This window comes from Triticum aestivum, chromosome 4B (genome assembly GCF_018294505.1).
Source record: "Triticum aestivum cultivar Chinese Spring chromosome 4B, IWGSC CS RefSeq v2.1, whole genome shotgun sequence".
In the NCBI taxonomy this organism is placed as follows: domain Eukaryota; kingdom Viridiplantae; phylum Streptophyta; class Magnoliopsida; order Poales; family Poaceae; genus Triticum; species Triticum aestivum.
This window is the reverse complement of record NC_057804.1, coordinates 471,177,727-471,249,815: the sequence shown is the minus strand read 5'-3', so window position 1 is coordinate 471,249,815 and position 72,089 is coordinate 471,177,727. Positions and strand designations below refer to the sequence as shown.

Sequence of the window (72,089 nt, the reverse complement as noted above, 5' to 3'; positions counted from 1 at the left end):
ATGAAGGATACCCCCATGTCAATTCCACCCTGATGATTTTTGCTGATGTTGAGAGAAAAAGTCGATTGAAAGTTATCAACCAGGAAGTGAATATGGTTGCTCCGGCAACACCCAGTTATCTGAAATGGTCTCAGACCGCCATCACATTCGACCGGTCTGATCATATGACACACATAGCCACCCCTGGGAGGCAAGCTTTGGTGGTCGACCCAGTCGCCGAAGGCACTCGACTGACTAAGGTTCTGATGGACGGTGGCAGTGGACTGAACATATTGTATGCGGAGACGCTGAAGGGAATGGGCATTCCGATGTCCAGACTCAGTTCCAGCAACATGAGTTTCCATGTTGTCATTCCTGGGAAGAAGGCTGAGTCACTCGGCCAAATTGCTCTTGATGTGGTTTTCGGCGATTCAAAGCATTTCCGCAAAGAAAAGTTAACATTTGAAGTTGTGGATTTCCAGAGTGCTTATCAGGTCATTTTAGGCAGGCCAGCTTATGCACGATTCATGGCTCGACCATGTTATGTGTACCTCAAATTGAAGATGCCTGGTCCCAAAGGTGTGATCACCATCACTGACAATCGGAAAAAGGCAGAAGTGTGCTTTCAGAAGGGCTCAAAGATCGCCGATGCTCAGATGGCAGTGGTAGAGCTGCAGGAATACCAGAAAACTACAGATCCGAGTGATTTGTTGCGAGCCAAGAAGCCTGCTATAGAATCAGCGTTTCAGTTGTCTGGTGAGACAAAGCCGATTCACATCCACCCGACCGACCCCAATGCTGCTCCGACTCATATCTCAACAACACTCGACTCCAAATAGGAAGAAGCGCTCATCCAGTTCCTCCGTGAGAACTGGGACATCTTCGCATGGAAGCCTGCTGACATGCCGGGTGTTCCCAGGGGGCTGGCTGAGCATCATCTATGCATCAACTCAAAGGTGAATCCTGTCAAGGAACATCTTTGACGGTCCGCCATCCAGAAGAGAAAAGCCATTGGCAAGGAGGTGGCTCGGCTCTTAGCAGCAGAGTTTATCCAAGAGATTTACCACTCCGAGTGGCTTGCCAATGTTGTCATGGTCCCCAAGAAGGACAAGTCACTTCGCATGTGCATTGATTTCAAACATATCAATCGGGCCTGCCCGAAAGATCATTTTCCTCTCCCCCGCATCGACCAAATAGTCGACTCGACTGCGGGATGTGAGCGCCTGTCTTTTTTAGATGCCTATTCCGGTTATCATCAGATCCGTCTATATGGACCCGACGAGATCAAAACAGCTTTTATCACCCCATTCGGATGCTTCTGCTATGTCACCATGCCATTCGGCCTCAAGAATGCCGGAGCCACATTCATGAGGATGATTCAGAAGTGTTTACTCACTCAAATCGGTCGGAACATGGAAGCATACATGGATGATATTGTGGTCAAATCACGGAAGGGTTCCGACCAGTTGATTGACCTCGCTGAAACATTTGCCAATCTCAGGAGGTATGATATCAAGCTTAATCCATCAAAGTGCACATTCGGAGTTCCTGGCGGAAAGTTACTTGGTTTTCTTGTTTCCGAACGAGGAATCCACGCCAACCCAAAAAAAGTTGGCACTACACTCCCAATGAAACGCCCCGTGCGTGTGCACGATGTCCAGAAACTTACTAGATGCTTGGCTGCGTTAAGTCGATTCATCTCTCGCCTCGGTGAAAAGGCATTGCCTCTTTACCGACTGATGAAGAAGTCACACAAGTTCGAGTGGACTCCAGAAGCTGATGCAACATTTGCAGAATTAAAAGCTCTGCTCTCCACCCAGCCGGTGCTTGCTGCTCCAATCAGCAAAGAGCCTCTGCTGCTTTACATTGCAGCCACAGGACAAGTCGTCAGTACAGTACTTACGGTCGAGCGGGAAGAAGAAGGGAAAGCCTTCAAAGTTCAGCGCCCAGTATATTATCTTTCCGAAGTATTGACCCCATCGAAGCAAAGATACCCTCATTATCAGAAGCTTGTATATGGGATTTACATGACCACGAAGAAGGTTGCTCATTATTTCTTTGATCATTCCATTACAGTCGTCAGGATGCCCCATTTTTAGAGATTTTGCACAACAGAGATGCAACTGGTCGAGTGGCAAAGTGGGCGATTGAACTCCTTCCCCTTGATATCAAGTTTGAGGCAAAGAAAGCCATTAAGTCCCAAGCAGTAGCAGATTTCATCGCCGAGTGGATTGAACAACAACTACTCAAGTTCACTCGGAGCACTGGACCATGTTCTTTGACGGTTCTAAGATGTTGAATGGTTCCGGTGCTGAGGTAGTATTGGTTTCCCCCCGAGGAGATAAGCTCAGATATGTGCTCCAGATCCACTTTGATTCCTCCAACAATGAAGTAGAATACGAAGCACTTTAGTATGGGTTGCGCATGGCCATTTCACTCGACGTCCGTCGCCTTATGGTTTATGGTGATTCAGATTTGGTGGTGAATCAGGTGATGAAGGAGTGGGATGTTAGAAGCCCAACCATGACTGGTTACTGCAATACGGTAAGAAAGCTGGAGAAGAAATTTGAAGGGTTAGAGCTCCATCATATACCCCGACTGAAGAATCAAGCGGCTGATGATTTGGCAAAGATAGGTTCCAAGAGAGAAGCCATTCCCAGTGATGTGTCCTTGGAACATATCCATACTCCATCAGTTCAGGAAGATCCTTTTACCGAAGAAGCTTCGCAGCCAAAAAGTGTCACAGATCCGACTGAAGTAGAAGTTCCAGCGGTGGTCGACCTGATCATGGAAGCATTGGTCATCACTCCCGACTGGATAGTGCCGTACATCGCGTATATCTTAAGGAAAGAGCTCCCAGAGGATGAAGGAGAGGCTCGACAAATCGTCCGCCGATCCAAAGCCTTTACCGTGATAAAGGGACAGCTGTACAGAGAAAGCGCGACTGGAGTTGGTCAAAAATGTATAACGCCAGAAGAAGGTCGGATAATCCTTGACGATATCCACTCGAGAACCTATGGCCATCATGCGTCTTCTCGGACCATTGTGGCTAAAGCATACCGAGCGGGATTTTATTGGCCGAGAGCAAATGAAATGGCAAAGGAGATGGTCGACAAGTGTGAAGGATGTCAATTTTACTCCAATATGTCACACAAGCCCGCCTCAGCCTTGAAGACCATCCCACTCGTCTGGCCTTTCGCTGTATGGGGATTGGATATGGTTGGACCACTAAGAACAGGCAGAACCGGCTTCACCCATGTGCTGGTGGCAGTCGACAAGTTCACTAAGTGGATTGAAGCTAAACCCATCAAGAATCTTGATGCCGGCACTGCTGTCAGCTTCATCAGGGAGTTGATATTCAGATATGGAGTTCCCCATAGCATCATCACTGATAATGGGTCGAACTTCGATTCCGAGGAATTCAGAGCCTTCTGCACGTCTCAGGGCACATGAGTCGACTATGCTTCAGTCGCTCACCCCCAGTCGAATGGACAGGAATAACGAGCAAATGGTTAATTCTCAAAGGGATGAAACCCCGACTAATGCGCGATCTCATGCACGTAGCTGGTGCATGGGTCGACGAACTTCCGTCAGTACTTTGGGGATTAAGGACCAGACCTAATCGGTCGACTGGGAGAACTCCATTCTTCTTGGTCTACGGAGCTGAAGCAGTCTTGCCGAGTGACCTGCTTCACAACGCACCTCGGGTCAAACTCTACACTGAAGCTGAAGAAGAGCAAGCCCGACAGGACGCAATCGACCTTCTAGAAGAAGAAAGAGAGATTGCCTTTATCCGATCAACCATTTATCAGCAGGACTTGCGTTGCTTCCATGCTAAAAACGTGAAGAGTCGAGCCTTCCAAGAGGGAGACTTGGTTCTCCGAGTGGATCAGCAAAAGCCACACAAGCTTGCTCCTACTTGGGAAGGTCCCTTCATCATCATCAAGGTTCTCAACAATGGGGCGTACCGCCTTTACAATGTCGAGCACCAGATTGACGAGCCCCGAGCTTGGAACGCGGAGCTGCTCCGCCCCTTTTATACTTAAGTATTCACTCCTTGCATTGCAAGAACCTAGATCTGTAAAAGTCTAGCTTTTTATAACACCACTTTAGGTACCTCAAAAAAGGAGAGCATGAACACCGTTAGGTTCGTAAGAACAACATTGATGAGAGTAAGTTGTCCTCCACATGACAAAAATCTATCCTTCCAACTGTTGAGCTTCTTTTCAAAATAGTCTTCAATTCTTTTTCTTTCCTTGTTGGCGAGCTTACAGTGATGAATGAAAATTCTGAGGTATGTAAACAAAAGGGATCCACCTCACAACAAGAAACATTCCTCTACGGAGCCTCTCCTCTTTGGCCTTATAAAAACAGAAGAGCTCACTTTTATGAAAATTAATTGTAGACCCGAAAGTTACTCAAGAAGACACACAGTCAACTTTCTATTTATCGCTTTTTGAAGGTCATGTTCCATAAAAATGACTGTGTCATCTGCATACTAAAGGATCGACACACCTCCATCGACCAAATGCGGAATAGGGCCTCAAATTGGACCATCCTTCTCAGCCCTTGTTATGAGAATAACCATCGAATCTGGTGGTGGCAGGGGTCGGTGTGGTCGAAATCTACATCATTGCGATCGGGGCATCAAAGAGGTGAAGGCGGTAGAGCTTAGTTGCATATGGTCCTGGCGTAGCTCCGCGCCATCGAATCCATCAGTGATAGAAGATAGTACAAGAGAAGGGAGGTGGATTTAGGTTGCATATGGTGTTGGCGCGTCTCCTCGACATCGAATCCATCAATGGTTGGGTGGTCGCATCTCCTCGCTATCGAATCCGACGGTGGCGAGGGTTTACAAGGTCGGGTGAAACGCCAACCATTGGGGCAACGAAGAGGTGAACTTTTATGTGCACATTTGTAGAAAGCCAAGGGATGGTTTGGAGAGTGGGAAAGACACAAACAACGCATGTGATATAAATTAATGAAAAGCGTAATAAAATCATGGGAGAAGATTAGCGTTAGCAAGATACGTCTCGGTTGCGATTGATATACTATCTCGTTAGTATTAGAAGACGAAGAGGGACAACTACCGAGATTAAAATCTCACAATTCGTTTCGTTGAAAAAGAATTTTCTTTTTTTGCTGAGATGGTAGATCTGTTGAGGTGGAAACTGCATGTTGATTGTTGATGTGGATAAGTTTCATGTCAAGAGAAATCAGGAAGTGGGGGCTCCTATTTAGATATAATAGATATGATATAGCGAATAACTTGTAATTAAAAATAGTTTTTCATGTTTTTGGAAAAAGCCCGTGTAACTTTTGAGAAGGGGCTCACATTATCAAATATGTTAGCACTCCAATATTAAAAAAATAATCACACTTTTTAAACATCCAATAATCTTGAAAAGTGTTCATGTATTTTAAAAAATATCAGGGTATTTGTTTGAAAATGTTTAATTTCTTTAAGAATAGAAAAAGGAAAGGAACCGTAAATTAAAATGAAAAATAAAATAAAACGTAGTAACATAAAAAGGGGAAAACATAAAAGTTAGGAAACATGGAAATGAAATAGAAACCATGAAAAAAACTAAGAGGAAAAACACATGGAAAATGCATGAAAGTCAATGCAAATGCCCCAACACCCCCGGTTGCACTTGCATGTAGGAGGCGAGTGCTTAATTTTCATGCCACTAGTAATCATGTAGATTTCTCAAAGGAAAACTAGTAACCGTGACAACAATATTATTTTCAGAATTAATCATAATTTATGTTTAATATAAATAATATCGTTTCAAAATTAAATTAATGCAATTAACATGTTTCTAAATTATTGATGATGTGGTAGATACATCATGGGAGCAGCGTGAGACGTTAGATATAGATGGTTAGATGGCTCAGATCATATTCACCAAATTCGTGCTTTTATAAGTAGTACTTCCTTCGTATCCAAATATAATATGTTTTTTGGACACTATGACAGTGTCAAAAAATTCGTATATTTTGATACAGAGGAAGTGGTAGATAGTAGACATACAACGATAACATTTATATTCTAAAAACGAAATATTCATGTATGTCCTTATAAATATTCATACATATAAATCAATCTTAATCACATATTTAAAAAAATATACACATATAGTTATATTTGTGTATTTTTAGAAGTTTAAATATATTTTGAAATGTTCACACCGATGAAATAAAATATCCATCATGTATTTAACAACTATTCCTACATAATAGTATAATACCTTACGTTTTTCTTTTTGTGAGGTTATAATACCTTATGTTTATGTATTTATGTTTAAGAGTTCATATATTTCAAGAAATATACATACACATCTGAATATTTTTTTGGAGGATTTGAATATATGTTCATACAACGTGGAAAAATGTTGAAATTCAAATAGTACTAAAATATAAGAAAATATAAGATAATTTGGATATTTCATTATGGACGATATATAGAGTGAAATGAGTGAACAAACACCTTAAAAAGTGTTTGTATACATCTGATTCACAAAAAAAGTTAGAACATCCTATATTTGTGAACGGAGGGAGTAGGTAAGAACAATACAATTCCATTTTTGGTTTCTATTTTGTTTTAAAATATAAAGAAAAATGGAACCAAAAACAGAAGTGAGGGGAAAAGATTATAAATCTCTACCTACTAATAGACCAACCAGCGATTGCTTCTGATCGTACATCGCCGGTCTTTTTGCAGAAAAAACCCTCCGTTTATGAGAATTTAACCCGCCCTCCCTTTTTAAGTGTTTACCTGAGAAGCGCTTCGGTTTTACAAAAAAGGACCCTATATTTCTTGGTATTCAACCCTGGTCACCTCAACAGAGTTTCAGTCCACCCATCACGCACGCAAACTCTGTCTGGCCGTGCATTTCCGTTTGATTTTTTTTGTCCCATATCGCTCCTCTAAACTGATACTCATCGGTTTATATACAATTGCAAATTATCCATAATATCAATTAGACTCCTCAAAAATATCAGACTGCAAATACATAGGAGAGAACAATGAGGAGCAGAGAGGGATCTGCGGGCGAGTCCCCCAGATTCTCACCAGACATGAGAATCAGAGGAAAAAAAAAAGAATTAACCCATCATGATGGGAAGGTAACAAAGAGAGCCGGAGTCCTCGAGGAGGAGGAGGGTTTTGATGGTCGTCGAGCCAGTTAGGCTGACTGACAAACAAGGAAGTATCCCCTCGATCTAGCCGGCGAGAGCCTCGCGTGCTAGGCTGGCTATGGCGTAGTAGGCTGGGGCGAGTCAGTTAGCCTTGACCCACCCCACTAGTGGGCCGCCGCTAGCCGAGACGCTAGGCTCCTCAAGGTCAACGCGAGCCGTGGCAGGAGGGGATGAGCGGCACGGGATCGGCTGGATCCGAAGCACGGGGCGGCGAGTTCGCAGCCAGATCGGGTCCATGGCAGGGGAGCACCAAGGCACCCATGGCGTCCTCTAGTCTAAGAGCATCCCCAGCCGCGCCCCCAAGAGGCCCTTCCCAGGCGTTTTTTCCGCGCCGGTCCCCAAAAAACGCCCCAGTCGCGCCCCCAAGACGCCGAATTTCACCGGCTTGATCCGTTTTTGCGCCCGGCGATCGCAGGCCGAACCTGGCGCACTGGGGGGCGCTCGGGGGCTCCGGCGCAAGGGAAAAGTGCTCCTAGGGCCACATTGTTAGGCGAAAACTCAAGCCATCCGTCCAGATTCGCCACCCCCCCCCCCCCGCTCGGCCGCCACCCTGCCGATCCCGGCGCCGTCCACCGCCCACCGCAGCTAGATAGATCATTTCCCATCGGGAAAAAAAGAGGTTTCACCGAGGCAGCCTCTCCGCCGCCGTCCGGGCAACTTTTTCGGCCTTTCGGCCGCGCAGGGCCTGCACACTGGCGGGTTTGCGCCCACCTCCCGCAAGGTGTTCGGTGATTTGCCCGGCCCGGCGATGGACTCCTAAGATGAGGAGGCGCTCGCGGCGTTGCTGGAGGAGGAAGCCGAAGCCGACGTCCAGGAGCAGGAGCATCTCATGGTGCTCGCCGCCCTCGTGGCCTACTCATGAGCAGTGAAAGCCGCGGCGAGGTGGCTCGGTGCCTGGGCGGGTGAAAGAAAAGAACCGGCATCGTCCGGAAGGCTACTGCATGCTCTACTCGGACTACTTCGCCGACGCTCCATTGCACGGTGAGAAAACATTTTGGCGCCGTTATCGGATGAGCCGAAAGCTTTTCCTCGGGATTGTGAATTCCATCTGGGAGTTCGACAGCTACTTCAAGTGCAAGATGCATTGCACCGGCACACTTGGATTCACCTCAATCCAGAAGTGCACGACAACTATGAGGATGCTTGCATACGGAGCTCCCGGTTATTCACTCGACGACTATGGGCGCATGGCCGAGTCCACCACCATTTAGTGTTTCTACAAGTTCTGCAGGGCAGTGGTGGCAGTGTTTGGACCGCAATACTTGTGAACACCCAATGCGGAAGACACTGCTTGGATCCTGGCACAGAATGCAGCAAGAGGATTTCCTGGGATGTCTGGAAGCATTGACTGCATGCATTGGAAATGGAAGAACTGTCCATTTGCTTGGCAGGGGTTGTACAAAGGCGCCAAAGGCGGTTGCAGTGTGGTACTTGAGGCAGTGGCCACACAGGACCTCTGGATTTGACACTCTTTCTTTGGGATGCCAGGAACTCACAATGATATCAACGTCCTGCAGTGCTCCCTTGTCTTTGCCAAGCTTGTTGAAGGTCATTCTCCTCCGGTGAACTTCGAGGTCAATGGACGGCACTACAACAAGGGGTACTATCTAGCTGATGGCATCTATCTGAGATGGTCGACATTTGTGAAGACCATCTCGAACCATGTGCCAGGAGGCAAGAACGCCTGGTTTGTGAAGGTTCAGGAGGCTTGCAGGAAGGATGTCGAGCGGGCATTTGGTGTGCTCCAATCTCGATTTGCTGTTGTCCGGTTCCCTGCCCAGGCTTGATCGAAAGATCAAATATGGGAGATCATGACTTGCTGTGTCATCTTGCATAACATGATCATTGAGAGCGAGCAGGAAGAGCCAGTCTTTGACACTGAACCATATTACAGGCAGGGTCCTCTTGCCCAAGTTGATCACCAGCTACCGGCAACCTGGACTGACTTTCTCAATATGCGTCAGGAGATCCGAGACCCACAGGTGCATCAAGAACTGCAACACGATCTGGTGGAGCACCTATGGAGGCTCAAGGGCGAGGCCAGGGTGACGCGGGAATGACGTGTAATGAAACTTGAGTTTTTATTTGTTAAAATATATAATTTGTATTGAACTATTTGTTGAACTATTTGATTTATGTGATGAAACACGCCAAAACACGCCGAACCATGCGGAACTATGTGACGAACTAATTGTTTGCTATTTGTATGCGAAAATTCACACCGAAACACGCCGAACCGCGCCGAATATGGGTCAATTCACGCAGATATCGGGCCGTTTTTGGACACAATTGGGACGAACACTGGGCCGAAATTGGCGCCTGGGGGCGACCTGGGGCGATGACTTGGTGCCCAACCGGCCCGAGCGCCGAGTATACCACCGGCTCACCACCAGGCCGCTCTTTTTCGGCGCCTTGTGGGGCCGACCGGCTGGAGATTCTCTAAAGGCCGCGCACTCCATGGGAGTGGACGGCGCCGGGATAGGGCGACGCCAAGCCAGTCGTTTGTGGGTGCGCAGGTGTAACGCCCTGAGACTGATGCGCCAGGTGTCTTCCAGTTATTCACCGTCGTTGCCAGTTGCTTGTGTGTTGCATCTTGCCATGTCATCATCTGCATTTCATCTGCATGTTTTTCAAAACTTGCATCCGTTCGGGTTCCCCCGGTTCTCTCCGTTGTCTGTTTTGAGCCCAACCACACTCGCACGCGCCCGCGGCACCTCCCAGATCTCGTTTTGTGAGCCGCAGAAAAAATTCTCGGAATGGGACGAGATTTGCTGAGTGGTCTTGGTATATCACCGGTAGACCGCATGTCAAATTTCGTTCCATTTGGAGATCGTTTGATGCCCCAACGGTTAACCGAGTTAACCGTGAAACCCCCTTCTCTTTACAGCCCAGCAACCCTCCAAAATAGCCCACTAACCCATCTAAGCCCCCTCCATGCTCTCCTTCATTGGATCACGATCGTGTGGGCAAAACCACACCTCATTTGGACTCTCCTAACTCCCTCTATCTATATAAAGGCCTCCCCTTCCATTTTCGCAAACGAAACCCTAGTCTACTTCATCCTCCTCGCATCCGGACGCGTCCGCGCTGCACCGGACATGCCCACTACCGCCGGCCACCTCACTCTGGCCAATCGGAGGCCACCACATCAGCTCCGCCGCCTCCTGCGCTAACCTCGTGCCGCCACGCGTCTGCCCTGCGCCGTCCCTGCCACCGCGGCCCACCGGGCCCAGCCCCGGCCCGCACGGCCCGTCCGCCCCGCCACCGCGAGCCCGCGCGCCCCTGCGACCCCGCTCTGCTCCACTCCGCCGCGCATCGGTCGTCGGCCACCGCGCGCTGCCGCCGGCTCGCAAAACCCGCTGCAGCCGGCCCGCTCCTCCTGTCGCCCAGCACCGTCCAACCCCGCCGCCTGCATCGCCGCGCGCCGCCGCCGCGCCTCGCCGCTCCTTCGCGCGTGCCGCCCCGCTCCCTACAGCTCGCCATCGACCCGTGCCCAGTCCGCCGCCTCCCAGCCACCGGCGACGCACGGATCCGGCCGTAGTGGCCCCTCCCTGCCTGGATCCAACCCCGACGACCCCCATCGCCACAGATCCTCGCCACGTTGCCGTCACCGGAGCTCCACCTCGCCGGAGCTCGATCTGCACCACCACGACCCTAGCCGACCCCGTCCCGCCAACCAAACACGTGCACCGTCCCGGATCTCTCCGTCCCGGGCCCTCCTCGTCCCGTTTTCGCGAGGGTATATTCTCACTAAGTCCCAGTTTTCAAACATTATGTATGCATCTTTGCCATATCATAACTTTGTGCTCGTTTCTCCGTTTGGAGTGCATGATATGTCAAAATGTTCATCACTTGAGTTCTATTCATGATGGAGTAGTTTGCATTCATGTTACTATTCATATTGATGCCTTAATGTTCGTTGCAAGACTGCTAAGTAATATAAACTGCTGGAATCTGCTGATTGTTAATATCATGTATGCATCTTGTGAGTGATATAACTTTGTCCCTGTTGATCCTATGATGATGATCTTAATATGCACATGTTCTGCTCTTCATGCCCTACATATTGGTGTGCTTTTAATTCATGTTAGGGTGCATCTTTATATCTTAATCCCTGTTGCAAAAGTGCATGTTGCTTTTAACTGCTGGAAACTGTTATAACTTGCCTATTTATCATTTTTATATCATTTTTGTGTGATTTTTTTTAGCATCATGTATACATGTTTTAGGAGAATCTTCATGCCATATTTACAGGGTTGCACTCCATGTATTTTGTTATGCCCTGTAGTGAGTGCATCAAACTTGTGAAGTTGGCTACTTGCTGTTAACTTCCTGTCAAGTCTGTTTCTGTTATATCATGATGCCATCTTTGCTTGATGCTACCATTTAATCCATGCATAATCTGGAGATGCTTAGTTGACATGTTTTGATGCCCATTTTATGCTCTATCTTTCAATGCATTTTTATGTCCTATACATGTCATGTAGCATATGTTTTCATTGCCATGAACATGCCTATATATTGTTCCAGTTTTCTGTTAACTTCATGATGCCTTGTTGTGAGCATGATATTAATTAATTAATGCCTCTTTTGGAGATGATCCAATTACATGTTTTGAAGAATTCTATGAGTACTTTGTTCTAATGCCATGTTTGATAATTTTGGTTATCATATGCCTTTGTTCCATGCTTGTAAACATGCTATCATAATGTTGCTGTTTTACACTTGCTGAAACTGTTTCAACATTCAATCTTGTCTTGTTGGTTCCCACTAATCCATGAGCCTTATGTATATGATGCCCTGATGTTATTTTCTCTTTATTATTTATAATTTGATGCCATTCCCTTGGTTGCCATGTATAGTTGTTGTAGCATCTTTGTTTCATACCTCCAACATGTCATCATATTAACTCTGCTCATGTATATGCTCCTGTGTTATAAAGTTGCATTTTGCATTGATCATATTGGTTTAATCTTGATGCCTATGAACCTGAACCTTAATGATATTTGAAGTATGTTATCTGTAAATGAATTGCATGTCAAGTTTGTGCTCATATGATTCCTGTAGCATGTTATTTTGATGTTTGCAAAGTGCCTACTTGCTATTTTGGGCAGATTGTTGTTATATCTTGTTTGGAGTGTATGTGTTGCACCGTTGCTCCATTTTGAGCATGCTCTATATGAAACTTGCTTGATTTTGCATGTAGTTTCATCTTATCATGTTGCATCCTTGTTTTGAGAGTGTTTACTTGATGTTTGAATGTATTTTGCATCAATGCCATGTTTGACTTGTTTTGCTCATTTCTTCTAGGTCGTAGCTCCGAATTGAATGAAATTTATATGTAACTTGAATAGAATTTCATGTAGATCATTATGGTGAATATTAACTTGCTGTTTAACTACTTGAACATATGATTTATTCAAATCTGGACTAGTTTCGAAATTTGCATTTGGGGACTTACCGGATTGGTTATATGTTGTCCCGGCCTCATTTAAACTTGCTTGGATGTGTTGTTCTTGTATGCATCATATCTTGCCACGAGTAGCATCATGTACCCTTGTCATGCATCATAATTGGTTGAGCATCATGTCATGTATATGTGTTGTGTGTTTACCACGTTGTTTGCTTCTTTCCGGTTGTGCTTCTTCTCGATAGTTCCTATTTCGTTGCAATTGTGAGGATTCGTTCGACTACACTTGGTTCGTCTTTGTCCGTTCGTATTCTTCATGGACTCATTGTTCTTCCTAGCGAGATTTCAAGTAAGATGACCGTTACCCTGGATCTCACTACTATCATTGCTATGCTAGTTGCTTCGTTCTATCGCTATGCTGCGCTACCTATCACTTGTTTTTCAAGCCGCCCAAATTGTCATGTCAGCCTCTAACCTTTTCACCCTTCCTAGCAAGTCGTTGCTTGGCTAAGTTACCGCTTTTGCTCAGCCCCTCTTATAGCATTGTTAGTTGCAGGTGAAGTTGAAGATTGCTCCATGTTGGAACTGGATTATTTTGGGATATCACAATATCTCTTATTTAATTAATGCATCTATATACCTGGTAAAGGGTGGAAGGCTCGGCCTTATGCCTGGTGTTTTGTTCCACTCTTGCCACCTTAGTTTCCGTCATACCGGTGTTATGTTCCTTGATTTTGCGTTCCTTACGCGGTCGGGTTTATGGGAACCCCTTGATAGTTCGCTTTGAATAAAACTCTTCCACCAAGGCCCAACCTTGGCTTTACATTTGCCTAATAACCTACTAACTTTCCCTTGGGAGTTATAAACCCGAGGGTCATCTTTATTTAACCCCCCCCGGTCCAGTGCTTCTTTAAATGTTGGTCCGAACCGAGTAGACTGCGGGGCCACCTCGGGAAAACTTGAGGGTTGGTTTTACTCGTAGGATGTCTCATCGGGTGCGCCCTGAGAACGAGATATGTGCAGCTCCTATGTCGGCACAGTCGGGTGGTCTTGCTGGCCTTGTTTTACCATTGTCGAAATGTCTTGTAACCAGGATTCCGAGACTGATCGGGTCTTCCGGGAAGAAGGAATATCCTTCGTTGATCATGAGAGCTTGTAATGGGCTAAGTTGGGACACCCCTGCAGGGATTAAACTTTCGAGAGCCGTGCTCGTGGTTATGAGGCAGATGGGAATTTGTTAATATCTGGTTGTAGAGAACTTGACACTTGACTTAATTAAAATGCATCAACCGTGTGTGTAGCCATGATGGTCTCTTCTCGACGGAGTCCGGGAAGTGAACATGGTTTGGGTTATGTTTGGACGTAAGTAGTTTGTGACCGTTTGCGTAGCTTCCCACCTTACTCTTGTATTCGTAAGTTAGGCACCATATCATGCTTAGTCGTTGCTGCAACCTTGCCACTTATCCATTCCATACCCTTTAAGCTTTGCTAGTCTTGATACCCATGGTAATGGGATTGTTGAGTCCTTGTGGCTCACAGATTACTACAACAATAGTTGCAGGTACAGGTAACATGATGATCATGACGCGAGAGCGATGCTTACTTGTTTTGAAGTTCTTCTTCTACTTCTTCTTCGTTCAGGGGTTAGGTTCCTGGTCGCAGCCTGGGCTAGCAGGGTGGATGTCGTTTGAGTTTCTGTTTGTGTTTCATCCGTAGTCGGTGAAGGAAATATGCCCTAGAGGCAATAATAAAGTTATTATTTACTTCCTTATTTCATGATAAATGTTTATTATTCATGCTAGAAATGGATTAACCAGAAACATAATACATGTGTGAATACATAGACAAACATAGTGTCACTAGTATGCCTCTACTTGATTAGCTCGTTAATCAAAGATGGTTAAGTTTCCTAACCATAGACATGAGTTGTCATTTGATTAACGGGATCACATCATTAGGAGAATGACGTGATTGACTTGACCCATTCCGTTAGCTTAGCACTTGATCATTTAGTATGTTGCTATTGCTTTCTTCATGACTTATACATGTTCCTATAACTATGAGATTATGCAACTCCCGTTTACCGAAGGAACACTTTGTGTGCTACCAAACGTCACAACATAACTTGGTGATTATAAAGGTGCTCTACAGGTGTCTCCGAAGGTACTTGTTGGGTTGTCGTATTTCGAGATTAGGATTTGTCACTCCCATTGTCGAAGAGGTATCTCTGGGCCCACTCGGTAATGCACATCACTATAAGCCTTGCAAGCATTGTAACTAATGAGTTAGTTGCAGTATGATGTATTACGGAACGAGTAATGAGACTTGCCGGTAGCGAGATTAAACTAGGTATTGAGATACCAACGATCGAATCTCGGGCAAGTAACACACCGATGACAAAGGGAACAACGTATGTTGTTATGCGGTTTGACCGATAAAGATCTTCGCAGAATATGTGAGAGTCAATATGAGCATCCAGGTTCTGCTATTGGTTATTGACCGGAGACGTGTTTCGGTCATGTCTACATAGTTCTCGAACCCGTAGGGTGCGCACGCTTAAAGTTCGATGACGGTTATATTACGAGTTTATGTGTTTTGATGTACCGAAGGTAGTTCGGAGTCCCGGATGAGATCAAGGACATGACAAGGAGTCTCGAAATGCTCGAGACGTAAAGATCGATATATTGGACGACTATATTCGGACTTCGGGAAGGTTCCGAGTGATTCGGGTATTTTTTGGAGTACCGGAGAGTTACGGGAATACACTGAGGAGTATATGGGCCTTATTGGGCCATACGGGAATAGAGGAGAGAGGCCAAAAGGAAGGGGGCGCCCACCCCCCTCAGGTCTGAATTGGACAAGGGGTGCAGCCCCCTTTTCCTTCTCCCTCTCCCCCTCTGTCCTTCTCTCCTACTCCGGAAAGGAGCGGGGAATCCTACTAGGACTTGGGAGTCTTAGTAGGACTCCCCACACTTGGCGCCCCCCCTCTAGGGCCGGCCTCTCCCTCCCTCCTTTATATACAGGGGCAGGGGGGCACCTCTAGACACAACAATTGATCATTGATCTCTTTGCCATGTGCGGTGCCCCCCTCCATCATATTCCACCTCAATAATACCGTAGCGGTGCTTAGGCAAAGCCCAGCGTCGATAGAACATCATCATCGTCAGCACACCGTCATGCTGACGGAACTCTCCCTCAAAGCTCGGCTGGATCGGAGTTCGAGGGACGTCATCGAGTTGAACGTGTGCTGAACTCAAAGGTGTCGTGCATTCGGTACTTGATCAGTCGGATCGTGAAGACGTACGAATACATCAACCGCGTTGTGCTAACACTTCCGCTTTCGGTCTACGAGGGTACATGGACACACTCTCCCCTCTCGTTGCTATGCATCACCATGATCTTGTGTGTGCGTAGGAAATTTTTTGAAATTACTACGTTCCCCAACAGTGGTATCAGAGTCAGCTTTTATGCGTAGATGTTATATGCACAAGTAGAACACAAGTGAATTGTGGGCGATACAAGTCATACTGCTTACCAACATGTCATACTTTGGTTCGGCGGTATTGTTGATGAAGCGGTCCGGACCGACATTACGCGTACGCTTATGCGAGACTGGTTTTACCGCCGTGCTTTGCACACAGGTGACTAGCGGGTGTCAGTTTCTCCAACTTTAGTTGAACCGAGTGTGGCTACGCCTGGTCCTTGAGAAGGTTAAAACAACACTAACTTGACGAACTATCATTGTGGTTTTGATGCGTAGGTAAGAACGGTTCTTGCTCCGCCTGTAGCAGCCACGTAAAACTTGCAACAACTAAGTAGAGGACGTCTAACTTGTTTTTGCAGGGCATGTTGTGATGTCATATGGTCAAGGCATGATGCTATATTTTATTGTATGAGATGATCATGTTTTGTAACCGAGTTATCGGCAACTGGCAGGAGCCATATGGTTGTCGCTTTGTTGTATGCAATGCAATCACCCTGTAATTGCTTTACTTTATCACTAAGCGGTAGCGATAGTCGTAGAAGCAATAGTTGGCGAGACAACAACAATGCTATGATGGAGATCACGGTGTCGCGCCGGTGACGATGGTGATCATGACGGTGCTTCGGAGATGGAGATCACAAGCACAAGATGATGATGGCCATATCATATCACTTATATTGATTGCATGTGATGTTTATCTTTTATGCATCTTATGTTGCTTTGATTGACGGTAGCATTGTAAGATGATCTCTCACTAAATTTCAAGATAAAAGTATTCTCCATGAGTATGCACCGTTGCCAAAGTTCGTCGTGCCAGACACCACGTGATGATCGGGTGTGATAAGCTCTACGTCCATCTACAACGGGTGCAAGCCAGTTTTGCACACGCAGAATACTCAGGCTAAACTTAACGAGCCTAGAATATGCAGATATGGCCTTGGAACACTGAGACCGAAAGGTCGAGCGTGAATCATATAGTAGATAGGATCAACATAGTGATGTTCACCATTGAAAACTACTCCATCTCACGTGATGATCAGACATGGTTTAGTTGATTTGGATCACGTGATCACTTAGATGATTAGAGGGATGTCTATCTAAGTGGGAGTTCTTAAGTAATATGATTAATTGAACTTTAATTTATCATGAACTTAGTCCTGATAGTATTTTGCAAATTATGTTGTAGATCAATAGCTCGCATTGTTGCTTCCCTATGTTTTATATGTGTTCCTAGAGAAAACTAAGTTGAAAGATGATAGTAGCAATGATGCAGACTAGGTCCGTGATCTGAGGTTTATCCTCATTGCTGCACAGAAGAATTATGTTCTTGATGCACCGCTAGGTGACAGACCTATTGCAGGAGCAGATGCAGACATTATAAACGTTTGGCTAGCTCAATATGATGACTACTTGATCGCTTAGTGCACCATGCTTAACAGCTTAGAAACGGGACTTCAAAGACGTTTTGAACATCATGGACCATATGAGATGTTCCGGGAGTTGAAGTTAATATTTCAAGAAAATACCCGAGTTGAGAGATATGAAGTCTCCAACAAGTTCTATAGCTAAAAGATGGAGGAGAATTTCTCAACTAGTGAGCATGTGCTCAGATTGTCTGGGTACTACAATTGCTTGAATCAAGTGGGAGTTAATCTTCCAGATAAGATAGCGATTGACAGAGTTCTCTAGTCACCATCACCAAGTTACTAGAACTTCGTGATGAACTATAGTATGCAAGGGATGACGAAAATGATTCCCGAGCTCTTCGTGATGTTGAAATCGTTGAAGGTAGAAACCAAGAAAAAGCATCAAGTGTTGATTGACAAGACCACTAGTTTCAAGAAAAGGGCAAAGGGAAAGAAAGGGAAACTTCAAGTAGAATGGCAAGCAAGTTGTCACTCCCGTGAATAAGCCCAAAGCTGAACCAAAGCCTGGAGCATAGTGCTTCTACTGCAAAGGAAATGGTCACTGGAAGCGGAAATGCCCTGAATATTTGGTGGATAAGAAGGATGACAAAGTGAACAAGGGTATATTTGATATACATGTTATTCATGTGTACCTTACTAGTGTTTACAGTGGCCCCTGGGTATTTGATACTTGTTCGGTGATACATCTCCGTCGTATCTATACTTTTTTATTGTTCCATGCCAATATTCTTCAACTTTCATATACTTTTGGCAACTTTTTATACTATTTTTGGGACTAACATACTGATCCAGTGCCCAGTGCCAGTTCCTGTCTGTTGCATGTTTTATGTTTCGCAGAAAACCAATATCAAACGGAATCCAAACAGGATAAAAACGGACGGAGAATTATTTTGGAATATTTGGGATTTTCCGGAGGAAGAATCAACGCGAAACGGTGTCCGAGGTCGCCACGAGACAGGGGTGCGCCCTCCCCCCTGGGCGCGCTCTGGACTCTCGTGGGCCACCCATAAGGTGGTTGACGCCCTTCTTTTGCCGCAATAAAGTTAATTTTACGAGAAAAATCTGGGCGAAAGATTCACCCCAATCGGAGTTACGGATCTCCAGATATAAAGGAAACGGTGAAGGGGCAGAAACACAAAACGCAGAAACAGAGAGATAGATCCAATCTCAGAGGGACTCTCGCCCCTCCCACGCCATGGGAGCCAAGGACCAGAGGGGAAACCCTTCTCCCATCTAGGGAGGAGGTCAAGGAAGAAGAAGAAGAAGAAGGGGACCTCTCTCCCCTTGCTTCCGGTGGCGCCGGAGCGCTGCCGGGGGCCATTATCATCACCGCGATCTTTACCAACACCGCCGTCATCTTGACCAACATCTCCATCACCTTCCCCCATCTATATCCAGCGGTCCACTCTCCCGCAACCCGCTGTACCCTCTACTTGAACATGGTGCTTTATCCTTCATATTATTTTCCAATGATGTGTTGCCATCCTATGATGTCTGAGTAGATTTTCGTTGTCCTATTGGTGATTGATGAATTGCTATGATTGGTTTGAGTTGCATGTTTTATTATTGGTGCTGTCCTATGGTGCCCTCCGTGTCGTGCAAGCGTGAGGGATTCCCGCTGTAGGGTGTTGCAGTGCGTTTATGATTCGCTTGTAGTGGGTTGCGTGAGTGACTGAAACACAAACCCGAGTATGGGGATTGTTGCATATGGGATAAAGGGGACTTGATACTTTAATGCTATGGTTGGGTTTTACCTTAATGAATCTTTAGTATTTGCGGATGCTTGCTAGATTTCCAATCATAAGTGCATATGATCCAAGTAATGAAAGTATATTAGCTTATGCCTCTCCCTTAAATAGAATTGCAATAGTGATTATTGGTCTAGTAACATAGTCAATTGCTTAGGGACAATTTCACAACTCCTACCACCACTTTTCCACACTCGCTATATTTACTTTATTGCATCTTTATATCAACAACCCCTACTTTTTATTTACGCGTTCTTTATTATCTTGCAAACCTATCCTATCACACCTACAAAGTACTTCTAGTTTCATGCTTGTTCTAGGTAAAGCGAACGTCAAGCGTGCGTAGAGTTGTATCGGTGGTCGATAGAACTTGTGGGAATATTTACTATACCTTTAGCTCCTCGTTGGGTTCGACACTCTTAATTATCGAAAATTGTTGCGATCCCCTACACTTGTGGGTTATCAAGACCTTTTTCCGACGCCGTTGCTGGGGAGTCATAGCGTGGGGTGAATATTCTCGTGTGTGCTTGTTTGCTTTATCATTAAGTAATTTTTATTTGCTGTTCTTAGTTGTTCACTATCTTTAGTTATGGATATGGAACGCAAAATACCAAAAAAATTAGATGTACTTGCTAATCATGTAGATGGGGTAACTCCTAAAACCCCCGATTCTCATTATGTGAACGATATTATGTACTACTTTGATAATCCTGAGAAAACCCCATTCAACTTTATAATGGGAGACACGTTGGATCAACGTGAATACTTTAGGGATTATCATTCGACACAAAAAGGGAAACTATTATGGGATCAATTTATTATGTTGCGTTGGTATGCCCGGGATCTATGCTTGAGATATGATATTACTTGTTGCTCTAGGATGAAGGCTCCACACCTTCCCTTTTCATGCGAATTTAATGATAATGAAACCTTAGCTTCTTATGCTAATGGTATATATGATTACTATGATGTGGAACAAATAGTAGAATTTGTTGCTTTTAAGGCTGCTTATGAAATTGAATCTTTGTTTGAAAAATACGAAGCTTTAGATGATGATGTTTATAGGCCTGAAAATCTTGCTATATTTAGATATTGCTGTGAAAATTATGAATACATTTACTATATTAATGCTTTTATGAAGAAAGTCTCCGCTGTCCAAGAAGAGACTAATATTTTGCAGGAAGCTATGGAAGAAGAAATTGATGAAACTGTGAGCTCATTGGATGAAAAAGATGATGAGGAGAGCGAAGAACAAAAGGAGGAAGAGCGGATTAGCTACCCGTGCCCACCTTCTAATGAGAGTAACCCTCCAACTCATACATTATTTTATTCCCCTTCGTGCTTACCGAAGGCTGATTGCTATGATGATTGCTATGATCCCTTGAATTTGTTTGAAATATCCCTTTTTGATGATGCTTGCTATGCTTGCTATGCTTGTGGCCAAGATGCCAATATGAGTTATGCTTATGGAGATGAACTTGCTATAGATCCTTATGTTAAACATGAAATTTTTACTATTGCACCCACGCATGATAGTCCTATTATCTTTTTGAATTCTCCAAACTACACTATATCGGAGAAGTTTGTGCTTATTAAGGATTATATTGATGGGTTGCCTTTTACCATTGCACATGATGATTTTGATGAATATAATATGCATGTGCTTGCTGCTCCTACTTGCAATTATTATGAGAGAGGAACTATTTCTCCACCTCTCTATGTTTCCAACATGATAGAATTGCACGAAACTGCTTATACTATGCATTGGCCTTTACTTGGTGTGCATGAATTGTTCTTTTATGACATGCCGATGCATAGGAAGAGAGTTAGACTTTGTTGTTGCTTGATATATGTTACTTTGTGCTCACTACTAAATTACAAATCATTGTTAATTAAAATTGGCTTTGACATACCTTGGGATCCAGGTGGATTCATTACTTGAGCACTATATGGCTAGCTTAATGGCTTTAAAGAAAGTGCTGCCAGGGAGACAACCCGAAAGTTTTAGGGAGTCATTTATTTCTGTTGAGTGCTTTCATATAGTCTAAAAACAAAAAAATAAATAAAGAGGGGAACCTAAAAACTTTTCAAAAAGGAAAATGAAAGTGAGAAAGACAAGCATTGTTGAAGTGGGAGAGCTCCTTGAACTTTGTTCATGCTCATGGAAACTTTGTGAATCTTGATTACAGAAACTTTTCATTAAAAATAATTATCCCCTTGTACAATTCCATTGTATTATAAAAATAATGTGCTAAGGTTTGCCTTTAGGATGTTTACAATGCTTGTTGGTTTGTACGGTGCAGGACAGAAACTTTAGCTGTAGTGCGCGATTTTACATTTTCAACTGGAACGTCAATTGGTTCTGATTCTTTTTGCACTGTCTTTATATACAACTTTTGTATTTTTCATAATTGTGGTAGAATTTTTGGGGTAACAGAAGTATGGTGGATGTTTGGATTGCTACAGACTGTTCTGTTTTTGACAGATTCTGTTTTTGATGCATAGTTTGCTTGTTTTGATGAATCTATCAATTTATATCAGTGGATTAAGCCATGAAAAAGCTATATTAAAGTAGACACAATGCAAAAACAAAATATGAATTGGTTTGCAACAGTACTTATAGTGGTGATTTGCTTTATTATACTAACGGATCTTACCGAGTTTTCTGTTGAAGTTTTGTGTGGATGAAGTGTTAAAAGAGGAGGTCTCGATATGAGGAAAAGGAAGAGAGGCAAGAGCTCAAGCTTGGGGATGCCCGAGGCACCCCAAGTAAATATTCAAGGATACTCAAGCGTCTAAGCTAGGGGATGCCCCGGAAGGCATCCCCTCTTTCTTCAATAAGTATCGATATGTTTTCGAATTCGTTTCGTTCATGCATTATGTGCAAGTTTTGGAGCGTATTTTTGCATTTAGTTTTCATTTTTATTTTATGGACCATGCTGGTATGAGATAGTCTTTGGTTGTTTTATAGAATTCTCATTGCACTTCACTTAAATCCTTTGAGTGTGGCTTTATAGAATTCTTCATGTGCTTCACTTATATCATTTGAAGTTTGGATTGCCTGTTTCTCTTCACATAGAAAACCGCCATTTGTAGAATTCTCTTTTGCTTCACTTATATTTGTTAGAGCATGGGAATATCTTTTGTAGAAAGAATTAAACTCTCTTGCTTCACTTATATCTTTTTAGAGAGATGACAGGAATTGGCCATTCACATGGTTAGTCATAAAATCCTACATAAACTTGTAGATTGCTGAATATGATATGTTTGATTCCTTGCAATAGTTTTGCGATATAAAGATGGTGATATTAGAGTCATGCTAGTGGGTGGTTGTGGATTGTAGAGACACTTGTGTTGAGGTTTGCATGTGTCGTAGCATGCACGTATGGTAACCGTTGTGTGACAAATTGGAAGCATGGGGTGTTTCTTTGAGTGTCTTCCTTATGAGTGGCGGTCGGGGACGAGCGATGGTCTTTTCCTACCAATCTATCCCCCTAGGGGCATGCGTAGTAGTACTTTGCTTAGAGGGCTAATAAACTTTTGCAATAAGTATATGAGTTCTTTATGACTAATGTGAGTCCATGGATTATACGCACTTCTACCTTTCCATCATTGCTAGCCTCTTCGGTACCGTGCATTGCCCTTTCTCACCTCGAGAGTCGGTGCAAACTTCGCTGGTGCATCCAAACCCTGTGATATGATATGCTCTGTCACACATAAGCCTCCTTATATCTTCCTCAAAACAGCCACCATACCTACCTATCATGGCATTTCCATAGCCATTCCGAGATATATTGCCATGCAACTTCCATCATCATCATATACATGACTTGAGCATTCATTGTCATATTTCTTTGCATGATCGTAAGATAGCTAGCATGATGTTTTCATGGCTTGTCCATTTTTGATGTCATTGCTACGCTAGATCATTGCACATCCTGGTACACCGCCGGAAGCATTCATATAGAGTCATATCTTTCTTCCAGTATCGAGTTGTAATATCGAGTTGTAAGTAAGTAAAAGTGTGATGATCATCATTATAGAGCATTGCTCCAGAAAAAAAAGAAAAAAAAGAAAAAAAAGGAAAGGCCAAAGAAGCCTAAATAAAAAAAGGGGGCCAAAGAAGCCCACCAAAAAAGAGAAAGAAAAAAATAAAAATAATAAAAAGAAAAAGAAAAGGGGCAATGTTACTATCCTTTTTCCACACTTGTGCTTCAGTGTAGCACCATGTTCTTCATATAGATTGTCTCCTATGTTGTCACTTTCATATACTAGTGGGCATTTTCTTTATATAACTTGGCTTGTATATTCCAACAATGGGCTTCCTCAAATGCCCTAGGTCTTCATGAGCAAGCAAGTTGGATGCACACCCACTTAGTTTCTTTTGTTGAGCTTTCATACACTTATAGCTCTTAGTGCATCCGTTGCATGGCAATCCCTACTCCTCGCATTGACATCAATTGATGGGCATCTCCAAAGCCCGTTGATTAGCCGCGTCGATGTGAGATTTTCTCCCTTTTTTGTCTTCTCCATATAAACCTCCATCATTATATTCTATTCCACCTATAGTGCTATATCCATGGCTTGCGCTCATGTATTGCGTGAGGGTTGAAAAAGCTGAAGCGCGTTAAAAAGTATGAACCAATTGCTCGGCTTGTCATCGAGGTTGTGCATCATGGGAGCATTTTTGTGTGACGAAAATGAAGCATGGCCAAACTGTATGATTTTGTAGGGATAAGCTTGCTTTGGCCTTGTAGTTTTGAAAAGACATGATTGCTTTATTGGTACGCTCGAAGTATTATTGTTTTTATGTCAAATGATAGACTATTGCTTTGAATCACTCGTGTCTTAATATTCATGACATGATTAGATATATGATCAAGATTATGCTAGGTAGCATTCCACATCAATTTTTTTATCATTTACCTACTCGAGGACGAGCAGGAATTAAGCTTGGGGATGCTGATACGTCTCCGTCGTATCTATAGTTTTTGATTGTTCCATGCCAATATTCTTCAACTTTCATATACTTTTGGCAACTTTTTATACTATTTTTGGGACTAACATATTGATCCAGTGCCCAGTGCCAGTTCCTGTCTGTTGCATGTTTTATGTTTCACAGAAAACGAATATCAAACGGAATCCAAATGGGATAAAAATGGACGGAGAAATATTTTGGAATATTTGGGATTTTTCGGAGGAAGAATCAACGCGAAACGGTGCCCGGGGTGGCCATGAGACAGGGGGGTGCGCCCTCCCCTCCTGGGCACGCCCTGGACTCTCGTGGGCCACCCGTAAGGCGGTTGATGCCCTTCTTTTGCCGCAAGAAAGCTATATTTACGAGAAAAATCTGGGCGAAAGATTCACTCCAATCGGAGTTACGGATCTCCAGATATAAAGGAAACGGTGAAGGGGCAGAAACACAGAACGCAGAAACAGAGAGATAGATCCAATCTCGGAGGGGAGCCCCTCCCATGCCATGGGAGCCAAGGACCAGAGGGGAAACCCTTCTCACATCTAGGGAGGAGGTCAAGGAAGAAGAAGAAGAAGGGGGCCTCTCTCCCCCTTGCTTCCGGTGGCGCCGGAGCGCTGCCGGGGGCCATCATCATCACCGCGATCTTCACCAACACCGCTGTCATCTTCACCAACATCTCCATCACCTTCCCCCATCTATATCCAGCGGTCCACTCTCCTGCAACTGGCTGTACCCTCTACTTGAACATGGTGCTTTATGCTTCATATTATTTTCCAATGATGTGTTGCCATCCTATGATGTCTGAGTAGTTTTTCGTTGTCCTATCGGTGATTGATAAATTGCTATGATTGGTTTGAGTTGCATGTTTTATTATTGGTGCTGTCCTATGGTGCCCTTTGTGTCGTGCAAGCATGAGGGATTGCCGTTGTAGGGTGTTGCAATGCGTTTATGATTCGCTTATAGTGGGTTGCGTGAGTGACTGAAACACAAACCCGAGTAAGGGGATTGTTGCGTATGGGATAAAGGGGACTTGATACTTTAATGCTATGGTTGGGTTTTACCTTAATGAATCTTTAGTATTTGCGAATGCTTGCTAGAGTTCCAATCATAAGTGCATATGATCCAAGTACAGAAAGTATGTTAGCTTATGCCTCTCCCTTAAATAGAATTGCAATAGTGATTATCGGTCTAGTAACATAGTCAATTGCTTAGGGACAATTTCACAACTCCTACCACCACTTTTCCACACTCGTTATATTTACTTTATTGCATCTTTATATAAACAGCCCCTACTTTTTATTTACGCGTTCTTTATTATCTTGCAAACCTATCCTATCACACTTACAAAGTACTTCTAGTTTCATACTTGTTCTAGGTAAAGCGAACATCAAGCGTGCGTAGAGTTGTATCGATGGTCGATAGAACTTGAGGGAATATTTATTCTACCTTTAGCTCCTCGTTGGGTTCGACACTCTTACTTATAGAAAACTGTTGCGATCCCCTACACTTGTGGGTTATCATTCGGTTGCTAAAAATTAGTAACTCGAAACAGGAGTTACAGAATAAACAGAGATTAGTTGAGGATAAAGTGACGATGTGTGTTGGAAGTAGTTCCAAGATTGATATGATCATCATCGTACACTCCCTATACTTTCGGGATTAGTGTTAAACCTAAATAAATGTTATTTCACGTTTGCGTTGAGCATGAATATGATTTGATCATGTTTATTGCAATACAATTATTCATTTAAAATCAGAGAATTATTGTTGTTCTGTTTACATGAATAAAACCTTCGATGGTCATACACCCAATGAAAATAGTTTGTTGGATCTCGATCGTAGTGATACACATATTCATAATAGTGATGCCAAAAGATGCAAAGTTGATAATGATAGTGCAACTTATTTGTGGCACTGCCATTTGGATCATATCGGTGTAAAGCACATGAAGAAACTCCATAAAGATGGACTTTTGGAATCACTTGGTTATGAATCATTTGATGCTTGCGAACCGTGCCTTTTGGGCAAGATGACTAAAACTCCGTTCTTCGGAACAATGGAACGAGCTACTGACCTGTTGGAAATAATACATACCGATGTATGCGGTCCAATGAGTGTTGATGCTCGTGGCGGGTATCATTATTTTCTGACCTTCACAGATGATTTGAGCAGATATGAGTATATCTACTTGAGGAAACATAAGTCTGAAATATTTGAAAAGTTCAAAGAATTTCAGAGTGAAGTGGAAAATCATCGTAACAAGAAAATAAAGTTTTTGTGATCTGATCGCGGAGACGAATATTTGAGTTACGAGTTTGGTCTTCAATTAAAACAATGTGGAATAGTTTCACAAACTCATGCCACCTGGAACACCATAGCATAATGGTGTGTCCGAACATCATAACCACACTTTATTAAATATGGTGCGATCTATGATGTCTCTTACTGATTTACCATTATCATTTTGGGGTTATGCATTAGAGACAGCTGCATTCACTTTAAATAGGGCACCATCAAAATCCGTTGAGACTATGCCTTATGAACTGTGGTTTGGCAAGAAACCAAAGTTGTCATTTTTTAAAGTTTGGGGTCGCGATGGTTATATGAAAAAGTTTCAACCTGATAAGCTCGAACCCAAATCGGAGAAGTGTGTCTTCATAGAATACCCAAAGGAAACTGTTGGGTACACCTTCTATCACAGATTCGAAGGCAAGATATTCCTTTCTAAGATGGATCCTTTCTAGATAAGGAGTTTCTCTCGAAAGAAGCGAGTGGGAGAGAAAGTAGAGCTTGATAAGGTAATTGTACCTTCTCCTGAATTGGAAAGTAGGTCATCACAGAAATTAGTTCCAGTGATTCCTACACCAATTAGCGAGGAAGCTAATGATGATGATCATGAAACTTCATATCAAGTTACTACAGACCTCGTAGGTCTTTCAGAGTATGGTCCGCACCAGAGTGGTACGGTAATCCTGTTCTAGAAGTCATGTTACTAGACCATGATAAACCTACGAACTATGAGGAAGCGATGATGAGCCCAGATTCCGCCAAATGGCTGGAGGCCATGAAATCTGAGATAGGATCCATGTATGAGAAAAAAGTGTGGACTTTGGTGGACTTGCCCGATGATCGGCAAGCCATAGAAAATAAATGGATCTTCAAGAGGATGACGGCCGTTGATAGTAGTGTTACTATCTACAAAGCTCGACTTGTCGCAAAAAGGTTTTCGACAAGTTCAAGGTGTTGACTACAATGAGATTTTCTCAACTATAGCGATGCTTAAGTCTGTCCGAATCATGTTAGCAATTGCCCAATTTTATGAAATCTGGCAAATGGATGTCAAAACTACATTCCTTAATGGTTTTCTTAAAGAAGAGTTGTATGTGATGCAACCAGAAGGTTTTGTCAATCCTAAAGGTGCTAACAAAATGTGCAAGCTCCAGCGGTCCATCTATGGACTGGTGCAAGCATCTCAGAGTTGGAATATACGCTTTGATAAGTTGATCAAAGCATATAGTTTTATACGGGCTTGAAGTGAAGCCTGTATTTACAATAAAGTGAGTGGGAGAACTACAGCCTTTCTGATAAGTATATATGAGTGACATATTGTTGATCAGAAATGATGTAGAATTTTTCTGGAAAGTATAAAGAAGTGTTTGAAAGGAGTTCTTTAAAAGAAAGACCTTAGTAAAGCTACTTACATATTGAGCATCAAGATCTATTGAGATAGATCAAGACGCTTGATAAGATTTTCAATGAGTACATACCTTCACAAGATTTTGAAGTAGTTCAAAATGGAACAATCAAAGAGAGAGTTCTTGCCTGTGTTGCAAAGGTGTGAAATTGAGTAAGACTCAAATCCCGACCACGGCAGAAAATAGAAAGAGAATGAAAGTCATTCCCTATGCCTCAGTCATAGGTTCTATAAAAGTATGCCATGCTATGGACCAGACCTATTGTATACTCTGCCCTGGTTTGGCAAGGGAGTACAATAGTGATCTAGGAGTAGATCACTGGACATTGGTCAAAATTATCCTTGGTGGAATAAGGATATGTTTCTCGATTATGGAGGTGACAAGAGGTTCTTCGTAAAGGGTTGCATCGATGCAATCCAGATGACTCTAAGTCTCAATCTGGATACATATTGAAAGTGGGAGCAATTAGCTAGAGTAGATTCCGTACTGAGCATTGTAGACATAGAATATTTTGCAAAATACATACGGCTCTGAATGTGACAGACCTGTTGATTAAACTTCTCTCACGAGCAAAACATGATCACACCTTAGTACTCTTTGGGTGTTAATCACATAGCGATGTGAACTAGATTATTGACTCTAATAAACCCTTTGGGTGTTGGTCACATGACGATGTGAACTATGGGTGTTAATCATATACAGATATGAATATTGGTGTTAAATCACATGGCGATGTGAACTAGATTATTGACTCTAGTGCAAGTGGGAGACTGAAGGAAATATGCCCTAGAGGCAATAATAAAGTTATTATTTATTTCCTTATTTCATGATAAATGTTTATTATTCATGCTAGAATTGTATTAACCGGAAACATAATACATGTGTGAATACATAGACAAACATAGTGTCACTAGTATGCCTCTACTTGACTAGCTCGTTAATCAAAGATGGTTAAGTTTCCTAACCATAGACATGATTTGTCATTTGATTAACAAGATCCCATCATTAGGAGAATGATGTGATTGACTTGACCCATTCCGTTAGCTTAGCACTTAATCGTTTAGTATGTTGTTGTTTCTTTCTTCATGACTTATACATGTTCCTATAAATATGAGATTATGCAACTCCCGTTTACCGGAGGAACACTTTGTGTGCTACCAAACGTCACAACGTAACTGGGTGATCATAAAGGTGCTCTACAGGTGTCTCCGAAGGTACTTGTTGGGTTGGCGTATTTCGAGATTAGGATTTGTCACTCCCATTGTCGGAGAGGTATCTCTGGGCCCACTCGGTAATGCACATCACTATAAGCCTTGCAAGCATTGTAACTAATGAGTTAGTTGCAGGATGATGTATTATGGAACGAGTAAAGAGACTTACAGTAATGAGATTGAACTAGGTATTGAGATACCGACGATCGAATCTTGGGCAAGTAACATACCGATGACAAAGGGAACAATGTATGTTGTTATGCGGTTTGACCGATAAAGATCTTCGTAGAATATGTGGGAGCCAATATGAGCATCCAGGTTCCGCTATTGGTTATTGACCGGAGACGTGTCTCGGTCATGTCTACATAGTTCTCGAACCCGTAGGGTCCGCACGCTTAAAGTTCGATGACGGTTATATTATGAGTTTATGTGTTTTGATGTACCGAAGGTAGTTCGGAGTCCCGGATGAGATCGGGGACATGACGAGGAGTCTCTAAATGGTCGGGACATAAAGATCGATATATTGGACGACTATATTCGGACTTCGGAAAGGTTCCGAGTGATTCGGGTATTTTTTGGAGTACCGGAGAGTTACGGGAATTCGCCGAGGAGTATATGGGCCTTTGTCGGTGTCAAAACCGGCGGATCTCGGGTAGGGGGTCCTGAACTGTGCGTCTAGGCGGATGGTAACAGGAGGCAAGGGACACGATGTTTACCCAGGTTCTGGCCCTCTTGATGGAGGTAAAACCCTACGTCCTGCTTGATTAATATTGATGATGTGTGTTACAAGAGTGGATCTACCACGAGATCAAGGAGGCTAAACCCTAGAAGCTAGCCTATGGTATGATTGTTGTTCGTCCTATGGACTAAAGCCATCCGGTTTATATAGACACCGGAGAGGGCTAGGGTTACATAGAGTCGGTTACAATGGTAGGAGATCTACATATCCGTATCGCCAAGCTTGCCTTCCACGCCAAGGAAAGTCCCATCCGGACACGGGACGAAGTCTTCAATCTTGTATCTTCATAGTCTTGGAGTCCGGCTGATGATGATAGTTCGGCTATCCGGACACCCCCTAGTCCGGAACTCCCTCAGTAGCCCCTGAACCAGGCTTCAATGACGACGAGTCCGGCGCGCATGTTGTCTTCGGCATTGCAAGGCGGGTTCTTCCTCCGAATAATTTATAGAAGATTGTGAACACCAGGATAGTGTCCGGCTCTGCAAAAATAAATTCCACGTACCACCGTAGAGAGAATAATATTACACCAGTTCAATCTGCTGACGTGTTTTGTGGCGTGACGTCACACCACTACCAAGCTTTTACTCGAATTGTTTTTATTGTACCACCTCAACGCGTTTAGCGAAGCGGTTTCCTTGGCACGTCTTGTCGAAGCAGAGATTGTGTTCCCCTTATTCCGGGATTCCCATCAATATGGACGTGGGTAACCCAACCGCGCCATTGATTGCGGCGCTTGGGAGATAAGCGAGTTTTACCAGGCCGGTGGGGACACATGTTTTTGTCCGCCCATATAAGGGGATAAAGATCCAACCCTTTTACCTGCGCCTTCTTCCTCCTTGGCTTATCCATCTCCGCGAACTCGAGCTCCAGCGCCCAAGTCCGCACTTCTCACCTCAACCTTCTCCAACTATGTCCGAAGCGGGAGGCAAGTGGATGGCCTCCTCCGTCACGGAGGGGCAGATTCAGAAGCTGCGCAACGCTGAATATTTGTCCAGCGACATCGCACACCGGCTCCCCGACGAGGGAGAGCTCATCCCCACCCCCGGGCCCCATGAGAGGGTAGTATTTCTTCCCCATTTCCTCCGGGGACTGGGCTTCCCACTCCATCCCTTTGTCCGGGGGCTCATGTTCTACTACGGCCTGGATTTCCATGATCTGGCCCCGAATTTCATCCTCAACATCTCGCCGTTTATCGTCGTGTGTGAGGCCTTCCTCTGCATCCAGCCCCACTTCGGGTTGTGGCTCAAGACCTTCAGTGTCAAGCCGAAGGTTGTGAAGGACAGCCAAGCGGAGTGCGGAGGCGCCATGGTGGGCAGGATGTCCAACGTTACTTGGCTTGAGGGCACTTTCGTGGAAACCATCAAGGGGTGGCAATCGGGATGGTTCTACATCACCGAGCCGCGTGACCCAGAATGGGCAGTGGCCCCCGAATTCAGATCTGGCATCCCCACACGGCTCACCTAATGGAAAGAGAGCGGCCGGACTTGGGGTGATTCGGAGGAGATGACCGGACTCCAAGCCTGCGTCCAAAAGCTGGTGGACAAGAAGCTCAAGCTTGTCAACGTGGTCTAGGTCATGCTCATCCGCCGGATCCTCCCGTGCCAACGACGGGGCTTCAATATGTGGGAGTTCGATCCGGCGCCGCACCAGACTTTGAGCGGGCTCTTCGACACTACGTACGAAGATGTCTGGAAGGTGCTGTTTAAGGGCGCCGAGGCTCCCGCATCCGCTACCAAAGATCGCGGATTCAGCTCGCAGCGTCCGGCTGACGAGGTAAGCGATTTTCTCCTTTACGAGACGCTTGTTTTCCATAGTTTGACTCTATGCGGGATCTAAACTCCCTTTCCTTTGACAAGACTGGCTGGCGAAGGCCGAGCGGACTATCTGTCCGGCCCCATTGCCAGAGGACCCAGCGGACGCCCGCCTAATGGGGCTGCTGGCTCCGGCACCCCACGTGGTGCCGGAGAAGAAGGCCAAGAAGAAGGCCACGGGGACTCGAAAGAGTTCCCGTTTTCCGGTGCTATCGGATGACGACTCTGAGGCCGACTCCTCTCACCAAGGTGAGGAGGAGAAGAAGAAAGCCTCTCCCCCAGCGGGGGGAGAGAAGAAAAGGAAGGCCTCCCCAACGAGGGAGGCCGAAGGGTCCAAGAAGGTAAAAACTCTTCCCCCGGACTGCTCTGCCAACGCCAGTGATGACGACGAGGACTGGCCTCCAAGGGCCAAGCCCCTGGCGAGATCGTGAGTATCCGGACTCCCGAATAACTTCATGGTTTTTCTTTTTTGCCGCACAATGTCTTTCTAATGCCGCATACAACCCTACAGTCCGCCCAAGGACGATCTTCCCGCTTCGTCGAGCGGGTCCTTAGGTGCGTCGGATATGGATTCTCTTCCGACCGCCTCCACCCCCCGTGACACGGACGATGCCGAGGTGGGATCCCGGGGAGGGACCCGCCAGGAGGAGGAGGCCCCGGAGGTGTCGCAGGACAACCTCCCGGACTTTGCACCGGACTCGGCTCCGGATCCCATAGTGGCTCCGGAGTCCGGCGGGCGGCCCCTTCGTAAGAAGGGCAAGACCGTGACGCCGGCAGCCTCCGTCCAACCGGAGGCGCCGGATAGCTTGCTGGAGGCGCTTAATGGCGCCTCCATCGAAGAGGAACACCGCACAGTTATGAGTGCGGTGATTCAGAAGGTGCAGCTCGCCAAGAGCGGGCTGACCGAAGCCTGCAGCAGCCTTCTAACAGGCTTTGAGGTAAGAATTTTGATATATGTAAAATAGTACCGCATAGACAGTAGCCCCTGATGTTCGGTTCGGTGTTCGGAAAGAAAAGCCGGACGGAGGATCTTAAGAAGATATACGCAGGAGTCATAAAAAATATGTCAATATGGGATTGCAGGCTGCGCTGCTGACATCTGCCGCACTAACTGCAGAGGTCAATACTTTGAAGGAAAGCCTTGAGCGGTCCGAGAACGAGCTCGGCCGTGCCAAGAAGCAGCTCGAGGACAAGGAAGGTGAGTAACACCTTATTAAAATTGTACCTTACAGAAAAGGATTTTGGTTGCAAAAAGAATGACAAGGATAACGTGGGTATTGCAGGGGCCACTAACGAGGTGGCGACCCTGAAAGAGGCGGTGGCCGCGGCCGAACGCATTGCGGCCGCGGAGCGCACCGAGCGAGAGAAGCAAGAGGCGCGGGTGGCGGAGGTACAGCAAGAGCTCCAGGATCTCGTGAAAAAACATGAGAGCCTGGAGCGTGACTCGAAGACTCGAGAGTCTGAGCTTGCAACGACTCTTGAGAGTGCCAAAGCCGTGAAGGCCGAAGCCTACAAGGCCCTCCAGGAAATCGAGGCATTGAAGAAAATAGCAGCGGGTAAGGCATTTTTCATGCAAAGTAAGCATGTGAGTGTTAATTACCTGTTGCTTACCCGAATTCGGAGCTCTCCAGGAGCGTTCACAGATCTTCCTCACAGCGTGTCCGATGCTGCCGCGTTCTACCGGGCCAAGGAGGGGAGCTCGACGGAGAAGGTCTTCTGGTCTCAGTATGCTGAGGCCGGACATCCGGTGCCCCTTAGCGACCAGCTGAAGCAGCTGGTCGAGCTCCACAAGGCGGCCGAACAGGCCATGAAGGGCCTCATAGTTCGGCTGTGGCCTAAGGAGGCCATGCCTGGGAGCTACTTCGGCCTGGTGCGGCGGCTGGTGGATGCGTGCCCGTGGGTTGAAGTCATCAAGCACTCCGCCTGTATTGAAGGTGCCCGTCGGGCCCTTGCCCACGCAAAGGTGCACTAGAGCAAGATGGATGCCCAGAAGCTCGTGATGGACCCGCCACCGCAGGGCAAGGAGCATCGCACGCCCGAGATGTATTATAAGAGTATGTTGAAGGGTGCCCGCACTATTGCGGGTGAGTGCTCCAAAGATGTAATATTTGAGTAGACTCGCATTTTGTTATCCTGTGCGCTGAAAACTTAGTTCATTTGCACTAAGCAACGCTTTTTAATTTAAAGTATTACCTTATGTGCGGTTGTTTATCAAATCTGAGAGATGGCAAGTCATCGGCTTCAGCCCCCATGCCACGAGTGTTGGGGTGTTCGGGATAAATTTGAGCACTCTTGTTCCCATATTTGGGTCTATCTAGGGAGGCACTCAACACAACGAACAAGGCAACCGGACTTATAATGCTTGAACACTCTCACTTAGCCATAGAATTCTATAATTTTAAATTTCGGCGAAGCCCCTAGTCTTCGGAAGGCCGAATTTGGGGCGCTATCCACGCCTGGGCCAGACAAAGTCGGCTCCTCACTCTAAGAGGCATAAGTCTTTAAGGACTCGCAAAAAACCTCTCGAACAGCGACCAGCTCTCGCCTCATCATGACGGTCAGTTTTAGCTTTCTCCACTGAGGCGCTCGCCCAGCTCAACCGGGGCGCAATCGCAGTGGTTCTCCCAGTGCTACCTTAGCCGATACAACGGAACGTAAGGTACCAAAACATGAGAGCCAGGCAAACCCAACTATTGACCCAAGACATGATTCGGAGCCGATGCATATAATGCTATAAGTTCGGGGTGCCGCACTTGTGAAAGTGTTCGGACTTATCACACCATGATGCGGGAAACATAAGCCCCTAGTGTATTTAGCCGTACCAAAACGTATGGATGCGACGTGTCACAAATGAACATATGTATAAAAGAGAAATGCAATTGGAAGCAAAAAGGTGTTGCATTACTTATTCAAGAAAGACTGCTGTAAGTGCAGAACGATACAAATGGTGCGATAAGCAAGGGATGGGACTGTTAAACATGTCCCCCTCCAGGGGTAGGCTGCGGAATGGTGCATAAAACAGATTTAATGCTCGCAATGGAGACCACCTGGATATTCATTGTAGCCTTTCTTCTTCCCTGGCTGTTGCATCGTGAGTTCGGCAGGTCTACTGCCGGACAGGGCCTCTGATGAACGGAGTCCTGTGGGTAAAAATAAAAAGGAAAAAGAAAAAAAGAACGACACACTTGAGAGCCCCTAGTGTGGTTGAGCCGCAGTCTGGGCCTATCGTGGTCGCGCCCCTCTGTCGGTGTACTAGAGTAGGGGTACCCTAGTATCCCGAACTTATGCACGGGCAGTTGCAGCGCCGCGCGGCAAGGCTTGCCGGACGACCACCAGAGTCCTCCATGGGTTCCTTTGGAGCCATTCAAGAACAAAGCATTCAAGATGAAGAGACAAGGCCCCGGCAAGAGGATCTTGCCGGGAAGAGACAAGGCCCCGGCAAGAGGAGCTTGCCGGGAAGGCCAACCACCACACTTCAAGAAACTTGCCGCGATGCACCGCACGTCCCGGCAAGGTCCGGTGAGCGACAAGCTTCTGGACTCGACAAGACGACGACCCCGACAAGGTACTCGCCGGGGGCCCGCTGCCACTATGTACCCACGCTCCAGCGCACCCACCCGCGTGTCACCATGAGGCTTCCTCAGGGGCGCGTGGCGGGAGCCTGTGCAGCCAGGGGTACGCGGTGGCAAGCGGAGATGAAGAGAAGGCCATCGTGGCAAACGGTGGCGCTCCTAACGGTCACTTTTTGCACTGTTTAGGCAACTCAGACGGGCATTCAATGACCTTGTCCCCTGCCGTCAGAGTTAGGTAGGGTGCACTGTGTCCACAGTAGCGGTAGCTGCACCTACCGCATCCTTTTCCATTTTTACCCTTCTAGTCTACGTTGCCACCTGTCGGTGACCCCTTGAAAGTATAAAAGGAGGCCCAAGCGCAACGTAGAAGAGGTTCGGGCTCATTCGAAACATCAGGAACACTCTCACGCTCGGTCTGGCAGCGTCTATCGCTCCTGAGCAAGAATTCAATACACACAAACAAGCAGCAGTAGGGTTTTACGCATCCGTGCGGCCCGAAGCTGGGTAAAACTGCTCGCGTGTACTGCCTCGATCCGCTCTTTGCGCGGCCTCCGCCCCCCTCCGAACCGAAAGGGGCCCGGTCCCCATAAATGTTGGTGGATCAGTTTCCCCGACACCCTCTCCCCATGCCCATGGTATCTTCAGAGCGTAATGGTGTACGCGAAGGACCTGTCTTGACATTTTACAGGGGCTGGGATTGGGGCCGCACTGCTACGTGTGCTCGGAACGTGCCAGGTGGTCTTGTTGTAGGTTGCCCCGAGCGTGCTTAGCTGTGTCCGGCCGTTTAACGGCCGGACTCGAGAATTGCCTTAAGAGGCTGCATTGTACTTCTGCCACGAGAGCCGCTGTATGTTCCTCCGTGCGGAGAGAACGTTCAGTGTTTCCGTTGACCGTGATGACTCCTCGAGGGCCTGGCATCTTGAGCTTGAGGTATGCGTAGTGCGGCACCGCGTTGAACTTTGCAAACGCGGTACGTCCGAGCAGGGCATGATAGCCGCTGCGGAACGGAACTATGTCGAAGATTAACTCCTCGCTTCGGAAGTTATCCGGGGATCCAAAGACCACTTCTAGTGTAACTGAGCCTGTACAATTGGCTTCTACACCTGGTATGCCTCCTTTAAAGGTCGTCTTGGTAGGTTTAATCCTTGAGGGGTCTATGCCCATTTTGCGCACTGTATCCTGATAAAGCAGGTTCAGGCTGCTGCCGCCGTCCATCAGGACTCTGGTGAGGTGAAATCCATCGATGATTGGGTCTAAGACCAATGCGGCGAATCCACCATGGCGGCTGTTGGGGGGGTGGTCCCTTCGGTCAAAAGTGATCGGGCAGGAGGACCATGGATTGAACTTCGGGGCAACTGGCTCCATCGCGTATACATCCCTGAGTGCATGCTTCCGCTCCCTTTTGGGTATGTGTGTTGCGTACATCATGTTCACCGTCCGCACCTGTGGGGGGAAACCCTTCTGTCCTCTATTGTTCGGCGGTCGGGTCTCTTCCTCGTCATCGCTGTGCAGCCCCTTGTCATTGTTTTCGGCAATTAACTTGCCTGCCTGCTTGAATACCCAATAGTCCCTGTTGGTGTGGTTAGCTGGCTTTTCGGGGGTGCCGTGTATCTGGCACAAGCGGACGAGTATTCGGTCCAAATTGGACGGACCCGGAGTAGTTCTTTTGAATGGCTTTTTCCGCTGACCGGGTTTAGAGCCTCTGAATCCGGCATTGACTGTCGTATCCTCACTATTGTCGCCGTTAATGCGGCATTTGTTTTTGTTATGACGCGACCTGCCATTACGGTCCTTGATATCCGGACTGCCAGAATTTTTGCTGAGGTTGTTGCTGCGTGCTAGCCAGCTGTCCTCACCCGCGCAGAAGCGGGTCATGAGTGATGGGAGGGCTGCCATGGATTTCGGCTTTTCCTGTCCCAGGTGCCGGGCAAGCCACTCGTTGTGGATATTATGCTTGAAGGCCGCGAGGGCCTCCGCATCCGGACAGTCGATGATTTGGTTTTTCTTGGTTAAGAATCGTGTCCAGAATTGTCTGGACGATTCGTCTGGCTGCTGAATTATGTGGCTTAGGTCATCAGCGTCTGGTGGTCGCACATACGTACCTTGGAAGTTATCGAGGAATGCGGCTTCCAGGTCTTCCCAACTCCTAAGTGACTCTGCTGGCAAGCTGTTAAGCCAATGCCGGGCTGGTCCTTTAAGCTTGAGGGGGAGATATTTGATGGTGTGAAGATCGTCACCGCGGGCCATGTGGATGTGAAGGAGATAGTCTTCGATCCAAACCGCGGGGTCTGTTGTGCCATCGTAAGATTCAATATTCACGGGTTTAAACCCTTCGGGGATTTGATGATCCATTACTTCATCTGTGAAGCATAGTGGGTGTGCGGCGCCTCTGTACTGGGCGATATCACGACGGAGCTCAAAAGAGCTTTGTCTGTTTTGTTCGGCCCGGCCGGACTTACTGTGTCCGGCGCGACGGTTGTCGTCACGTATCATGGGGTGCCCACGCGATCCATAGATCGATCTTGATTGTCTTGCCTTATCCTCCAATATATCTCGCAAGTCCGGAACGTTCCCCTGTGGCTTTGTGCTCTTCGAGCGATGTCGGGGTACTCTAGTGAAGGGCCTAGGGGCCTCTCTGTCGCGACCACGGGGTGGTCGGTCAGCCTTATTGTCTCCTGGTGATGCGGGTTCATACACCTCCTCCTCTAATCGGGGGAGCAGCTTGCGTTTAAGGTAGCTTTTGGAGGGGCGTTCGAGCTCATGCTCTTCGGCCGCGAGGACTTCAGTCCATCTGTTGGCTAGCAGATCTTGATCAGCTCTAAGCTGTTGCTGCTTTTTTTTGAGGCTGTTCGCCGTGGCCATAAGCCTGCGTTTAAAACGCTCTTGTTCGACGGGATCCTTAGGCACGACAAATTCATCATCGTCGATGCTTGCCTCGTCTCCGGAGGGAGGCATATAATCCTCTACCTCTTCTTCTGCCGCTCTCTCATGAGGGCTGGCGTCTCCGTCCTCCTGCGCTGGATCTTGCTAGAGTGGGTTGTCTTCGGCACTGTCCGGTGTATTATTATCTCCGGTGCCGGAATCTTCATTCTTGCTGTGGCGGGATTTAGAGCGGCGCCCCTGACGCCGACGCTTGGGCTGTTTCTTGGAGGGGTCATCCTCCGCTGTTCCTTCGCCATTCCCATCCTTTGGGATATCCACCATGTATATGTCATATGATGAGGTGGCTTTCCAGTGCCCGGTCGGCGCTGGTTCTTGGTCGTCTCCAGCATCGTCGTCCATACCGTCAATGTCTTCGGAGTCGTAGTCTAGCATGTCGGTTAGATCGTCGACAGTGGCTACCAAGTGGGTGGTGGGTGGGCTTTGAATTTCTTCGTCGTCCGCATCCTAACCGTCCTGACCGCAGTCCGGCCAGGGCTCTCCTGATAACGAGAGATACTTTAGCGAACTCAAGATGTTGCCGAAAGGTGAGTGTTGAAAGATGTCCGCTGCGGTGAACTCCATGATCGGCGCCCAATCAGATCCGATCGGAGGGGGCGCGGGAGGTTCGGAGTCCGGCAAGGAGTCCGGCACCTCGGAGTCACGAGCTTCATGAGGGACAAGGTCAGTGTTCGGCTTTATCGCCGTAGAGGTTGCAGCCCCCGAGGCGGTGTCTAGCCATCCGTCCTCGACCTGCGCAGCCGGCTTCGAATTGAAGATCGGAGCGGGTTCGAGTGCGGCCTCCAGGGTACTGTCCGGCTGCAGAGCTAAATCATGCTCGCCGTGACAGTGCGGCACGCTCGGCTGTGGCTCGAATCCATCGAGGATCAAGTCCCCGCGGATGTCAGCCGTGAAGTTCAAACTTCCGAATCTGACCTGACGGCCAGGGGCGTAGCTTTCGATCTGCTCCAGTTGGCCAAGCGAATTGGCCCGCAGTGCGAAGCCGCCGAATACGAGGATCTGTCCGGGGAGGAAGGTCTCACCCTGGACTGCGTCATTGACGATGATTGAAGAAGCCATCGAGCCTATCGGTGACGACACAGAGGAACTCTCAATGAAAGCACCAATGTCAGTGTCAAAACCGGCGGATCTTGGGTAGGGGGTCCCGAACTGTGCGTCTAGGCGGATGGTAACAGGAGGCAAGGGACACGATGTTTTACCCAGGTTCGGGCCCTCTTGATGGAGGTAAAACCCTACGTCCTGCTTGATTAATATTGATGATGTGTGTTACAAGAGTGGATCTACCATGAGATCAAGGAGGCTAAACCCTAGAAGCTAGCCTATGGTATGATTGTTGTTCGTCCTATGGACTAAAGCCATCCGGTTTATATAGACACCGGAGAGGGCTAGGGTTACACAGAGTCGGTTACAATGGTAGGAGATCTACATATCCGTATCGCCAAGCTTGCCTTCCACGCCAAGGAAAGTCCCATCCGAACACGGGACGAAGTCTTCAATCTTGTATCTTCATAGTCTTGGAGTCTGGTCGATGATGATAGTTCGGCTATCCGGACACCCCCTAATCCGGAACTCCCTCAGCCTTATTGGGCCATACGGGAATAGAGGAGAGAGGCCAAAAGGAAGGAGCCCCCCCCTCAGGTTCGAATTGTACAAGGGGTGCATCCCCCTTTTCCTTCTCCCTCTCCCCCTCTTTCCTTCTCTCCTACTCCGGAAAGGAGAGGGGAATCCTACTAGGACTTGGGAGTCCTAGTAGGACTCCTCACACTTGGCGCCCTCCCTCTAGGGTCGGCCTCTCCCTCCCTCCTTTATATACAGGGGCAGGGGGCACCTCTAGACACAACAATTGATCATAGATCTCTTAGCCGTGTGCGGTGCCCACCGCCACCACATTCCACCTTGATAATACCGTAGTGGTGCTTAGGTGAAGCCCTGCGTCGGTAGAACATCATCATCGTCACCACGCCGTTGTGCTGACGGAACTCTCCCTCAAAGCTCGGCTGGATCGGAGTTCGAGGGACGTCATCGAGTTGAACGTGTGCTGAACTCGGAGGTGCCGTGCGTTTGGTACTTGATCGGTCGGATCGTGAAGACGTACGACTACATCAACCGCGTTGTGCTAACGCTTCCGCTTTCGGTCTACGAGGGTACGTGGACACACTCTCTCCTCTCGTTGCTATGCATCACCATGATCTTGTGTGTGCGTAGGAATTTTTTTAAAATTACTACGTTCCTCAACAGTCGGATGTCGCTCTTATGTATGATGACGTTGTATTCGTGTGGCATCATATGCCTCTTGTATGTATCCCTAACTATTATGTAATGGTACGATGAATGATATCCACCTTGCAAAAGCGTCTCCAATATGCGCTTCTATCCTTGGTGGGACCTTAGTTCCTTTAGGATAGGGTTACATATTGGGCGTGACAGCGGGATAGACAGGAAGAGGAGAGTTGGGTGGTGATATGAGGTCGATGGAGAGAGCAAAGGAGGATAAGCAGGGCTTGCTGTTGCTACCTCTCGCCGGTGGGTGGCGGTGGGTCCAGCAGCCAGTTGACGCGTGTGCGAGTCTAGAGCACCGTCATGTTCCAGCGAGACGGGTCGCTGTGCGGTTGATGTCAAATAAAAATCAATTGGTTCGCACAAACACTATAAAAAAAGATTGCACTGAGTTCTGTTGGATGGCTAACTGATTTTTTTTCAATGAACACCGATCATTATTACTTGATGTTGTTTGTCGCTTGTTACTTGATGTTCTTTTTACATTACCAAATGTAATAATTAACAGTGACTGAAATATTGAAAATTTGTGGCAGAGCCAGAAGATAGAATTAGGCAACTGCCGATTTGGTAGAGCCAATCAGGACAGGCAAACACGATTTTCACACAACTAGTAAATGATAAATCTTGCCGTGGCAGTGGGCGCATGCAGCGAAGCGACACATGTTATGGGAATGGGGGCATCCCTTAGAATCGTCAATTGATATTAGTTGCTTAGAGTTATAGGCGAGTTGCCTTGGCGGCAACCGGCTGGCATGCTACCGAGTTAGCGCTTCATGTGGTAGTAGGTAAGTGTCCAACATTGTCGTTAGCCGCACATTATCTTCTGAAGTGACCTCCTAAAGAACCCTATCACAGAGCGACTAATCGTTTTTTACATTAGTACTTGGACCGTAACCCAGTTCCTCGATCTGGACAACCTTCGTACAGGACCACAGACATTTGCTCCATAACGAAGCATGAGGGTTATGCAGGAGACATTGTATGGAGCATGTGCCCGAGGGGCACAGAGGGCAGCTAGCCCTCAACCCCAGCTCAAGAGATTAGTTAAAACATTCCCTTGCATTGGCGCAGTTTAATCCCTTGGGTTGGTGCGATTCAATGACAGGTGTGTCATGTGATGGTCAGGCTAATCGCCTCTGCATTGATCATGTCTACATACATTATGATCAGGTGGACACTGGGGACACCGTCAGTGAGGGCGAAAATTAAGAAAAGCGGCGATAGATGAATGCCGTGTTGAAATAGAGGACTTGGACTTGCACGGCATGCGAGGTGGAGTCTTTGAGTCATACTTTCAGATGTGTGTGATATTATTAGTTTTCTCACGTTGCACCGCATGGGCATTTTTGCTACTATACTATAAAAGAAGAACAGAAGAAACAGGGAAAAGGTCACATCACGAGATGGGCCTCGGCTTCGCGATCTGAAATATATTTTCATGTTGGGCCTCCTGACCGCGAAGTGCCGAGAAAGTGTTCGAGAATTATCGAGAGAACCCCACAGACCTGAAGAACACCCGAGCCTCTCCAACCAGGTACGCCGAGCGGTGTGCGTTGTCCCGAAGCTTCAACATCTTTCCCCGTCGTTCCACGATCATGGCATGAAATCACCTCCGCTCTATAAATGGGCGCGGCAAACTCGCCATCTCCCACCGAACAAGCGAGCAAGATAAGAACCACTTAGCTGCAGTCCGTAGAACATCGGCTTCCGAGTTTCAACGATCTCATCGACACTCTCTCGTTTCAATTCTCGAGCGACTTTTAAAGCTCCCTATCTGGTGCAATGGCTGACGCGAACGCCCCCTTCGCTCTCGTCAGCCGCCTCTCCCCGGCCGCGCGCCTGCCCATCCGTGCCTGGAGGGCCGCGAGGCCAGCGCCGCTCTCGACCGGCGGGAGAACCCGCCCGCTCTCCGTGGCCTCCGCGGCGCAGGAGAACAGGGACAACTCCGTCGACGTCCAAGTCAGCCAGGCCCAGAACGCCGGAAACCAGCAGGGCAACGCAGTCCAGCGCCGCCCTCGTCGCGCTGGATTTGACATCTCCCCGTTCGGTAAGTCCTCTGTTCCGCAGTGCCTTTCAAAGAGAGAAATTTGTTCCAGTGTGAGAGAAGCAGAGCCTGACGTACGTCGTTTACGCTAACGTATACAGGGCTAGTGGACCCGATGTCGCCGATGAGGACGATGCGGCAGATGCTTGACACGATGGACCGGCTGTTCGACGACGCCGTGGGGTTCCCCACGGCGCGGCGCTCGCTGGCGGCGGCGAGCGAGATGCCGCGGATGCCGTGGGACATCATGGAGGACGACAAGGAGGTGAAGATGCGGTTCGACATGCCCGGGCTGTCGCGGGAGGAGGTGAAGGTGATGGTGGAGGGCGACGCGCTCGTCATCCGCGGCGAGCACAAGAAGGAGGCCGGCGAAGGCCAGGGCGAAGCAGCGGAAGGCGGCGACGGGTGGTGGAAGGAGCGCAGCGTGAGCTCCTACGACATGCGCCTGGCTCTGCCGGACGAGTGCGACAAGAGTCAGGTGCGCGCCGAGCTCAAGAACGGCGTGCTGCTCGTGTCCGTGCCCAAGAGGGAGACCGAGCGCAAGGTCATCGACGTGAAGGTCCAGTGATGAGTACGTATGTGCGAGACTGTACCCTGTGTCTGAGGCTTTAAGATTTCAGCTGTCCCAATATGACCGTCGGCGAGTGAGTGCTCTTTGTAGGCGTAGTGTGCCGTTCTTCTCCGATCCTCTCTGCGCGCTCGTTCGCAGAATACGTAGAGCTTTATGTAAATGTACTTGGCAAATCAATGAATAAGTGTTCGGCTGCTTGATCAGCTGCACACACTTCGATTAATTACTGCATCGAGAAATATTAGTTCCCTGTTGTGTTGTGGTGTGATATGATGTGTTCTTTCAGAACCCGGAAGAAGCTGATAACTGAATCGAGATATAATATAGGCAGCACATCCTCATGAATTTGTAGAGTGCAGTTTGTCGGGCATAAAATTTCAAGAATGTGTTAACGGATAGGAGTACAATTCTTTTCTTCACTTTTGTTAGTCATGGACAGCGGCTCGGGGTGCAAGGCTACATCAAGCCGCAGCTCTCCTATCAGTGTCAGACGACGTGTCGGATCCGACGGCCGCTGCAGCTCCACCCGCCCCTGTAGCTGCAGCAATGAGCAGATGAACTTGGTTTTCAGGAGTTCTTGGAAATCAACACACAGATGTGTTGTGGCAGTCCTAACCTGCGTCGCTGGCGCTCTCTGGAGCGTCGGCGCCGTGGAGCCCGGCGGCGTGCGCCGCCTGCTGCATGTGTGCCGCGTACTGCATCATCTGCGAGTACTGCAGGATTGCGGCAGAAGAATTCTGACCTTGGTTGCTGGCTGCTTGCATCTGCTGGAGATAGTACGGTGAAAACCCTTGCTGAGTTCCTTCCGGCCCAGCGGCTGTGTAGTATGTTTGCACTTTTGACTGCTGCTGCTGTTGCTGCTGCACGCTCGTTCCACCATGCGCACCATAGTAGCTCTGCGACATGCATGCAATTTTCTAAGCATAAGGTAAAAACGGTGAGCGTGTTTTTTTTTTTTGACATCTGGTCATAAAGTCCCGTTTAGAACAAGGGAAGAAAAACATAGGTATTTTGGAGCATATAGTTTCTACATAAAATAATTTTCTGGTACCAATATCCTACGTTCCTTTGGAATTTCTATATAATCCACTCATTTCACTTGGATTATGGAGGAAGGAAAACATGAGGTCTGACCTTATTCCCTCTTTTCGAAATTAAAAAAATGTTTCCTCTCTTTGTCTATAATTTCTGTAGTTTCTTTATAACATCCAAACACCAAATTTGAGGTCTTCTTAAGGTTTTTATTCCTCTAGGAATTTAGTGTACATGACATCTCAATTCCTCCATTTTTTTTAGGTCCACGTTTTGAGTTCATGTGTTTTGCATTCCTACACAAACCACTTCGAAACTGACATTAGAATGTGACACAAAAACTGAACTAAAACCATGACATGAGTTATGAAACGGAGGGAGTAGAAATGTAGACAAAAGAGAAGAAAACATGAGGCCAACATTAAGATGTCACTAAAACCGTAGGAATGTGGACACAAATAGAGGAAAACATAAGATAGGACCTCATATTGGTTTCCTCCAAAATTCATACAGAATATTCAGTTCCATAGGAATTTGAAGGAGTGCAGGATATTGATTTCTTTGTTTCGACTAGTACCAAAGATTTTTTTTCATAGGAATCCTTTTCTTTGAAATTCAAATTTCTTCCCTTTATTCGCAATACGGTATCTAATTTGAAATATTGGATATGTTCAGGCCTAACTGCCTAAGAGATGGATCTACAAACTTTTTGAAGGCTAGGCACACCACTATAAGATGTCTAAAATGATTTCTTTTCTCACATACAACATTATAGTGTAACCAGTCATCAAAGCCAAGGCTATTGCCTGGGCAGGCACGGCGGTTGGCGGGGTTGTATATCTACTCTTAGGGTGTGTTTGGATGGAGGTCTACCAGACATCAATCTCACCCTCACACCTTGGTAATTAGACGCATGAGAGTCCTTATTGTCCAAGCCTAAACCAAAGTCAATGATGTCGTAGTGATTTTGCACACATGGCAGTCCAAACAAGATGATAGCATTGCAACAATGGAAAAAGAACTTATTTTAGCAAAATATTTAACTATAGAGTTTGCCAAAAAAATAAAACTATTGAAAAACCGAAGAAACTTTTGGAAATAGCTAAGTGAGGGAATATGTCGGGTCTTCATTAATGATCATAATTATTAGTGAGTTCTAGTGTTGTTTAACAATATCCTGGTAATTTTCTTGATTTGGATGTTTGCATCCTTATATTTTGGCAGAAATTTTTCTGATTTATTTTAATCTTCTTGTTTTATTAATTTCTATATTCGTGCTTTTAAATGCATTTTGAAATGGGCTTTCTAGTTTCAATGAAACTTTGGTTAATTTGAATAATTCATTTTCAAGACCATACTAATTTGAATAAATTTTTGTATGGTGAATAATAGATTCTTTGTCATGGGGAAAGAATGATTTGTGCAGCCTGAGATCTCAAAATGATCATTTAGATTTGTGTATGATTGCAAATCTCATGATTCATCAAGTATCAAATCTTAGAGAAGGATACTGACCATTTGCATTTGATACATGTTTTCGTGAGAATACCCTCCTGTATACCTGCCGAGGTAAAACATAAAGCAGATGAATACACTTCCTGAGGAAAATGCCCAATTAACTTCTGTTTGCGAGGAAATGCCCAGTTAATGGCAAACGAAAGAAAGCAAATTTACCCGTAGTAGTAAGGATAGGTGTAGTGAGCCTGCTGGGGGAAGTAGGAGGCAGCAATGGCGGCAGCACCAGAACCCTGGTACGACGAGGACGATGTTGCCGGCGGCGTCGACCTGACCATCCCTGAACAAGATCGCAGTTCGTAGAGGTTTTCAGCGATAATTCGGTAAATGTGAGTAGAAAATCTGCTGATGCGAATCGGTCGTACCAAACGGCGCCGCGGCGGCCGGATGCGCGCGCTGCGAAGCGCCGAGCGCCGCCAGGTTGCAGTTGGCCCTTCTCCCGTCGATCACCGGCGTCGGGTCCTGCAGCGCCCGGGCCGCGGCGTCGGGGTCCCTGAACGTCACCTGGGAAGGATCGACACGAGCAGCAAAGATGAGCTTGGCGCGCACATTGTGACCGAACAGAATCTATCTGCGGGAATCGAAGCTTACGAATCCGTAGCCCCTGGAGCGGCCGGTGTGCTTGTCGGCGATGACGACGGCCTCCGCGATGTCGCCGAACTGCTCGAAGTAGCGCCGCATGGCGTCGCGCTGCGTCTGCCACGCCAGGCCCCCCACGAACAGCTTCGTGAACGTCGTGTCGCCGTCCATCGGTCGAAGCTGGCCAGCGAAGGTGGTGGCTACCGATCGGCGGGTGCGGCAGTTGTGCAAACGTGCTGGCGAATGGCTGGATGTCTGAGACCGGGGGAGTATTTTTGTACGGGGGAGAGACGGCGAGATGGAGCCCACGACAGGGGCAGAAGCTGGCGATGATGAGCGCGTCGTGCGCGTGGTAAGGGCATCTCCAGCCGTTGGCCCCAAGGGGGCGTCAAAAAGCGCCGCCTGGAGGTGAGCCGGCGCAAAAAATGACCCTGAGGTCGAGTCGGCCCCCAGCCGTCGGTCCACAGGACCGTCCCTAGGCGCGTATTAAAAAAAGATGAGACGTTCAGCGAAGTTATGATAAAAACTAGTTAAATTTCGGTCAAACATGGCAAATTTCGTCTAAACATGGTAAATTTCGGCGAAATTCACCATTTTCATGACATTAACCTAATCTAAAAAAGAAAGGCGCTGAAGTCGTCGCCGCCATCGTCGTCGTCGTCGGCCTTCTCCTCCTTGACGCGGGCGCCCCTGCTGGACCTGGCGTCGCCATGGCGGACTGGCGTCGTCGTCGTCGTCGTCGCTGTCGCGTAGGACGACGACCTCGTCTTCATCGCGGCCGCGTCGGCGCTCTTCGAAGCGGCGCAGGGCGGCGCGCTGGCGCTCCTTCACCTTCTCCCGGCGCGCCTTCTCCATCGCAATGGAGTCCTGGCGCGCCCATTCTAGGGCCGCGTCGTCGTCGTCGAACTCCGCCTTCACCGGCGCAAGCCCCGGCTCCGTCTTCACCGGCGCCAGCCCCGGCTTCGTCTTTGGCTTGACGAAGCGCGGAGGAGCCAACGAGGACGAGGCGCGCCGGCCGCTCTCGTTGATGACGATGCCGGCGCTGCGAGTGCGCCGGCCGAGCGGCGACTCCGCCGCTGGCTCGGCCTTGACGCCGAGCAGGACCGGAGTGCCGGAGGAGTGCGAGGAGGATCGGGAGGAAGAAGAGGAGGAGAAGGAGCCGAACCTCCTTGGCGCCCATGGACCGACGCGTCGGTGCTGCGCCGGGGGGTACGCCAACGGCGGGTCGTTGCCGCCCTCGAGGTACGTGAGTACGCCCTCGAGTGTGCGGCCGGGGACGCCCCACCAGAGGTGGCGCCCCTCGCTGTTCTGCCGGCCGCCGACCACCGGCGCGCCGTTGGTGGACGCCAATCGCTGCTGCTGGCGGCGCTCGAAATACGCCGCCCAGGCCGCATGGTTGTCGGCGGCGTACTGGGGGAGGGAGAGTTGGGCATCGGTGAGGGACGCGCGCACCATCTCGACCTCCTCGGCGAAGTACTTCGGCTTCGCCACGGCGTCAGGCAACGGGGGAATGGGTACTCCCCCGGCGCTGAGCCTCCACCCCGATGGCCCGGCGCGCATGTCCGGCGGCGCCGGGATGTTCGCCTGGAACAGGAGCCAGGACTCCTGTTCGCGGAGCGAACGACGACCGAAGCCGTTGGCCCCGCCTCGTCTTCGGGGAAACGTTCTGCCATGGCAACGGCGGGGCGGGGCGGGCTCGGGAGAGGTAGAGGGAGGGGCCGGAGGGCGGCGCTCGGGAGAGGCAGGGAGAGGGAGGGGTTGGACGGCGGCGAGGGGGGACTGGTCTGGGCACATGCGAGTGGAGGCCGCTGGCTTTTATAGCCGGGCCGCGCCCGTGTGTACGCATGCGCGGGAAGGGAGGCGTCGGCGCGCCGCCCCGTGAAGCGCCGCCCGTGAGGAATCAATGGCAAGGATGACCGGCGGCAGCCTTGCCATTGATTCCCCGCGGGAAACCGAGGCCGTTGGGGGAAGACGAGGCGCCGAGTCGCTGACGCGGCTGGCCCGCGTCTTTTTCGCGCCAAAACAGCTCGCCCCGGCGCCCCCGGGCGCCCCCCAGCGCGGCGGGTTCGGGCTGGGTCCGCCGGCGCTGTTTTCGGCCCAAGCCAACGAAAATCGGGCTTCTGGGGACGCGACTGGACCGTTTTTTCGGCGCCGGCACGAAAAAAACGCCTGGGGAGGCCTTCCTGGGGCGCGGCTGGAGATGCCCTGGAGGGAGGGATCGGCGCACCCAATGGTGCTGCCCTTCGGAGGTAGAAGATGCGTGGACCAAGTCAAGCCTGGCTGGTTCCACTCTGCATAGTTACACAAGCGATAATTACATTAGTACCGTAAAGAAATATAAAAACGTTTAGATCACTAGTTCACTAAAAAGGGAGTACTCCGTATTTGACAGAGTGGTTGTCGTGTGATTTGAACCTTGTGCTTAAACATGTCAATTTGATTGGCCGGGTAGCATGAAGGAACATAGACCAGGCTGGTCAATCATGCGTTGTGGTTGGGACGTCTGCTCGACTGTTCGTACGCAAAAAGCAAAGGGGCATACAGCCTGACATAGAATGGGAAAGTACCAATTGCATCGCAGATTTTGCTGCAAGCGATGAGGCAGCCTGAACAGGGCGCCGAAGCCAGCGTTTTGACGCCGGGCCGTCCAAACAAGAATTGAAGGTTTGTATGGGTACGAACAGATCAAATTACAGAAGTAGGGAGATAGCATGGGTCAGAAGGGGGCTGCACATCGTGATCTGTGACCAGGCCCTGGTCTCCGGGTCTTGGAGCGTTTCAGGGAAGGTACGGTGTGTATGTATTGCGCTATGCACCTGTAAAGCGGGCTACGATAATTAGCATGCTTGTTATTTTGCGAATAATTAGCATGCTTTCGTGAAGGAGACTGGGGAAGAAGGTCCACTTTTGTGCGGTGGCTGCTCGTCTGGCGCCTTGGAGGCAGGCTTTCGAAAGGACAAAGAGTAGTAGGATACTGTTGTATACGTGAAGGGCACGCACGCAGATGAATTATGTATGAGTACATTATATTTGCTCTGGCCAACTAGAAAAATGTTGGCAACCAGCCACCGCCTCTCAACCTCTCCTCTCTCTCTACGCGATAGGTCCTCTGCCGAGATCTCCACCGCCGCGCTGGCGGTGGTTCCCCTCCCTACTACTTCGGCAGCGGGAGGTGGAAAATGAAAGTGGACCTGCAGATAGTCTTGGTGGATATTTGTAGTTGATAACAAACAATTTCCCCACAAAAAAGATGATCAGCAATTAAGGAACTAATTGTGTACTAAGTGTCAAAAAAGATCTTAGTCCAAGTATAAGAATCAATATAATGCTTGCTAGGTATCATTTACCACCTAAAATGGAAAAGAAAAAGGGTAACTTTCAAAAGTTGTTTTCTTTAATTTTTTGATGATCTCATTGAAATTATCGTTGACTCATCAAGAAAGCCGCACTATAAGACAACTGAGGTTGGCAAAGAAACTTGTTGGGTGCTATCATACCCTCTCGTTTTCAAATCGATAAAAGTCTGACGTTAGTTTTCTAAACTTTCAGACCGAACATTGTTTTAGCCGTCTGATCCAATAGCAAAGTTAGGTCCACGTCAACTCCCTCACGTCGTTCGATGTGTCAGTGGAAGCGAGCGAACGAATTTCCCCTTACCTTTACCGACAGTCGTCACTCATGTCCCACCTTCTCTCATTTCTCCTTATCATCCGACATATACCAAACCCAACCTTCCCTCAACGATTTGCGGTGTGGCGACAGCAACCGGCCCGCAGATCCTTGTTTGTTTTCCTGATAACTCTTTTCAGATGGTTGGTGAGGGGGGGGGGGATTGGGCTCGAGAGTGTAGATGGTCGGCGAGATCTGGACGTGGTCCTAATGGTAGTGGTGGCGAGGGCATGGCGTTAGCAGCCAGGGAGCAAGATGGCGGTGGAGGCTGTGGTGTTTGAACCGCCACCGTCGATAATTGTTGGGGAAGGTGATGTAGGGCGGAACCCTATGGGGCCGATCTTTCACGTTTGGAGAGGATCCTACGGGGAACACGAGGAATGCGCGGAAGAACATGAGGGAAAACATGAGGGGAAAACAAGAGAAACACTCAACCGACACGAATTTGATCACACAAGTCCTAGATCATCGAGGCACAAAAGTAACACGAGATCCAAAGTCAACAAGGGACGATACAAGAGTAACCGTTCTTCTCCGTGAGGAGGTCTTGTTTGTCTTCTCCGGATGGAGGCCTTGAATCCGGATGGATCTTCTCCGAAGAGGTGCGGTCCCCCACGAGGAGTAGATCCGGTACGGATGAGCAATGCTCTATCTCAAATGAGCTATCACAATGCTACCCCTAATACAAAGCTAGGAGACAAGTATATATAGTGCTAAGCCACGAAGGGGTAAGTGGGAGAGGATACATGGGGCAAAAAACCCTTTCACTGCGCGCAGGCAGGCCGGTAGTACCGGTCATGTGGCCGGTAGTTCCGCTGGGAGCTCGAGCGGGGCGGTAGTACCGGTCAGGCGGGGGCGGTAGTTCCGCTGGAAGATCAGGCGCTGGATCTGGAGGTGTGCACCGAAGGGGCAGTGGTTGTTCCAGTCGTCGGGGCGGTTGTTCCGATCTTTTGGCAGAAACCTATACAACCTGTGCAGCACTGGCATTGCTCCGCTCGATCACAGAAGGTGGGCCGGTTGTTGGGCGGTAGCTGGCCGGTTATTCCGCCCGTGCGGTAGTTGGGCGGTTGTTCCGGTCCTTCCGGGCTGGGCAGATCGTCTACATGCTCTTGATGTTCATCTTGCACTGTAACTTCTCCTTGGTTGCTTTCTTGGTACCTAAGCACACAAAGCATCTTCGTTTAAGGTAGTAGCCATGTCTCAAGTGGGTCAAAGGGAAGTTCAACAAGGAGAGAGTTAACCTCGGATTGAATAGCACGTGCTCGAGCTCTTGTCATGGGTCCACTTGGAGCTTGAGTAGTGGAAGTATTGTCCATGGGGATGACCGTAGGATGCTCCGCATCATCTCCCCTCCCTTGGGAAAGATCCGACCTCGGATCGAAATCCTCATCACCATGGTACGAGGAGAGATCGTTGATGTTGAAGATGTCGCTCATGGAGTACTTGTCACGTGGGATGTCGATCTTGTAGGCGTTGTTGTTGTAGCGTGCAAGCACCTTGAAGGGTCCATTGGCTCGTGGTAAAAGTTTGGACTTGCGTTCGTTGGGGAAGCGTTCCTTTTGAAGGTGTAGCCACACAAGATCTCCAATGTTGAATATCATGGGTTGCTTGTTGATGTTGAGCTTGGTCGCGAGTCGTTATACGTGGCGCTCGATGGTGTGCCTTGTATCCTTATGCATATTCTTGATGTAGCTTGCGCGTGCACTTGCGTCGAGGTTGGTGCGCTCTTGTAGAGGAAGAGGTAGAATGTGCAATGGGGACAACGGGTTGAAGCCGTAGACGACCTTGAAGGGGGACTTGCCGGTAGTCGAATGTCTTGCACGGTTGTAGGCGTACTCGGCGATGGGTAGACACGCCTCCCATTCTTTGATGTTCTTCTTGATCAACACGCAAAGTAGAGTGGAGAGCGTATGGTTCATCACCTCTGTTTGGCTGTCGATTTGATGATGGTATGCGGATGAGAACAATAGCTTGATTCCGAGCTTGGCGCATAGCGTCTTCCAAAAGTAACTCAAGAACTTGACATCGTGGTCGGAGACGATTGTCTTTGATACTCCATGGAGTCGCAAGATTTCCCTACAAAAGAGATTGTCGACATGTGAAGCATCGTCTATCTTGTTGCAAGGAATGAAATGTGCCATCTTAGAAAATCGGTCCACAACAACAAACACGGAATCCTTTCCATTTTGAGTTCTAGGCAACCCAAGTACAAAATCCATGCTAATGTCTTCCCAAGGTTGATAAGGAATAGGCAGAGGCATATAAAGACCATGGGATTGAGCTTTAGACTTAGCTTTGCAACATGTAGAGCATTGGTTGGTGAAGCATGAGATGTCGCGGAACATCTTGGGCCAAAAGTAGTTCTTGGAGAGCGTGGCAAATGTCTTGTTGCGTCCAAAATGTCCCATGAGTCCGCCTCCATGAGCCTCTTGCAAAAGGAGTAAACGAAGAGAAGACTCGGGAATGCAAAGTTTGTTAGCTCTCATGAGATAAGCATCCTTGATGTAATATCGTTCCCAAGATGTATGAGTCAAACACTTAGCATAAGGAATAGCAAAAGATGGGTCATTAGCGTACAAGTCTTTTATGTGCTCAAAGCCAATAACATTCAACTCAAGTTTAGTGACAAGCGTGCATATGCGTTAAAGTGCATTCGCAACTACATTTTCCTTACCCTTAATGTACTTGATCACATAGGGGAAAGATTCGATAAATTCACTCCATTTGGCATGATGCTTGTTCAACTTAGTTTGACCTTTTAAGTACGCGTTTCATGATCGGCATGGATGACAAACTCATGAGGTCTAAGATAATGTTCCCAAACATGTAGCGCACGCATTAAAGCATACAATTCTTTGTCATAGATGGGATAGTTAAGTTGAGCACCGGATAGTTTTTCACTAAAATAAGCAATGACTCGTATTTCTTGCATCAAAACTCTGCCAATTCCGGTACCACTTGCATCACAATGAACCTCAAAAGTTTTGTCAAAGTTGGGCAAAGCAAGAATCGGAGCATGAGTAAGTAAAGACTTAAGTTCATCAAAAGTGGTAGATTTCAAAGATCCCCAAACAAAAGGAGGATTCTTCTTACTCAAGGCATGCAAAGGAGTGGCAATAGTGCTAAAGTCTTTCACGAAGAGACAATAAAAGCCCGCAAGGCCAAGAAAGCTACGCACTTGTTGCAAATTGGTGGGTTGGGACCAAGTTTTAATTGCTTCAATTTTAGATTCATCAACATGGACACCCTTGGAAGAAATGACAAAACCCAAGAAAACAAGTTTGTCAACACGAAACATGCACTTTTTCATGTTGGCATAAAGCCATTCCTTGCGAAGCGTTTGCAAAACAGCCCTAACATGCTTTAGATGCTCTTTCATGGATTTGCTAAACACAAGAATATCATCAAAGTAAACCACAACAAACACTCCAATATAAGGTCGAAGCACAAAATGCATAAGACGCATGAAAGTTCCGGTAGCTTCCGATAACCCCATAGGCATAACCAACCACTCGTACAACCCAAATTTGGTTTTGAAAAGCGGTTTCCATTCATCACCTCTTGTATGCGGATTTCATAATAGCCACTCTTAAGATCAATTTTTGAGAAAAAGGCGGCACCGCTAAGTTCATCAAGCATATCATCTAGGCAAGGAATGGGATGCCTGTAACGAATGGTAATAGCATTGATGGGTCTACAATCGGAACACATGCGATAACTTACATCTTGCTTAGGGACAAATATAACCGGAACGGCACAAGGACTTAGGCTCTCACGTACATGACCATTGTCGATTAGTTGTTGTACTTGTCATTGGATCTCCTTAGTTTCTTCGGGGTTGACGCGGTATGGAGCTTTGTTTGGTAGGGGCTCTCCGGGGATGAGGTCGATTCGATGCTCAATGCCTTGTAGAGGAGGTAGACCCAAAGGTAGCTCATCGGGGAAAATATCTTGGAATTCCTGCAAAAGAGATTGAAACACTAAAGGTAGATCATGATAGGTGTTAGATTTTGGGTCCCCATCCTTGCACACAAGGACAAAGTGCATAACACTTGATGGGTTCTCACACACTTCTCTCATCTCACTTTTGGTGGCAATTAGGACTAGGTTTTTCTCTCTAGGCGAAGAGGCGCTCAAGTTTGGCTTATGGCTCTTACTCACTTTTTGGTGAATCACTTTCTCACTCTTCTCTCCATGATGGGTGGCTTGCTTGTCGGCAATCACTTGACTAGGAGACATAGATCGTAGCACATACTCCTTTCCTTTCATCTTGAAGCTATAGTGATTGGTACGCCCGTTGTGGATGACACCACGGTCAAATTGCCAAGGCCTACCCAGGAGGAGGTGGCAAACGGACATCGAGATGACATCACACTCCAAAGTGTCCTCATATGCACCAATTTTGAAGGAGACTTGGACCGTATTCTCAACTTGTATAGTGATGGAGTCACTTAGCCATTGGACTTTGTATGGATGTGGGTGCTTCATCTTGACCAATTGAAGCTTGGAGCATAGCTCGTCACTTGCCAAGTTGTGACAACTACCTCCATCGATGATGACCTTGATGGACCTTCCATTGATGCCGGCCTTTGTGTGGAAGATGTGGCATCGTTGATCTTCCTCTTGTTGATGTTGAAGAGTCAAGACTTTGGAGATAACGAGAGCGGGGCTCGAATCCTCATCACAAAAGACTTGATCATCTTCATCCTCGTTCACTCACCGGTGCATGGCCACTTGCTCAAGGGCTTCCTGTTGGAAATATGCCCTAGAGGCAATAATAAAAGGATTATTATTATATTTCCTTGTTCATGATAATTGTCTTTATTCATGATATAATTGTATTATCCGGAAATCGTAATACACGTGTGAATACATAGACCACAATACGTCCCTAGTGAGCCTCTAATTGACTAGCTCGTTGATCAACAGATAGTCATGGTTTCCTGACTATGGACATTAGATGTCGTTGATAACGGGATCACATCATTAGGAGAATGATGTGATGGACAAGACCCAATCCTAAGCATAGCACAAGATCGTGTAGTTCGTTTTGCTAGAGCTTTTCCAATGTCAAGTATCTTTTCCTTAGACCATGAGATCGTGTAACTCCCGGATACCGTAGGAGTGCTTTGGGTGTACCAAACGTCACAACGTAGCTGGGTGACTATAAAGGTGCACTACAGGTATCTCCAAAAGTGTCTGTTGGGTTGACACAGATCGAGACTGGGATTTGTCACTCCGTATAACGGAGAGGTATCACTGGGCCCACTCGGTAGTGCATCATCATAATGAGCTCAAAGTGACCAAGTGTCTGGTCACGGGATCATGCATTACGGTACGAGTAAAGTGACTTGCCGGTAACGAGACTGAACGAGGTATTGGGATACCGACGATCGAGTCTCGGGCAAGTAACATACCGTCTGACAAAGGGAATAGTATACGGGGTTGCTTGAATCCTCGACATCGTGGTTCATCCGATGAGATCATCGAGGAGTATGTGGGAGCCAACATGGGTATCCAGATCCCGCTGTTGGTTATTGACCGGAGAGCCGTCTCGGTCATGTCTACATGTCTCCCGAACCCGTAGGGTCTACACACTTAAGGTTCGGTGACGCTAGGGTTGTATGAATATGAGTATGCAGCAAACCGAATGTTGTTCGGAGTCCCAGATGAGATCCCGGACGTCACGAGGAGTTTCGGAATGGTCCGGAGGTAAAGAATTATATATAGGAAGTGCTGTTTCGGCCATCGGGAAAGTTTCGGGGTCACCCGGTATTGTACCGGGACCACCGGAAGGGTCCCGGGGGTCCACCGGGTGGGGCCACCTATCCCGGAGGGCCCCGTGGGCTGAAGTGGGAGGGGAACCAGCCCCTAGTGGGCTGGTGCGCCCCCCTTGGGCCCCCCTGCGCCTAGGGTTGGAAACCCTAGGTGGGGGGGGCGCACCACTTGCCTTGGGGGGCACTCCAACCCCCCCTGGCCGCCGCCCTCCTTGGGAGATTGCATCTCCCAGGGCCGGCGCCCCCCCTGGGGGCCTATATAAAGGAGGGCAGGGGGGAGGGCAGCCGCACCCAAGTCTTGGCGCCTCCCTCCCCCTGCTACACCTCGTCCTCCTCCCGCAGCAGCTTGGCGAAGCCCTGCCGGAGTTCTGCTGCATCCACCACCACGCCGTCGTGCTGCTGGATCATCATCAACCTCTCCTTCCCCCTTGGTGGATCAAGAAGGAGGAGACGTCATCCGCTCCGTACGTGTGTTGAACGCGGAGGTGCTGTCCGTTCGGCACTTGGTCATCGGTGATTTGAATCACGGCGAGTACGACTCCATCATCACCGTTCTCTTGAACGCTTCCGCACGCGATCTACAAGTGGTATGTAGATGCAATCTCTCTCCCATGACTCGTTGCTTAGATGAACTCATAGATGGATCTTGGTGAAACCGTAGGAAATTTTTTATTTTCTGCAACGTTCCCCAATAGTGGCATCATGAGCTAGGTCTATGCGTAGTTCTCTATTGCACGAGTAGAACACAAATTTGTTGTGGGCGTAGATCTTGTCAACTTGCTTGCCACTACTAGTCTTTTCTTGCTTCAGTGGTATTGTGGGATGAAGCGGCCCGGACCAACCTTACACGTACGCTTACGTGAGACAGGTTCCACCGACTGACATGCACTAGTTGCATAAGGTGGCTAGCGGGTGTCTGTCTCTCCTACTTTAGTTGGAGCGGATTCGACGAAAAGGGTCCTTATGAAGGGTAAATAGAAGTTGACAAAATCACGTTGTGGTTATTCATAGGTAAGAAAACGTTCTTGCTAGAACCCAATTGCAGCCACGTAAAAGATGCAACAACAATTAGAGGACGTCTAACTTGTTTTTGCAGCAATTGTCATGTGATGTGATATGGCCAGAAGTTGTGATGAATGATGAATGATATATTGTGATGTATGAGATCATGTTCTTGTAATAGGAATCACGACTTGCATGTCGATGAGTATGACAACCGGCAGGAGCCATAGGAGTTGTCTTTATTTTTGTATGACCTGCGTGTCATTGAAGAACGCCATGTAAATTACTTTACTTTATTGCTAAACGCGTTAGCCATAGAAGTAGAAGTAGTCGTTGGCGTGACAACTTCATGAAGACACAATGATGGAGATCATGATGATGGAGATCATGGTGTCATGCCGGTGACGAAGATGATCATGGAGCCCCGAAGATGGAGATCAAAGGAGCTATATGATATTGGCCATATCATGTCACTACTATATAATTGCATGTGATGTTTATTATGTTTTATGCATCTTGTTTACTTAGAACGGCGGTAGTAAATAAGATGATCCCTTATAATAATTTCAAGAAAGTCTTCCCCCTAACTGTGCACCGTTGCTAAAGTTCGTCGTTTCGAAGCACCACGTGATGATCGGGTGTGATAGATCCTTACGTTCACATACAATGGGTGTAAGACAGATTTACACATGCAGAACACTTATGGTTAACTTGACGAGCCTAGCATGTACAGACATGGCCTCAGAACACAAGAGACCGAAAGGTCGAACATGAGTCGTATGGAAGATACGATCACCATGGAGATGTTCACCGATGATGACTAGTCCGTCTCACGTGATGATCGGACACGGCCTAGTCGACTCGGATCGTGTAACACTTAAATGACTAGAGGGATGTCAATCTGAGTGGGAGTTCATTAAATAATTTGATTAGATGAACTTATTGTCATGAACTTAGTCTAAAATCTTTGCAAAATATGTCTTGTAGATCAAATGGCCAACGCTCATGTCAACATGAACTTCAACGTGTTCCTAGAGAAAACCAAGCTAAAAGATGATGGCAGCAACTATTCGGACTGGGTCCGGAACCTGAGGATCATCATCATAGCAGCCAAGAAAGCATATGTCCTAGATGAACCGCTAGGTGAAGCACCCATCCCAGAGAACCAAGATGTTATGAACGTTTGGCAGTCACGTGCTGATGATTACTCCCTCGTTCAATGCGGCATGCTTTACAGCTTAGAACCGGGGCTCCAAAAGCGTTTTGAGAAACACAGAGCATATGAGATGTTCGAGGAGCTGAAAGTGGTTTTTCAAGCTCATGCCCGGGTCGAGAGATATGAAGTCTCCGACAAGTTCTATAGTTGTAAGATGGAGGAAAACAGTTCTGTTAGTGAGCACATACTCAAAATGTCTGGGTTGCACAACCGCCTGGCCCAGCTGGAGATCAACCTCCCGGACGAGGCAGTCATTGACAGAATCCTTCAGTCGCTCCCACCGAGCTACAAGAGCTTTGTGTTGAACTATAATATGCAGGGGATGGTGAAGACCATTCCTGAAGTATTTTCAATGCTGAAATCAGCAGAGGTTGAAATCAAGAAAGAGCATCAAGTGTTGATGGTCAATAAGACCACTAAGTTTAAAAAGGGCAAGGGTAAGAAGAACTTCAAGAAGGACGGCAAAGATGTTGCCGCGCCCGGTAAGCCAGCTGCCGGGAAGAAGTCAAAGAATGGACCCAAGCCTGAGACTAAGTGCTTTTATTGCAAGGGGAAGGGTCACTGGAAGTGGAACTGCCCCAAATACTTAGCGGACAAGAAGGCCGACAACACTAAAGGTATATTTGATATACATGTAATTGATGTGTACCTTACCAGTACTCGTAGTAACTCTTGGGTATTTGATACCGGTGCCGTTGCTCATATTTGTAACTCACAGCAGGAGCTGCGGAATAAGCGGAGACTGGCGAAGTACGAGGTGACGATGCGCGTCGGGAATGGTTCCAAGGTCGATGTGATCGCCGTCGGCACGCTACCTCTACATTTACCCACGGGATTAGTTATGAACCTCAATAATTGTTATTTAGTGCCAAGTTTGAGCATGAACATTGTATCTGGATCTCGTTTAATACGAGATGGCTACTCATTTAAATCCGAGAATAATGGTTGTTCTATTTATATGAGAGATATGTTTTATGGTCATGCCCCGATGGTCAATGGTTTATTCTTAATGAATCTCGAACGTAATGTTACACATATTCATAGCGTGAATACCAAAAGATGTAAAGTTGATAACGATAGTCCCACATACTTGTGGCACTGCCGCCTTGGTCACATTGGTGTCAAGCGCATGAAGAAGCTCCATGCTGATGGACTTTTAGAGTCTCTCGATTATGAATCATTTGACACATGCGAACCATGCCTCATGGGCAAAATGACCAAGACTCCGTTCTCCGGAACAATGGAGCGAGCAACCAACTTGTTGGAAATCATACATACCGATGTATGCGGTCCAATGAGCGTTGAGGCTCGCGGAGGATATCGTTATGTTCTCACTCTCACTGATGACTTGAGTAGATATGGGTATGTTTACTTGATGAAACACGAGTCTGAGACCTTTGAAAAGTTCAAGGAATTTCAGAATGAGGTAGAGAATCAAAAGATAAAGTTCCTACGATCAGATCGTGGAGGAGAATACTTAAGTCACGAATTTGGTACACACTTAAGGAAATGTGGAATCGTTTCACAACTCACGCTGCCTGGAACACCTCAGCGTAACGGTGTGTCCAAACATCGTAATCGCACTCTATTGGACATGGTGCGGTCTATGATGTCTCTTACCTATTTACCGCTATCATTTTGGGGATACGCTCTAGAGACAGCTACATTCACTTTAAATAGGGCACCGTCTAAATCCGTTGAGACGACACCGTATGAATTATGGTTTGGGAAGAAACCTAAGCTGTCATTTCTAAAAGTTTGGGGATGCGATGCTTATGTCAAGAAATTACAACCTGAAAAGCTCGAACCCAAGTCGGAAAAGTGCATCTTCATAGGATACCCCAAGGAAACCATTGGGTATACCTTCTACTTAAGATCCGAGGGCAAGACCTTTGTTGCCAAGAACGGATCCTTTCTGGAAAAAGAGTTTCTCTCGAAAGAAGTAAGTGGGAGGAAAGTAGAACTCGATGAAGTACTACCTCTTGAACCGGAAAGTAGTACAGCCGAGGAAAATGTTCCTGTGGTGCCTACATCAACTGGAGAGGAAATTAATGATGATGATCAAGGTACTTCGGATCAAGTTGCTACAGAACCTCGTAGGTCCACAAGGACACGTTCCACACCAGAGTGGTATGGCAACCCTGTCCTGGAAATCATGTTGTTAGACAACGGTGAACCTTCGAACTATGAAGAAGCGACAGCGGGCCCAGATTCCAACAAATGGCTTGAAGCCATGCAATCCGAGATAGAATCCATGTATGAAAACAAAGTATGGACTTTGACTGACTTGCCCGATGATCGGCGAGCGATAGAAAACAAATGGATCTTTAAGAATAAGACGGACGCGGATGGTAATATTACCGTCTATAAAGCTCGACTTGTCGCTAAGGGTTATCGACAAGTTCAAGGGGTTGACTACGATGAGACATTCTCTCCCGTAGCAAAGCTGAAGTCCGTCCGAATTATGTTAGCAATTGCCGCATACTATGATTATGAGATATGGCAGATGGACGTCAAAACGGCATTCCTTAACGGGCATCTTAAGGAAGAAGTGTATATGATGCAGCCGGAGGGTTTTGTCGATCCTAAGAATGCTAACAAAGTATGCAAGCTCCAGCGATCCATTTATGGGCTGGTGCAAGCATCTCGGAGTTGGAACATTCGCTTTGATGAGATGATCAAGGCGTTTGGGTTTATGCAGACTTATGGAGAAGCCTGCGTTTACAAGAAAGTGAGTGGGAGCTCTGTAGCATTTCTCATATTATATGTAGATGACATACTTTTGATGGGAAATAGAACTTTTGGACAGCATTAAGGCCTACTTGAATAAGTGTTTTTCAATGAAGGACCTTGGAGAAGCTGCTTACAGGCATCAAGATCTATAGGGATAGATCAAGACGCCTCATATGTCTTTCACAAAGCACATACCTTGATAAGATTTTGAAGAAGTTCAAAATGGATCAGTCCAAGAAGGGTTTCTTGCCTGTATTGCAAGGTGTGAGATTGAGCTCGGCTCAATGCCCGACCACGGCAAAAGATAAAGAAGAGATGAGTGTCATCCCCTATGCTTCAGCCATAGGATCTATTATGTATGCCATGCTATGTACCAGACCTGATGTAAACCTTGCCGTGAGTTTGGTAGGAAGGTACCAAAGTAATCCCGGCAAGGAACACTGGACAACGGTCAAGAATATCCTAAAGTACCTGAAAAGGACAAAGGACATGTTTCTCATTTATGGAGGTGACGAAGAGCTCGCCGTAAAGGGTTATGTCGATGCTAGCTTCAACACAGATCTGGATGACTCTAAGTCACAAACCGGATACGTGTATATGTTGAATGGTGGAGCAGTAAGCTGGTGCAGCTGCAAGCAGAGCGTCGTGGCGGGATCTACATGTGAAGCGGAGTACATGGCAGCCTCGGAGGCAGCGCATGAAGCTATTTGGGTGAAGGAGTTCATCACCGACCTAGGAGTCATACCCAATGCGTCGGGGCCGATCAAACTCTTCTGTGACAACACTGGAGCTATTGCCCTTGTCAAGGATCTCAGGTTTCACAAGAAGACCAGGCACATCAAGCGTCGTTTCAACTCCATCCGTGAAAATGTTCAAGATGGAGACATAGATATTTGCAAAGTACATACGGATCTGAATGTCGCAGATCCGTTGACTAAACCTCTCTCGTGAGCAAAACATGATCAACACCAGAACTCTATGGGTGTTCGATTCATCACAATGTAACTGGATTATTGACTCTAGTGCAAGTGGGAGACTGTTGGAAATATGCCCTAGAGGCAATAATAAAAGGATTATTATTATATTTCCTTGTTCATGATAATTGTCTTTATTCATGCTATAATTGTATTATCCAGAAATCATAATACACGTGTGAATACATAGACCACAATACGTCCCTAGTGAGCCTCTAGTTGACTAGCTCGTTGATCAACAAATAGTCATGGTTTCCTGACTAGGGACATTAGATGTCGTTGATAACGGGATCACATCATTAGGAGAATGATGTGATGGACAAGACCCAATCCTAAGCATAGCACAAGATCGTGTAGTTCGTTTTGCTAGAGCTTTTCCAATGTCAAGTATCTTTTCCTTAGACCATGAGATCGTGTAACTCCCGGATACAGTAGGAGTGCTTTGGGTGTACCAAACATCACAACGTAACTGGGTGACTATAAAGGTGCACTACAGGTATCTCCGAAAGTGTCTGTTGGGTTGACACGGATCGAGACTGGGATTTGTCACTTTGTATAACGGAGAGGTATCACTGGGCCCACTCGGTAGTGCATCATCATAATGAGCTCAAAGTGACCAAGTGTCTGGTCACGGGATCATGCATTATGGTACGAGTAAAGTGACTTGCCGGTAACAAGACTGAACGAGGTATTGGGATACCGACGATCGAGTCTCGGGCAAGTAACATACCGTCTGACAAAGGGAATAGTATACGGGGTTGCTTGAATCCTCGACATCGTGGTTCATCTGATGAGATCATCGAGGAGTATGTGGGAGCCAACATGGGTATCCAGATCCCGCTGTTGGTTATTGACCGGAGAGCCATCTCGGTCATGTCTACATGTCTCCCGAACCCGTAGGGTCTACACACTTAAGGTTCGGTGACGCTAGGGTTGTATGAATATGAGTATGCAGCAAACCGAATGTTTTTCGAAGTCCCGGATGAGATCCCGGACGTCACGAGGAGTTTCGGAATGGTCCGGAGGTAAAGAATTATATATAGGAAGTGCTGTTTCGGCCATCGGGAAAGTTTCGGGGTCACCAGGTATTGTACCGGGACCACCGGAAGGGTCCCGGGGGTCCACCGGGTGGGGCCACCTATCCCGGAGGGCCCCGTGGGCTGAAGTGGGAGGGGAACCAGCCCCTAGTGGGCTGGTGCGCCCCCCTTGGGCCCCCCTGCGCCTAGGGTTGGAAACCCTAGGTGGGGGGGGGGGGGGCGCACCACTTGCCTTGGGGGGCACTCCAACCCCCTGGCCGCTGCCCCCCTTGGGAGATTGCATCTCCCAGGGCCGGCGCCCCCCCTGGGGGCCTATATAAAGGAGGGCAGGGGGGAGGGCAGCCGCACCCAAGTCTTGGCGCCTCCCTCCCCCTGCTACACCTCGTCCTCCTCCCGCAGCAGCTTGGCGAAGCCCTGCCGGAGTTCTGCTGCATCCACCACCACGTCGTCGTGCTGCTAGATCATCATCAACCTCTCCTTCCCCCTTGCTGGATCAAGAAGGAGGATACGTCATCTGCTCCGTACGTGTGTTGAACGCGAAGGTGCTGTCCGTTGGGCACTTGGTCATCGGTGATTTGAATCACGGCGAGTACGACTCCATCATCACCGTTCTCTTGAACGCTTCCGCACGCGATCTACAAGTGGTATGTAGATGCAATCTCTCTCCCATGACTCGTTGCTTAGATGAACTCATAGATGGATCTTGGTGAAACCGTAGGAAATTTTTTATCTTCTGCAACGTTCCCCAACACTTCCATCTCCTCGTCACTCATGGAGTCATAGGTTCCATCATCATTGAGGATCATGGTGCGCTTGTTTGTACATTCATAGGACTTGTGGCCTCGGTTGTCGCAAGTGAAACACTTGAAGGATCTTGTCTTGACGGTCTCATAGGTTGGAGTAGATGATGAAGCACGCGGCTTGAAGTTGCTTGTAGTAGGAGGAAGACGACTTGAGCTTGTCTAAGCTTTCTTGTAACTTGACTTGTCGTCGTTGGTTGTAGATGGCTTGGTTGAGGTTGAGGTTGGAAGAGTCGTTGGAGCTTGGTTGTTGGAGAAGCCGTAGGTCTTGGATGAGTACTTGGCATACTTGAAGTCATCATGCACTTGGCGTTCCGCCTTGGTAGCTTGATGCACGAGCTCAATGAGGTTGGAGTATGGTTGGAAGTTGGCAATCTTCTTGATGGGATGATTGAGTCCATTCAAGAAATATGCCATAGTTTGCTCATCATCTTCCGTGACATTGGCTCGAATCATGGCTATCTCCATTTCCTTGTAGTATTCTTCAACACTCTTTGTTCCTTGCTTGAGGAGTTGGAGTAGGTTGGCACAAAACGTGCTCGCATGACATCCTTCATTTGAACCCAAGTGGTGATTGGAGGTTCACCTCTTGCTTCTCGGCGCTCAAGGACTTGTTCCCACCATATGAGCACATAGTCTTGGAACTCAAGTGATGCCATAGCGATCTTCTTCTCTTCCTCATAGTTGTGCAAACAAAAGATTTTGTCGACCTTCAATGCCCATGATAGGTACTCTTCGGGATCATTGCTTCCGTTGAACTTGGGCATGGTGAATTTTAGCTTGCCGTAGCATTGCTCTTCATTGTGTTGTTGGCGATGGTGATGATGACGTCCTTGACGAGGAGGATAGTCGTCCTCATGTTGCTCTTGGCATGGATGAAGTCCATGATCAACTTGCTCTTTTTGAACTTGAGGTTGAGGTGGAGCTTGACAAGCTTGTGGATGAGCTTGAGGAACTTGAAGTTGCACTCGCGGTTGGTAGTTCCTCTCTTGGATTTCTTCTCGAAGGGCTTCCTCTTGATTGTGCGGTTCGCGATTGCGGTTGGCGATAACTCAACTTGATTCTTGAAGGGCACATTGCGCCTCAAGAGCTTGTGCTTCACGTTGTTGTTGTTGAAGACGTTGAGCCTCGGCGTCTTGTTCCTCTTGGTGTAGACGCGCTCGTTCTTCCTCTTGGCGATGTTGACGTTGTTGTTCTTGAGCTTGAGCAAAGGCAACTTGATGTGGTGGAGGAAGAAGTTCTTGCTCGTCGACTTGTTCTTGTGAATGCTTGTCATGTAGCGGATTGCGAGATGCATGACGGTCTTGACGCGCGGCTTGTCGAAGAGTGTTTGATGTCAGTGTACTTGAGCCGGAGAAGGTGTCATCGGAGTGTCGACTTGAGCGGCTTCGTCTTGAGTATGAAGAAGTTGAAGGAGGACGGTTCACCAACAAGGCGTGGATCTCGTCCATCCTTGCATCGTTCTCTTGCTTGTGAGCGTCGAGCTTGTTGTCGAAGTAGTCCTTGGTACATTGCTCGTAGAGTCGCAAGTCAGTGGCGAGGTTGTTAATGTGGTCGGTCATTGCTTGTTGCTCTTGATGCAACGCTCTTTGTGCACCAAAGATGTGGCTCTTGGTGACGAATGATGACATGTCATCGTCTTGCTCGATGAAGAGTGGGTTGGTAGAAGTACTTGGCCTATCCATTATTCCAAGCAAAAAGGTGAGTGGGAGAAGGAGAAGAACTTATACCAAATGTACCTTGACCGATGTTGACGATGAATCAAGTTCACTCAAATGCGGACAATGAAATAGCACTATTGGTACCAATTCTTGTTGGTTCTCACACCTACACAAGTAAAAGCTTATGGTGGAGCTTGGTTAGGATGGTGGCGTAAAATTTGATGCAATTGTAAGTGAGCTTCAATAATGTTGGAAAAGATTCACAAATTTGCAACTGCAACAAGTAGACCAAGCAAGTAGATGTTACACGGAAACACACACGCAAATAGATAAGTGGGATTGTGCAAACCAAAAGTGAGCCAAAATGTGGAATCCACGAAAATGCTCTTGTTGCACAATACACGAGAGACGCTAGCACGATTGCACAATAGGCGGATACAGAACTTGTGCACAACCTACTAGGAAAAAATGCAACGAACTCTATCCCAAGTATGCTATATGTATGGTATTTCGGTGCTATGATCCTAGATGATCGGATATGACAATCTTAATGTAGTATGATGCTATGGTTCTTGCTTATGAGCTCTTTGCTTATCTTTCATCTTTGCTTAAAAGCTTGGGTGGATCTTTCATTTTTGAGCTCTTTTCTCATGCAAAACTTCACGAAACAAGATAGTAATTGTGTATGCGATGACAACTTTGTGACACAACTTTTATTCGTTGAGCGACGACCCTTCCACTCGGCACCGTCGGATCACTAAGGCCGACTTTTGTCTCTGCTCGACGGGTGAGTCTTGCAAAAGATGCCAAGATATGCACCACTATGGTATGGTATGTATGCTATGGAGTATGATCACTAATGTGCACAAGTCACGTTGCCGACAATACTCAATGGCTAGTCTCTATGGGTAAGCTACGCAAAAGTAAGGCCATGTGGTTATCAATGCAATTGCAAGGTATGACAAAGATGTCGTCGAAGTTACTGTCCTTGGCGATGATGAGTAGTCGATGGAGGTTAGCGGTGGTGATGTTGACGTCGAACCGTACCTATATAGCCGAAACACAATAGGACACGGGAACCACAACTCAAAATCTCAAAGACCAAAACAAATGGTGGTAGCGGAAATCGGTGGTGGTATAGCGGATGATGTGGTGAAAGCCCTAGGCAAAGATGCCAAAGTTTGGAAAAGTTTATGTTGTCCAATGATGTTGGAATCTATCTAGGTGGATGGGGCATGTCAATAGCTGCTCAACGAGCTAAAGAACGCGAAAATCGGACTCCGGATGTGGAAGTTATGGGCAAAACGGTGAATCAGCCGAGGCTGAACCTAGGAAGGGCGGTAGTACCGCTTTGGGGGGGCGGTAGTACCGGTCCTGTAGCTCAGCGGAACTACCGGTTTGGAGGGCGGAAGAACCGCTGGGGTCGGGAAAACTGGATCGGAGCGAATTTGTGGCGGAAATGGATGATTTTGGGGGCAAAATTGGATGGATTTAAGGGATGGAAGGTGGGGAAACTTGTGGGGAAGCTAGATCTACCTGCTTCACACGAAATCCATGGATCAAATCCAACAAAATTTCATCACAACAACAAATCAGAAAAAAAATTGGGGCTATTTTTGGTGGGGATTTTTGGATTTAGGACAAAAACAACAAAATCAAGCTAGAAAACACGGGGCAGGGGCTCCAAAAACGTGATCAACGTGGCTCATGATACCAAGATGATGTAGGGAGGAACCCTATGGGGCCGATCTTTCACGTTTGGAGAGGATCCTATGGGGAACACGAGGAATGCGCGGAAGAACACGAGGGAAAACACGAGGGGAAAACAAGAGAAACACTCAACCGACACGAATTGGATCACACAAGTGCTAGATCATCGAGGCACAAAAGTAACACGAGATCCAAAGTCAACAATGGATGATACAAGAGTAAACGTTCTTCTCCGTGAGGAGGTCTTGATTGTCTTCTCCGGATGGAGGACTTGAATCTGGATGGATCTTCTCCGAAGAGGTGCGGTCCCTCACGAGGAGTAGATCCGGTACGGATGAGCAATGCTCTATCTCAAATGAGCTATCACAATGCTAACCCTAACACGAAGCTAGGAGAAAAGTATATATAGTTCTAAGCCGCGAAGGGGTAAGTGGGAGAGGATACATGGGGCAAAAAACCCTTTCACTGCGCGCAGGCAGGCCGGTAGTACCGGTCATATGGCCGGTAGTTCCGCTGGGAGCTTGTGCGGGGCGGTAGTACCAGTCAGGCGGGGGCGGTAGTTCTGCTGGAAGCCCACGCGCTGGATCTGGAGATGTGCGCCGAAGGGGTAGAGGTTGTTCTAGTCGTCGGGGTAGTTGTTCCGGTCTTTTGGCAGAAACCTGTACAACCGGTGCAGCACCGGCCTTGCTCCGCTCGATCACAGAAGGTGGGCCGGTTGTTGGGCGGTAGCTGGCCGGTTGTTCCGCCCAGGCGGTTGTTCCAGTCCTTCTGGGCTAGGCAGATGGTCTACATGCTCTTGATGTTCATCTTGCACCGTAACTTCTCCTTGGTTGCTTTCTTGGTACCTAAGCACACAAAGCATCTCTGTTTGAGGTAGTAGCCATGTCTCAAGTGGGTCAAAGGGAAGTTCAACAAGGAGAGAGTTAACCTCAGATTGAATAACACGTGCTTGAGCTCTTGTCATGGGTCCACTTGGAGCTTGAGTAGTGGAAGTAGTGTCCATGGGGATGACTGTAGGATGCTCCACATCAGAAGGTGGAGGCATTGCAAACACGCGCCGGGGGTGTATAGGCGTGGTGGCATGCTCGACCGCTCGGGAGGCGCAGATGATCCTGATTGAGAGCTCTTTTGCAGACGAGGTCGTCCACCGGCTTGAGCACGATGCCTACATCCACCGGCCTAGACGCCGACTATGTCCACAACCAGGCGGGCCATTTTTTTCCATGACGACTGCGGCCCGATGAGGCGGAGGCATCCTTGGCCCAGCCGGTCGGTGATACGTCCATTTTGCATCATGCTTTTATATCAATATTTATTGCATTATGGGCTGTTATTACACATTATGTCTCAATACTAATGGCTATTCTCTCTTATTTTACAAGGTTCACCATGTAGAGGGGGAATGCCGGTAGCTGGAATTCTGGCTGGAAAAGGAGCAAATATTGGAAACCTATTCTGCACAACTCCAAAAATCCTGAAACTCCACGGAAGTCACTTTTGGAATTAATAAGAATTATTGAGCGAGGAAAACACCAGAGGGGGCCCACACCCTGGCCAGGAGGATGGGGGGCGCGCCCACCCCTCCTGGGCGCGCCCCTGTTTCCTGGGCCCCCTGGTGGCCCTCCGGTGCTCATCTTCTGCTATATGAAGGCTTTTACCCTGGAAAAAAAATCATAAGCAAGCTTAGGCCAACTCGACCGCGTGACCCCATCCTATCCGGACCCGTCCGTTTGGGGTAAAACGGACAAATCGGGCGGCCCAGCGCACGGGAGCAAACGGACTTTTGTCCATTTTGTGTCCGCTTTCGACCCATCCGTGGCCCAAGTTTGCACCGCTTTTGGGGTGAAACGGTCACCACGCGGACGCGCTGGCCGTCTGCGCGTGTCCTCCCCTGGCCAGCCCGTCGGTGGAATAGGACGAGCCTTTTTCTATCCGCCCACTCCCTCCCTCCAGCCGCATCCCACTCCACTCTTCTCCACTATTCCCCACTCTTCCCCTCACCGCCGCCACCGCCATTGTAGCCGTGCAACTCGGAGGCGCGCTCGCCCAGCCCCTTTCCCTCGTCGCTGCCGAGCTACTCAACCACGGCCACCTGGTTTGCGCACCCGCCGGCCGGATTTGGGGCGGATCCGGTCGGTCTTGAGCTCGCCCGGCTGTGGGAGGCCGGGCCGCCCCATGGACTGGTCGCGTACCTCGCCGGAAGGCCCTGGCAGGGCCGCAGGGCCACATGCAGGTAGTGGCTCGTCCTCTAGTCGCTCGGATCTGCACCATTGATGGTCCGCCGGTAGATACGTGAAATGGCGGCCGGCCAGGCTCGGTGCTTGCCCAAAAGCTCGTCGGCGCACCGTTGCCCCTCATCAAGTGCGACCACTGCCCAAGGATGATCCTGCGCCACATGTCTACAATGCCGGAGCATCCCAGATGGGTGTTCATCAAGTGCTTAAACGATGGGGTGTGTGCTCTTTTTAGCTTCGGTCTGTGCTCTCGGATTAGACTAGTTGTGATAAATTTAAGTTTTATTGTGTAGAATGGATGCAAGTTTTGGTATTGGGAAGAAGAGTACATCGATATATTGATAGAGCGAAATCTAGTACATGTTCGTGCACTTTTAGCTAGCCTAGAGGCTGTATATGAGACAAGTGCACTTGTTGCTAGATTAGAGGCTAGGCATGATACTATGTGTGTGGAAGCGACGTCGACTTCTGGCTTGAAGAAGAAAGGAGGGTGCAACGTTGAGCCTCCTCCATAGATCAACAATTAGTGCATCAAGAAGGCCCTAACCCAACTCAAGGGAGCAGTTATGGAAGTTGGGTATCTTCTCAAATGTATTCTTGTGGTTCTTGTTTTCTTTGGCCTTGCTTTACTAGTCAAAATGTGATGATGTATTGTCATGTATCAAAAATGAATGATGAAAAAAAGTTTAAGGACTTGCAAAGAAAAGTGCAAGCGGTCAAGATGCGGCCGGGATGCATCTGTGCGCTGGGCGCACGACCACCGCATCCCGGAAACTGCTCGGACATGACCCCATTGCCCTACCCAAACGAACAGAATCCGGACAAAACTAACGTCTGTTTGGGGTCACACGGTGGAGTTGGCCTTACAGGACGAAACTTTGCCGCCATGAGGCGGAACCTTGGCGGAACCAATCTAGGGCTCTGGCGGAGCTGTTCTACCGGGGAAATTCCCTCCGGGAGGGGGAAATCATCATCATCGTCATCACCAACGATTCTCTCATCGGGAGGGGGTCAATCTGCATCAACATCTTCACCAACACCATCTCCTCTCAAAACCCTAGTTCATCTCTTGTATCCAATCTTGTATCAAAACTACAAATTGGTACCTGTGGGTTGCTAGTAGTGTTGATTACTCCTTGTAGTTGATGCTAATTGGTTTACTTGGTGGAAGATCATATGTTCAGATCCTTAATTCATATTAATACTCCTCTAATTATGAACATGAATATGCTTTTTGATTAGTTACGTTTTTTCCTGAGGACATGGGTGAAGTCTTGCTATTAGTAATCATGTGAATTTGGTATTCGTTCGATATTTTGATGAGATGTATGTTGCCTCTCCTCTAGTGGTGTTATGTGAACGTCGACTACATGACACTTCACCATTATTTGGGACTAGAGGAAGGCATTGGGAAGTAATAAGTAGATGATGGGTTGCTAGAGTGACAGAAGCTTAAACCCTAGTTTATGTGTTGCTTCGTAAGGGGCTGATTTGGATCCATTAGTTTCATGCTATGGTTAGGTTTACCTTAATACTTCTTTTGTAGTTGCGGATGCTTGCAATAGGGGTTAATCATAAGTGGGATGCTTGTCCAAGTAAGGGCAGTACCCAAGCACCGGTCCACCCACATATCAAATTATCAAAGTACCGAACGCGAATCATATGAGCGTGATGAAAACTAGCTTGACGATAATTCCCATGTGTCCTCGGGAGCGCTTTTCTCATTATAAGAAATTTTCCAGGTTTGTCCTTTGCTACAAAAAGGATTGGGCCACCTTGCTGCACTTTATTTACTTTCATTGCTTGTTACCCGTTACAAATTATATTATCACAAAACTATCTGTTACCTACAATTTCAGTGCTTGCAGAGAATACCTTACTGAAAACCGCTTGTTATTTCCTTCTGCTCCTCGTTGGGTTTGACACTCTTACTTATCGAAAGGACTACGATAGATCCCCTATACTTGTGGGTCATCAAGACTCTTTTCTGGCGCCGTTGCCGGGGAGTGAAGCGCCTTTGGTGAGTGGAACTTGGTAAGGAAACATTTATATAGTGTGCTGAAGTTTTACGTCACTTGTTACTATGGAAACTAATCCTTTGAGGGGCTTGTTCGTGGTATCTTCACCCCGACCAGTGGAGCAAAGAGTTGCTCCTCAACCTACTGAACCTACTGAAAATGTTTACTTTGAGATTCCTTCAGGTATGATAGAGAAACTGCTAGCTAATCCCTTTGCAGGAGATGGAACATTGCATCCCGATTTACACCTTATCTTTGTGGATGAAGTTTGTGGATTATTTAAGCTTGCAGGTATTCCCGATGATGTTGTCAAAAGGAAGGTCTTCCCTTTATCTTTGAAGGGAGATGCATTGACAGGGTATAGGCTATGTGATGATATGGGATCTTGGAATTATAAACGACTGAAGTTGGAATTTCACCAGAAGTTCTATCCTATGCATCTTGTTCATCGTGATCGTAATTACATATATAATTTCTGGCCTCGCGAAGGAGAAAGCATCGCTCAAGCTTGGGGGAGGATTAAGTCGATGTTATATTCATGCCCCAATCATGAGCTCTCAAGAGAAATGATTATTCAAAAAATTTATGCTCGGCTTTCTCTCAATGATCGCATCATGCTTGATACTTCATGTGCTGGTTCTTATATGCTGAAGACTACTGAATTCAAGTGGGATTTATTGGAAAGAATTAAACGCAACTCTGAAGATTAGGGTTCCGGCGATGGTAAGGAGTTAGGTATAGGTATAACACCTAAGTTTGATTGTGTTAAATCTTTTATGGATACTGATGCTTTTCCTGGATTTAGCGCTAAGTATGGACTTGACTCTTAGATAGTAGCTTCTTTTTGTGAATCCTTTGCTACTCACGTTGATCTCCCTAAGGAGAAGTGGTTTAAATATAATCCACCCATGGAAGTAAAAGTAGTTGCACCTATTACAGTTGAAGAAAAGACTATCACTTATAATGATCCTATTGTCCCTACTAGTTATGTTGAGAAACCACCTTTTCCTGTTAGGATGAAGGATCATGCTAAAACTTCAAATGTT

The 72,089-nt window shown here is 47.3% G+C and overlaps 2 protein-coding genes across 2 annotated transcripts; one reads left to right on the top strand and one right to left on the bottom strand.

The window, feature by feature from the left end:
• Nucleotides 1-41,962: 41,962 nt before the first annotated feature.
• On the top strand, nucleotides 41,963-43,309 carry LOC123092776 (small heat shock protein, chloroplastic-like). The gene is made up of 2 exons (XM_044514600.1): nucleotides 41,963-42,518; nucleotides 42,617-43,309. Exons 1-2 carry the CDS (start codon nucleotides 42,254-42,256, stop codon nucleotides 43,081-43,083), a joined length of 732 nt encoding a protein of 243 aa, XP_044370535.1. The 5' UTR covers nucleotides 41,963-42,253; the 3' UTR covers nucleotides 43,084-43,309.
• An 80-nt stretch (nucleotides 43,310-43,389) lies between these two features.
• LOC123092775 (RNA-binding protein 38) lies at nucleotides 43,390-46,442 on the bottom strand. Its single transcript, XM_044514599.1, has 6 exons — nucleotides 46,225-46,442; nucleotides 45,999-46,137; nucleotides 45,793-45,913; nucleotides 45,634-45,679; nucleotides 43,703-43,982; nucleotides 43,390-43,624 (listed from the first exon to the last, which is right to left on the bottom strand). The coding sequence occupies exons 1-6, from the start codon at nucleotides 46,381-46,383 to the stop codon at nucleotides 43,548-43,550; spliced, it is 822 nt and encodes a 273-aa protein (XP_044370534.1). The 5' UTR covers nucleotides 46,384-46,442; the 3' UTR covers nucleotides 43,390-43,547.
• Nucleotides 46,443-72,089: the final 25,647 nt, after the last annotated feature.

What these genes read in the sequence shown, in the direction of transcription:
- LOC123092776 (XM_044514600.1), top strand. Translation starts at nt 42,254, where the DNA reads ATGGCTGACGCGAACGCCCCCTTCGCTCTCGTCAGCCGCCTCTCCCCG. An exon ending in ATTTGACATCTCCCCGTTCG is followed by an intron (nt 42,519 to 42,616) that starts GTAAGTCCTCTG and finishes TAACGTATACAG; the next exon opens with GGCTAGTGGACCCGATGTCG.
- LOC123092775 (XM_044514599.1), bottom strand. Translation starts at nt 46,383, where the DNA reads ATGGACGGCGACACGACGTTCACGAAGCTGTTCGTGGGGGGCCTGGCG. An exon ending in GGCCGCCGCGGCGCCGTTTG is followed by an intron (nt 45,914 to 45,998) that starts GTACGACCGATT and finishes GATCTTGTTCAG; the next exon opens with GGATGGTCAGGTCGACGCCG. An exon ending in ACCTATCCTTACTACTACGG is followed by an intron (nt 45,680 to 45,792) that starts GTAAATTTGCTT and finishes TTACCTCGGCAG; the next exon opens with GTATACAGGAGGGTATTCTC.